Source organism: Vicia villosa, unplaced genomic scaffold (assembly GCF_029867415.1).
Source record: "Vicia villosa cultivar HV-30 ecotype Madison, WI unplaced genomic scaffold, Vvil1.0 ctg.003326F_1_1, whole genome shotgun sequence".
NCBI classification, from domain to species: domain Eukaryota; kingdom Viridiplantae; phylum Streptophyta; class Magnoliopsida; order Fabales; family Fabaceae; genus Vicia; species Vicia villosa.
Genome location: NW_026706176.1, coordinates 66,302 through 138,390, shown reverse-complemented (window position 1 = coordinate 138,390; position 72,089 = coordinate 66,302). Strand labels below are relative to the sequence as shown.

The window sequence follows — 72,089 nt, the reverse complement described above, 5'->3', positions numbered from 1 at the left end:
CCCCTCACCAATATTCAAGTTCAAGTGTGCATCAATTCAAGATTATCAACCTCCAATTCGTATGGTGCACAAAATTAGGGTTTTGACAATGATCAGTGGAATGTTGAATTTTTGACCAAGACATGATCTAATGGTTTGACACATGGTTCAAAGTTCTTATATGCTTCCTTATGGCCACCTCATATGTCTAAATCGGCTAAAAAGCTTGATCCATTAATATTAGAAGGTTTGGAATTCCAATGATGAAAAGTCAACTACTCAAGGTCAAAGTTTGAATTTTGAGATTTTGTCAACCATGAACTTCTCAAGTCAATAATAATGAAAATATGGTTGGTGGATTCATTTTATCAATTTTAATCATGAAAATCAAGAAAAAGAATCAAAGATGAAAAATTAGGGTTTTGAAAATTTCTTGAAGAACAAAATTTCCATGTTCATCTAGCATACTTTACAAGCTTATAACCTCTTCCTCAAGCAACCATTTTTCATGCCAAAGATGTACTTAAATATGACATTTCATACTTCCATATTGTGGAAACACTACAAGAAAACAGCTCATTAGCCAGGTGACTATGCCAGGTGGTAATCACCTCGCAAAAAAACGTACTTGCGGGGTGTTATTCACCTCGCAACACAGTTTTTTTATAAAAAATATATTATAAGTTTTTCCATTTCGCAACAGTTAGAGGGAAATTTAAATTTTTTCAAAAGAATGCTGTGAAGTGATAAACACCCCGCAACTGTTTTTAAAAATTTTGGGGGGAAATTTATTTGTACAATTATTGATGCGTCAGTAGTGGCAGGAGAAATTTAATGTCATAAAGGGAAAAAGAATTTGCGGGGTGAACCCCACGTCGCAACTTCCAACAAAATAATATTTGCAGGGTTAAAGCCACCTCGCAAGTTTTTTTTGAAAAAGTGGGTGGAAAGCTTTAATTGCAGTCATTGATTGACAGAGGGGTAGGTGAACGTTATATACAATTTCTGACATTAATGTTGCGGGGTGATTTGCACTTCGCAAATCTCAACAGTCAGAAAAGTTGCGGGGTGATATTCACCTCACAAGTTTCCTTTATATATCACATGCGTCTTTCTCTTTTGTCCACCGGTAAACTTAAACAATTCTTCAAAACTTCTCAAACTCTTATTCTCTCAAACCAATTTTCTCTCATTCTCCAACCCTTTCCCAACTCCTCTATATCTCTATATTCTCTCCATTTTAATACAAAATCAAGATCCAAATACTCAAAAAATTTGTTGGATTCGGATCTACTTTCTATATTTTCATCAAATCCATTTACAAAGGTACACATATTTATAAATTGTTTGTTATTTTAAAAATTCTTTTAATTGGTTTGTATGATAGAAATAATTGGTCTGTATGTTTTATGAACTTGTGTGAAAATATATGTTAAAATGGGTATAAAAATATGCTATACGATTTTTGTATGTTGAAATTAATTACAAATATATGTTGAAATGGGAACAAGTATATGCTGAAATTATAGAAATATATGTTGAAATTTGTAAAAATAGAATATACTTTTTATTTTTAGTAAACTGAATTTTTATTTATTTTAGGGTTAAATAGTGTTCACCCCCCTTGTTAGAAAGTATAGGATAAGTATTTTTAGTATCGTCTCCTCAGGGATTGATGCGATATTATCGCCGTTCTACAGCTTAGTGTATTTTGAGTTAGGATTCGGTATGTTTTTAGTGTCATGAAAGATAAATAGCATGAAAAGAAATTAAAGACAATAACTAGGGTTTTAAAAACGGTTTAGTAAAACTGTGTCAAGATTAGTTTTCGTCAGCTTGCTTTTGTATATACTCTGATGATCATGTATATGAACATATCAATGATTAATACAATCACGTATCCTCTCGATACTGTTTATCTCTAAAGCAGTGTCGTGATTGTTATTATATTAACCGTCAGATGATCTCTCATGCCGACAGTTGACATAATAACCTTTAAAGTTTGATACAAGTGATTATCAACTCACAAATCTATCTCTAGAGTTTGATTGTTGATAGATGAATACCCTTTAGGTCAAGATTTGAAACATATCTCTCAATAGTGTATCAAAACAACATATAAACATGAATACAAAGATATTCACCATATATTAATCACCAACAAGGTTCATATACAAAAGATCAAGCTAAATACATACTTTACAAGCTAACTACCTCTAATCTTGACACATGAGAAGTTTAGCTATCCATAGCTTCAACAACAAACATCAATACAAGACCTCCTAGCATAGAAATCCAAAGATGATGAAGAAATATGCTTGAGAAATCTTGAATATGGATGAGTTTTTCTTCTTTCTTCTCTTGCCCTAGAGTGTGTGTTGTTGGAATGAAAAGAAGATAAGATAAGATCCACAAAATATCTCTAAGTGCCTAAAAGTAGCCACTTGAAAAAGTACCGCCGCTTAGCGCCATGACGGCCGCTAAGCGGTCATCACAAAATATCTGCTTCCACGCTGGAGGCCGCTAAGCGAGCTGAGGCCGCTTAGCGGAACTTGCTGAGCACAAATTCTTCTTTCGCCACTGGAAAGCGCGCTTAGTGGCCGCTGAGCGGCCCTTGCTGAACCAAAATTCTTCCTTTGGTCTCCAAACTTGCTCCAACATGCCTCAATACCTCCATATACTTCCCAAAGTGCATAAAACCTACAAAAACCAAAAGAAAAGCTTAAAAATAGTATATTTACTACCAAACTAAATGTTATTTATTTACACGATATTAAACCGTAATTAAATGGAAAGAGTTGAGAAAAATTATCAAAATACCACAAAAGTTTATCAACAAATATCCATATTTTGGATTCTAACAACTCTCCCCAACTTTAACCTTTGTTTGTCCTCAAACAAGAACAACTCAACAAGCACAAACAAAATAGTATTTACAAGGTTAGCAACATAAAGAGAATGGTTCAAACTTGACTTACATGCATGCTCCATAACCATCCCTTGCTTGTACAAGATCAAAACATGAATATGAGCTAGGTTCTAAATACAAACACTTCACCACACTTGCATTTATCAAAATGATGTTCAAACTTGAATCACCTACAATCAACTTCAAAAATGAAGGACAAAGTGCTATAATCATTCTAGCACAAAGGACTTATCACTCTCCCTAACAATTGTGCACATTCAAGACAATTCATACATTCATCTAACTAAGTACCCAAAATGATAGAAGCAAAGATCACGAGGGCTTTTTCGGTTGTAACTTGGCTTGGTTCCAAACAAGTGACATTTCTACAAAGCTAATGAATCAAAAAGGGACAATTGCATGAAGAGCATTTATTCAATCACACTATTTACACAAACTTTCTTATTTCTCCCTTTTGACTTAACAACACTACAATGCATTCTTTCTTTTGTCTTTTGATTTTTCATCTCATTGAACTTTTTCTTTTCTTTTTGAATGCATTGTTCTATTATACCACCATTTCCTTTCTTTCTTTTTCTCAAGTAAACTCCTCTCTCCCCAACTTTGAACAATTCAACAATTCAACACAATCATGCTCTTCATTTAAGGTTTAAATGTAATTGGGTTAAGTGTCTACCAAAGAAAATATTTTCCAAGTGAGTCAAAAGTTTTCTCTATTTGCTTTTCTTCAACAAACTTAATAAGGGAATACTTACTAGCTTGTCGGTTCTCATTCAACTCACTTGGCAACATCAAAATTTAAGGCTCAAAATTGGTTTCAATTGATCACACTCTCACATGTGGCCTTTTGGAAGGTGGTTTTTCTCGTAATACACAAAAAAATGCCTCGATCACTTCTAAGTTCTAACACTTTAAACAAAGCAGATTAAGCATGAATCGTCCCAGTTAACACCAATTGCTAGCACACACAAAAGTTTCTAGTACAAAATGGAAAGTCCTCTCACTTATGTAGTTATGTCCTAACTTGATTCAAATATGAACAAAATCTTTCAAATGTAAAGTGCTGACAAGTTTTTGTATAAAGCATCTAAATCATATTCACACTAATATCTACAAAGCAAGAAAATCGTTACCTTAGCATGCACCGCATCAAGAGCATTATCATCACCATCCAACTTTGATGTTACCACTCTTTGATGAGATTTTGCTTGCTTGAGTTTTTTTTCTATTCATCACAAGGACAAACAACAAAAATTTCTTATAATTACTAATATTATGTTCAAACACAATTACTACTATTATATTATTAGTACTATTATTATATTACTAGCACTACATTATATAACTACACAAACTTAACACTATAATAAAAACACAAAATATAACACACACCTAATATGATATAATATATTAGAGACAAATTGCCAATGGCAAATGCCTCAAAGATGTCTTAGTAGCACCATTTGCTACTTCACTACAACAAAACAAAACACATCCCTAAGGATGGTAACAAAATAATCCAACAACTAACTATTCAACGGAAAATTAAAGTACTAGTAAACAAACACAACAAAACATAACAACATCACCAAAAGGTATGCATCATCACTCATCACCATCGTCCTCTTCTTCGTGGTTTCCTTCATCACCTTCTTCTTCATTAACTCCTCCCCCATTCCTAAAGAATGGCCTATTCTCCGGATAGTTACAAATGGCCTCATACTACTCATTTGTAGTAAAAGATGTCACACTGGAAGGATCGCTCATCTTCAAGTACAAGCGGTGCAAGGAGTCGTGAATGGTAGCCTCCGACCTGCGCAAAGCATCCATATAATCCCAACTATACCTGCAAGCCATTTGCTGATTATACCTTGCTTGGCCGGCAGGAGGAGCTACTGCTTCAGGTTGTGGTTGAAAACGACCCCTTCCCCGTGGAGAACAAAACCGAGCAACATAATGCTCATCCACCTTGCTAGTGATAGTCATCTGAACCTCATCTGGAATCTCCACCCTAGCCCTCCTGCACAATCCCATAATCAAAGCAGGATAAGGAAGTTGACCAGCAAGTCGACTCCCTAAAGAGTGCCCACTAGAAGCCACCTCTCGCATCTCCTCAGAAATAATCTGAGCAATGTCAATCTCTATACCTGTCATCATAGCAAATAACAAACAAGAGTTAGGTAAAGTGAGATCACTGTTGTGGCTCTTCGGCTTCAAGTTGTTCAGAAGTAGGGTGAGGTAGAGCTGAGCCATCTGATTCATGTTCCCTCGGTCCATCTTCACTGGTATGCCAGATGGGTTAAGAGAAAAACCACGACTCTCAAAAGAAAGAGTCTCAGCTACTTCATCCATATTCCACTGCCTTGCTCTATGCATCCTTGCATACTCACACCCATTTTCAGGAAGGGCTAATGGATCACCAAGATAAGAACTAATGGCAGCCCGGTTGAATGAAATGACTCTCCCTCGAACAACTGTTTTTCTCACATACTTCGTATCCTCCGTTGGCATCGCATTAGCATAAAATTCCCTCACAATATCCACATTGATGCGAGTACTTGGCTGCAAAAGAACATCCCACCTACGATGATGCATGTTTTCCACAAATTGCCTATACTCCCCATTAGGCTTGAGGTCAAAGATTTTCTCAGGTAAAATTTTTCTGCCACACAACCGTCCAAACCACTCTTGGTGTTCAGCACTCAAAAATCTTGCACTGTCAAATTGAGGTGCTACAGGAACGGGAGCTTGTCCAGAACTAGAGCCTGGAAACCGTCCTCTTTTGCTTCGATTTTGTCGAGAAGTCATCTGCAAATTACAACAAAAAGCACACCATACTGTTAAACACATAATATTGCAGTTAAACATAGCTAACTAGTGGTGCTGGACCCGACTTTGAATGCTTAAACAGAACTGAGCCAGAAAAAGAATTATTTTTCTGTCATCAGCATCCGCCGCTTAGCGGGGTCACGGCCGCTTAGCGGCCCTGCGATTTCTCAGAAAAATTCTGCAGAAATGCAGTCTGCTAAAACATGCTTTCTCCTACAATTTCTTCACTTCTTATACATCAACAATGGCAACCAGTGATGAATACACTACTAACTCTACTCCTAATCACAAAACTAACCTAATTTACACAAACTAGGGTTTTTAACACACAATTTCCAGAAATCCATTCACAAAAATAACAACCTAATTACAATCTAAGCCTAAAATCTACAAATATGAACAATTCTAAACATCACCTACTACTACTATCAATTTAAACAAACTTTTTCAAAGAAAATAACACACATTTACCTTGCAAGCACAAATGGACAAAGAGAATTGAGGGAGATGAGATGAACACAGGAAATTCCTTCCAAAAATGGATGCAAAGGTTGAAAGAGGAAAGGAGGGAACTTGGAGACTTGAAAGTTTTGGGAGAAATGAGGTGGCTAGGGTTTCTGGCCACTCAGCCCCTCATAACCTGCTTCCCTTTTGAACTGGGCCGGGTCAGACCCTTTGGCCCACATTTTTTTTTTCTGCATTTTTGTTTGGCCGCTTAGCGGTGTGATGGCCGCTTAGCGGTATCAGTAAATTGCTGTTTTCCAGCAGAATTTTCAGCAGTCTCCCAAGCCCCGATTTTTCCCGACTTTCCTAACAGTCACAACACACACAAAACATGAAATACTTACAATGTTGGGGTGCCTCCCAACTAGCGCTTTGTTTAACGTCGGTTAGCTCGACGGTCCATGGCGGCTTTACGGATCAAAAATCGGAACGGATTCCGAACTTCGATCGACTTCACCACCAAGATACGGCTTGAGTCTTTGACCATTCACAGTCCAACTTTCATTTGTCGTCGGATTTTCAAGCACAACCGCTCCATAGTCTTTTACTTCCTTGATTCGGAACGGACCCGACCACTTCGACTTTAATTTACCCGGAAACAACTTCAATCTTGAATTAAACAATAGAACCATTTGGCCTTCTTTGAAATCCTTCTCCACAATCTTTCTATCATGATATCCTTTCACTTTCTCCTTGTAGATTTTGTTGGATTCATAGGCTTGTAATCGCAATTCTTCCATCTCAAGCAACTGCAATCTTCTCATTTCACCACTTGCCTTAGGATCAAAGTTAAGCAACTTCAAGGCCCAAAATGCCTTATGCTCCAATTCTACGGGTAGATGACAACTCTTCCCGTAAACCATTTGAAACGGAGTAAAACCAATCGGTGCCTTGTATGCCGTACGGTAAGCCCATAAAGCATCATCCAACTTCTGTGACCAATCCTTTCTTGACGACGAAACTGTTTTTTCCAAAATTCTCTTGATTTCTCGGTTGGAAACTTCGGCTTGACCATTAGCTTGCGGATGATAGGCCGTGGTTACTTTGTGCTTCACACCATATTGTTGTAAGACTTTTTCTAGTTGTGTGTTGCAAAAATGTGAGCCACCATCACTAATGAGAATCCTTGGTGTTCCAAACCTTGTGAAAATGTTTTTCTTCAAGAACTTGATTACGGTCTTTCCATCCGCCTTCGGACATGCTATTGCTTCCACCCATTTTGAAACATAATCAACCGCAACCAATATATACTCACAACCAAAAGATGAAGGAAATGGTCCTACAAAGTCTATTCCCCAACAATCAAACACTTCCACTTCTAACATATTTGTCAATGGCATCTCATTCCTCTTACTCACTCCACCACTTCTTTGACAATTGTCACAACTTTTTGCATGCAAGTAAGCATCTTTGAATAACGTAGGCCAATAGAACCCGGATTGAAGAACTTTTGACGCCGTTCTTTGCCCACCATAGTGTCCACCATAAGGTGAGTTATGACAATGCCACAAGATTCTCATTGCTTCTTCCCTTGTCACACATCTTCTTAACACACCATCCACACCAATTTTGAACAAGTATGGATCATCCCACACATAGAATTTGGCATCATGAAGAAACTTCTTTGTTGCACTTTTACTCCAATCTTCCGGCATCCACCCCGATGCCTTATGATTAGCCATGTCAGCAAACCACGGCCTTTCTTCCACCATGAACAACTTTTCATCCGGGAATGATTCCAAAACCTCTTCTTCTTTGTTTGTTACCTCTTCATTCACCAACCTTGATAAATGATCCGCCACCAAGTTTTCTGCTCCTTTCTTGTCTCTAATCTCTAAGTGGAATTCTTGTAGCAACAATATCCACCTAATGAGCCTTTGCTTTGAATCCGGCTTGGTAAGCAAATACTTTATCGCTGCATGGTCAGTGTAAACAACAACTTTCGAACCAATTAGATAGGACCTAAATTTTTCTAATGCATATACAATAGCTAGTAGTTCTTTTTCAGTTGTTGCATAATTAATTTGTGCTTCATTAAGAACCTTACTAGCATAATGTATAGCATGAAAAATTTTTCCTTTTCTTTGACCCAACACCGCTCCTACCGCATAATCACTAGCATCACACATTAGTTCAAAATCAAGTTTCCAATCGGGTGCTATGATTATGGGTGCGGTGGTCAATCTTTGCTTCAATTCATTAAAAGCTAAAAGGCATGCATTATCAAAAACAAAAGACTTATCTTTGTTGAGCAAGTTTCTCAAAGGCTTAGCAATCTTTGAAAAGTCTTTGATGAATCTCCTATAGAATCCCGCATGGCCTAAGAAGCTTCGGATTCCTTTGACATTCGTTGGCGGTGGTAACTTCTCAATAACCTCCACTTTTGCTCGGTCGACTTCAATTCCTTTGGAAGAAACTTTGTGACCAAGAACTATGCCTTCGGTAACCATGAAATTGCATTTTTCCCAATTGAGGACCAAGTTGGTTTCAACACATCTTTTCAACACGGCATCCAAATTCTTCAAGCAAAGATCAAATGAAGCTCCAAAAACGGAGAAGTCATCCATGAAAACTTCCATTGTCTTTTCTATGAAGTCCGAGAAGATAGCTTGCATACATCTTTGAAAAGTGGCCGGTGCATTACACAATCCAAACGGCATTCGTCTATAAGCAAAAATTCCAAAGGGACAAGTGAACGCCGTTTTCTCTTGATCTTCCGGATTGACCGAGATTTGGTTGTACCCGGAGTAGCCATCCAAGAAACAATAGAACTCTTGACCCGATAACCTTTCCAACATTTGGTCCATAAAAGGTAAAGGGAAGTGATCTTTCCTAGTAGCTTGGTTAAGCTTTCGGTAATCAATACACATCCTCCAACCCGTCACGGTCCTTGTCGGAATCAACTCATTCTTTTCATTTGTGATCACGGTCATTCCTCCTTTCTTTGGTACCACTTGGACTGGACTCACCCATGCACTATCGGAAATAGGATAAATCATTCCGGCTTCCAATAGTTTCACCACTTCCTTTCTTACAACTTCTTTCATTGTAGGATTCAACCGGCGTTGAGGTTGAGCTACCGGTTTAAAATCCTCCTCCATCATAATTTTATGCATACAATAGGCCGGACTAATTCCTTTTAGATCGGAAAGAACCCATCCTATCGCCTCCTTGTTAGCTTTCAAAACATGAATTAATTTCTCTTCCTCCTTTTTAGACAATGAACCACTAATTATCACCGGCTTCTTACCACCTTCTTCAAGAAAAACATATTTCAAATGGGGCGGTAACATCTTCAATTCTAATTTGGTTTCTTCCACCTTTGGCTCATCTTTCAACTCCTCCATATTTGCTTCAAAAGGACTTATCTCTTCAAAAACATCAAGATCTCGCAAACACTCTTCAATCTCTTTTTCTTCTTCTTCATTGAGAACATCAAGAGCTTTGGTTAATGTTTTCTCAAGAGGATTGAACACATGAGCTCTACTTTCAACTTGCATGATAACTTCCTCCATAGCATCAATTCTAAAACAATCACTTGTATCATTTGGATGTTTCATTGCTTCCGAGAGATCAAAACACACTTCCTCATCTTGGAACCTCAATTTCATCAAACCATCATCAATGTCTATCATCATCCTTGCCGTCTTCATAAAAGGTCTTCCTAGAATCAACGGGGTATCAACATCTTCCTCCATATCAATGACAACAAAATCAACCGGAAAGAAGAACTTGTCAACTTTCACAAGTAAATCTTCCGCTATCCCAAAAGGCATAGTTGTAGACTTGTCGGCTAATTGAAGTGTCATTCTTGTATTTTTCATATCCATAATGCCTAACCTCTTGACCATGGATAAAGGAATCAAATTGATACTTGAACCCGTGTCAACCAAACCTCTTCCAATATGAATGTCACCAATAGTAACCGGCAAAGTAACTCTTCCTGGATCTCTTTCCTTCCTTGGTAAAGTACTTTGAATGATGGCACTACATTTAGCATCTAGGACAACCGTTTCGGGCTCAGTGTAACTTCTTTTCTTTGTGAGAATGTCCTTCATAAACTTGGCATATTTTGGCATTTGCTCTAAAGCTTCACCAAAAGGAATATTAATTTGCAATTGCCTAAATATGTCAAGAAAACGAGCATATTGCCTCTCATTATCTTTCTTCGAAGGCGCACGAGGGTAAGGTAAATTACGAACGGGAGGACTCATAACTTTCTTCTTTCCTTCTTTAATCTTTCTCTTTTTCTCTCTATTTTTTTCTTCTTCTTCCTCACTTTTTTCTTCACTCTCATTTTCAACTAAGACTCCCTCATTTTTCTTTGGTTCTACTTCACCCTCCACCTCTTTCTCTTTTTCTATCCTAACTTCCTCCTCCTCGACCTCCTTCTCCACTTCACTTTCAAGCACCCTCCCACTCCTAGTTACAACCGCTTTGCAATGCTCCTTAGGATTGGTTTGAGTGTTTGCCGTGAATGATGGTCCGGGTTGCTTCTCAGCTAATTGTTTTGCAAGTTGGCCGACTTGAGTCTCTAAATTCTTTATTGCCGCCTCATTACTCTTTTGATTCGCCATTGATGCTTGCATGAATTGATTTAGAGTCTCCTCCAACTTTGAAGGCTTGTCTTGAGAAGGTGGTTGTTGTTGATAAGGACTTTGTCTTTGTTGATAATTATCTTGTCTCCACCCTTGGCCATATTGCGGTGCATTAGGTCTTTGTTGGTATCCACCTTGGTTTTGGTAAGGAGCTTGTCTTTGTTGATAGCCTCCTTGATTTTGATTCGCCATGTAATTCACTTCATTCACCGGTGGACAATATCCGGTAGGGTGGTCTCCACTACAAAGCTCACACGAAGCAACTTGTTTGTTCTTGTTAGGATCATGTAATTCCTTGAGTTGTTGAGGTAACCTTGCCATTTGTTTTGTAAGCTCCTCCACTTGTTGAGAAAGAAGCTTGTTCTGAGCAAGAATAGCATCATTGGTTCCTAATTCAATAAGTCCCGGTTTCTTTTGAACAACTCCTCGATTATGTTGCACCTGATGATCATTCCTGGCCATTTTCTCAATTATCTCTATGGCCTCCTCTGTTGTCTTAGCCATCAAAGAACCTCCAGCTGTAGCATCTAAAAGAAGCTTCGGTTGTGGTTGTAAGCCATTACGAAAAATGTGAATCTGGGTGAGTTCATCAAAGCCATGACTCGGACATTTTCTCAACATTGACTTATACCTTTCCCATGCTTCATTAAGAGTTTCATTCACACCTTGAGAGAACACTGAAATCGCTGTTTTTGCTTCAAGCAACCTTGACTGAGGAAAGAACCTATCAAGAAACTTTTCTTCTAACTCATTCCAATTTGTCATGGTTTGAGTAGGTTGATCAAGGTACCAATCCTTTGCTTTACCAATCAATGAGTGAGGAAATAGTCTTTTAAACACTTGCTCTTCCTCTCTTTCAGGTGCTCCGACTGCTCCGGCAATCTCATAGAACTTTGTCAAGTGTGTATATGGGTCCTCATGATCAAGTCCTGCAAAGGGACTAGCATAAAGTAACTGAAGAATGCCAGTCTTCATTTCAGAATTTCTTGCATTGTTGTCATTTCGTGCAAACTGGGCTGCTCTTCTTGGACTGTTAGCACATGGTGCTCTTGGCGGCGGTGGTGGTGGTGGTGGTGGGTCTTGTTCTCCATGCCCTGCCATCTCTTCTTCTATGACTTGTGGTGCTGATGAAGTAGTAGCTTCTTGGGCTAATCTTCGTTCTTTGGCTAGTTTCCTTCTTCTTCTAGTTTTACTGTTCAATCTCCTTGCGGTTCTTTCAATTTCTGGATCAAAAAGAAGCTGATCTGCTGGGACACTCCCACGCATAAACTGGAGCTGAAACACTAACCAAAAAGTGAGCAAAGACTAGATAATAATAATAATATTTATACTCAAAACACACAAAAACTATTGCTATGCTTATAATATCTTAACGCCAATCCCCGGCAACGGCGCCATTTTGTTAGAAAGTATAGGATAAGTATTTTTAGTATCGTCTCCTCAGGGATTGATGCGATATTATCGCCGTTCTACAGCTTAGTGTATTTTGAGTTAGGATTCGGTATGTTTTTAGTGTCATGAAAGATAAATAGCATGAAAAGAAATTAAAGACAATAACTAGGGTTTTAAAAACGGTTTAGTAAAACTGTGTCAAGATTAGTTTTCGTCAGCTTGCTTTTGTATATACTATGATGATCATGTATATGAACATATCAATGATTAATACAATCACGTATCCTCTCGATACTGTTTATCTCTAAAGCAGTGTCGTGATTGTTATTATATTAACCGTCAGATGATCTCTCATGCCGACAGTTGACATAATAACCTTTAAAGTTTGATACAAGTGATTATCAACTCACAAATCTATCTCTAGAGTTTGATTGTTGATAGATGAATACCCTTTAGGTCAAGATTTGAAACATATCTCTCAATAGTGTATCAAAACAACATATAAACATGAATACAAAGATATTCACCATATATTAATCACCAACAAGGTTCATATACAAAAGATCAAGCTAAATACATACTTTACAAGCTAACTACCTCTAATCTTGACACATGAGAAGTTTAGCTATCCATAGCTTCAACAACAAACATCAATACAAGACCTCCTAGCATAGAAATCCAAAGATGATGAAGAAATATGCTTGAGAAATCTTGAATATGGATGAGTTTTTCTTCTTTCTTCTCTTGCCCTAGAGTGTGTGTTGTTGGAATGAAAAGAAGATAAGATAAGATCCACAAAATATCTCTAAGTGCCTAAAAGTAGCCACTTGAAAAAGTACCGCCGCTTAGCGCCATGACGGCCGCTAAGCGGTCATCACAAAATATCTGCTTCCACGCTGGAGGCCGCTAAGCGAGCTGAGGCCGCTTAGCGGAACTTGCTGAGCACAAATTCTTCTTTCGCCACTGGAAAGCGCGCTTAGTGGCCGCTGAGCGGCCCTTGCTGAACCAAAATTCTTCCTTTGGTCTCCAAACTTGCTCCAACATGCCTCAATACCTCCATATACTTCCCAAAGTGCATAAAACCTACAAAAACCAAAAGAAAAGCTTAAAAATAGTATATTTACTACCAAACTAAATGTTATTTATTTACACGATATTAAACCGTAATTAAATGGAAAGAGTTGAGAAAAATTATCAAAATACCACAAAAGTTTATCAACAAATATCCATATTTTGGATTCTGACACCCCTGCCAAATTAGCGAGATTCGGTTTTCCCCCTTATTAAAAAAAAATTTAGCCTTTGCCCCTTAGAAAACAAGATTCCTATTTTTAGACACCCCCTATCACCTGTTTGGATGACTGGGCGTGTTGAGGTGGCGCTGAATCTGTTGAGGTGGCACAGAATCTTCATTGCTTGCTTAGGTGGCGTGGTAGCCGTGGATAGGTTGCAAAAATCCCAATTAATTGATTTGCAAAACCTGAGATTCAAACCCAGGTCTTAATGCATATGTGGGGGAACCTCCAACCATTGAACCATTCACATTTTATTGTACAATCATTGCGTTTCCTTGTATATGTTATAGTTTATATTCTTAATATATTATTTTACTTATTTATCATTTAATTTATTGATTATATACTTTATTTTATCAATGATTGTATATATTATATAGTTTTTTTATATTATTATATTACTTTATTTATTTGTTTTATTTATCTATTTATTATATAGTTTTATTTATTAATAACTAAATTAAATATATTTATTTAATGGTACGTTTTTATTAATATTTATTTATTATTAGTATTTATTTATTATTAATATTATTATTATAATATTAAAAAAAATTAATAATAATTATTATTATTTACGTTATTAATATATAATAATTATTATTACTATTTACATTATTATTTAAATATTATATATAAATAAATTTATTACAAATGTAATTAATAATGTTTATATATTATTTTATTTATTTACTTTATTTATTTGTTATTAATATTATTAATATATTTATTAATATTTATATATTATTTAATTTATATTTTTATTTATTTATTTATTTATTATTAATGTTTATATATTATTTTATTTATTTATTATTAATATTATTTATTTAAAATACGTAACTAAATACGTAATTATATATATGTTTATTTATTTATTTATTATTAACGTTTATATATATGTTTATTTATTTATTTATTTACTTTATTTATTTATTATTAATATTATTTTATTTATTTATTTATTTATTTATTTATTTATTTATTATTAATATTAGTTATTTATTTATTATTTATTATTGATATCAGTTATTTATAATGTAAATAAATAAATTAAATTACATACATACATATTAATAAATAAATTAAATTAAATAATGTAAATAAAAATTAAATAAATTAAATAAATTAAATAATGTAAATAAAAATTAAATAAATTAAATAAATTAAATAATGTAAATTAAAATAAAATAAATAAATAAATTAAATTAAATAGTGTAAATAATGTATTTTGAAATAAATAAATAAATTTATAACGTAAATTAAAATAAATAAATAAAATTAATTAGTGTAAGTAATTTATTTTAAAATAAATAAATAAATTAATAATGTAAATTAAAATAAATAAATAAATAATGTAATAAATAATGTAATAGTAAAAGCAAAATAAATAAACAAACAGTATGTAGTGGTTGCATGTGTATCCTTTGTAATTTAAACAAACACACAGTATGTAATATATATTAAGTATTCTTTGTTATTTAAACAAACAAGTATAATGGATGGAGTGGTTGCATGTGTGCTCACTAACCCATAGTGAAGGGGTTCGAATCAGCCAAGCCAGCGTGTCACTCATGCCACATCACCAAGAAGATTCTGTCCACTTAGACAAATGCCAAGGAATCTTCCTCCATAAGGTTAAGCATTGTGGAATCTTTTTTTGTTAAGGGGCAAAGGCTAAATTTTTTTTTAATAAGGGGGAAAACCGAATCTCGCTAATTTGGCAGGGGGTGAACACTATTTAACCTTTTATTTTATAAAACAGAATATTTTATTATTATAAAAAAACAAAATATTATTATTATTTGTTAAAACAGAATATATTTTTTATTATATGTTAAATAATTAAATATTATATTTTAGGAAACAAAATATTATTACCCACTATTATTAAGCTAAACATAAATATTGTATTACTAACATTTATTACTATTTTTAATATATTTATGATAGTTATGATTTATTATATTTATATTATTTTAAATATTAATAATGTAAATATAAGTTTTAATCCTTTTCTGCTCTGCTCTGAACCACCCTTCACTCCTGCACTCTCTGCTCTGTTTTGCGTGTAATTTTAGTAAAGGACTTGCAGGGTGCTTTTCACCTGACAAAATTGCGAAGTGAAAACCACCTGGCAAACATGCGAAGTGCATTTCCCCTTGCAAAAAGTTGCGACTAACGTTTTTGCGAGGTGTTTTGTCCACCCCGCAATTGTTATGTTGCAGGGTGATATTTGCATTTGCGGGGTGCTATTCACCTGGCAAATTGATGTTTTTTTTGTAGTGAAAGAATAAATCAAAAAGCTCATAATAATTCGAAGTTATGAAGTGATCAAGTTGGTGTCTCAAAATTGTGAAATGTCAAAAACTTAGACACTTTTCTAAGTGTCAAACAACTTATTTCTTCAATTTTGATGGCTAGTTTTCTCTAAGATGCAAGTTGAATCTTTATAGGTGTTCGACATGAAATTTGTAGAGGATGGTCTCATCTTTCCAAACACCTCAAGAGCATGAATTTTCCTTACTTGAGCACCAAGTTTTAAAGAGATGAAGTAGCCATGATAGAGTGGTTTGAAAGTCCAACTTCATGTTCATGTTCATGTCCAACACCTATGCAAACCATGTGATCCTGCTTTGCATCCTACATTGCTTCTAAATCTCAACAAAATTGATGTTTTACACAAGTCTATCATACCCCAAATTTTCCCCCATCTTTCATATGTTTTGCAGTGGTATTTAGTTTCGAATAAATAATCTAACACAATTGGCAAATGAGTGTGTGTAAGGAAGTATAAGTGAGAAATCCTGAGTTCAAATCCCATCTTCCACAAATTTGTATTTTATTTACACCCTATAAAATAGTTTCTAAACCTTACACCCTATAATCAATCCCAAACCAATTTGAAATCAACAATCATAACAAAACATATACGCACAACATAACATTACTATAATTTGAGTGTTTTTTTTTTTTTTGCAGGAAGAGAGAAAAGAAGGAAGAAGCATTGCAGATCCGATGTTGTTGCTCCTCTCTTCCGCGCACTGTCCCCGTGACATCAACCACGGCCGCATCAAACACCAGCCGCCGCGACCAGATCAGCCCACTCCTCCCATTTCCGTGCCCGTTTCCGCAACCCCGCTCAAATCCGATCGACTAAGTTGAGGAGAAAGAATGGTGAGAGTTTCCTTTTGGCTATGTTTGGGAGTTTGGAGGGGAAGGGAGGGGAGGGCTTTGAAAAATAGGAAGAATTGGGTGAAAAGGTTAAAAGGATTTTGGGTTGGAGGGTTTTGGAGGGTTTGAGTTTATTAATAACACCAAAAACCCCATAAAATGGGGGAACTCAAAAATTGTATTGAAGGAGGGTTTTGGAGGGTTTTGAAGGGTTTAAATAAATTTTCCAAATATCTTTTAGGTTGTTATAGTATTTTGAAAATTAAAAATTTAGTAATGATAATGACTCTTTTATCATTCTAAACAAAATCATTTTTTCAAAAAATGTCAAATATTTTCCTATATTTTTTTAAAATTTCATTTTTGAAAGCCTTCCCCTCCCCTTCCCTCCAAACTCCCAAACATAGCCTTTGTGTTGTAGTTTTTTTATTTCATTTTTTTATTATTTCTTTGTGTACCACTTGTCACTTAATTATGGGATGCTAATAAGGTTTGAAAAGTCAAATAAAATTTATGGGCATGTGATGGGTACTAATGTTATATTATATTGATGTCAAAATTTGGGAAAGAGACCAATGTACTCTACCGGTGCGCATGGAAATCTGGTTCTTTCTAAACTCAATTTTTACTTTTTAGTTCTTACCGTATTGTTTAGTTTTAATGGATTATTATTTAGTTTTATTTGAAAGTTTGCTATTAATTATAGGTAGAGTTTTAGATTTAACTTTAGCTTCATGACTTATTTGCATCCTTTTAGATTCCTTTTTTATTAGTTATTCATTCCATTAAATTAGTTTAGATTTTATTATTTTTACTACTATTAAAAATATACAAAAACATTAGTACTTTCTTAAATAGTATTTTATCACTATATTTTTAACCATTATACTAAAAAACAACAACAATAATAAATTAAAATAAAAAAATATTTTATTAGGTTAGTTATTGTTAGATTAATTAAATCAGTTGGTTTGTACATATTTATTCTAATTCACCCCTTTACAAATAAATGATGGGTGAATGTCTATTTCATCCCGCCTTCGAATTGATCAACTCTCTATGTCCCACCATAAAAAAAAATCATGCGCAATCAATTAATGCCTTTGAGTGATAATCGAATGTATGTCGCTCAGAATGCGTGAATCAATTTAAAAATTCAATTTATTTAAACATAATTATTCTAATTCAACTAAACCATTAAGGATTATATGCAAAATACAAATTTATTTTATTAACTGCGATCTACGATAACCATGAACTCTGACCACATATCTCACTAAAACACTTCAATAATAAAATTCTAATAATTCATATAATCCTATAAAAAACACCAACAAATACTTCGAACTACGTTGACTCTGATCCTCCAATAAGGAGATACGTAGGCATTTGGGCAACCGAAACGAGTCCCCTTTTTCTAAAACTTAATCTTTTTTTTAGGTTTAAGATTTTATTCTTTACCCTACTATTCATTGTATAATTTTAGCCGTAAACATTTTACCTTAAAAATATTACCCAAGAGACACTATAAACCTTAAGGAAGGATTAAGGGTGCCTAATACCCTCCCTTAACCCTAATTTCTCGACTTACCTGGAAACATCTCTTAATTAGGTTTTCTCCCATATTTTCTCATATCTTTAGGATATAATAAATATAGGTGGCGACTCTGTAATTTAAGTTAAAAACTTAAAATTTAAAGCCGGTCGTAACAAATTCCATGATGCATTACCAAGTGTTCCAAGCTTTGTTCGAGTTTCATTCTATTTATGAACTAAATTCATCATTGTCATTTTGAAAAAAAGCACTTTAAACATAAAGCTTGCTTGGAGCTTTGTGAAAGGGGTTATGGCCTGCATACCCCCTAATCCCTTTCTTGCTCCCTCATCCCTTAAACATAAAGCATTTTAAACTTAACCCTTCTAATCCCTATCTTGCTCCCTCATCCCTTCCAACCACTCTAGAAAGTCATGCTACAACATTGAATCCATAATGCCTTTAACTAAATTTTGAGCCAAGATCAAATCAAAGCTTTTTCTTTTGATCCCTGCTTCATCCATAAGCTTTTAAAAGTTTCCTATAAATAAAAGATCAAGCTTCATCATTCAACACACAAGCATTATACCATAAACAATCCAAAAATCTCTCAAACTTCAGTTTTTACTCTCAAAGTCCAGTTCTTCGAATCTTTCGAAACTTCCAAGCTCTTGAGGTTCTATCCATTCAAAAATCATCACCACACCATAAGGGAACTTCTGTAATCATTAGTTAGTGACTATAACCACTAGATTGATCCACCTAAGTCACACATTTTTTCCATTGCAACTTGACTTGGTTGAGAAGTTAGAGAAGGTTTCAGATTAAAGTATCAGTTTGCAATACATTCCTGGGGGTCTAAGGAAGTTAAAGGCATCACTTTCCACCTCTAAATGTAGCTGAATCAAAGTATGCATCTCCATATACAAGGCACGGTTTCTATAACATGGAACTCCATAATTTGAGCATCATTTGAATCCATTATTGTGCTATTCAAGCTTGTTTAGATGCAAGGAGTAAAAGCCCTAAGGTTTAGGGCATTGATTATTCATGTTTGAAGTTTAATTTCAAATTGAAAAATTAGGGTTCATACAGATTTTACAAGATTGTGAAATATTCTTTGAGTTTCAATTGAATTTAATGCCATACATGATTTTCTTGTTGAATTTTGGTTCAGAAAGTGTATTAACTTGCATATTTGGTTCAAAAATAATGAACCTCCATTGATGAGTTGTTGATGTTCTTCATGAGGAAGAAGAATCTGGGTGGCACGGAATTTGAATTCTGAAACATGTTTTAATATTTATTTTATTAGATGCGTTTTATAAATTGGATGTATCTGCCACCCCAGTGGTCATAGCGCTGATTTTGCTCTTTTATTTTATTTTTACTCCCCCATTTTTTGTTTGTAGCGCATGGGCCTGACTTGCATTGGGGTTGGATCATTTTTTAATCCTACATGCCTCTGGCCCCTGTACCCCTCTCTCTATTTATTATCTTTCTCTTATTTTATTTTAGTTATGTTTATTATTTTATTTTTCATCCTTAATTTTTATTGGTTGATTTTATTTTCCTCTTAACATAAAATTTATGAAAAATATTTTTATTATATTAGTTAGTATTTATTTATTTTAAATATGTTTCTTTTATTAAAAATAATCATTAAAAAATATATTTCCTTTAACCTAGTTTATTTGGCCTTGATCATTTATTCATGATGCTATCTTTTAATGATATTTTGACATCAAGATGCCTTGATCCTTTTATTCATACCATGATTTGTTTGAATCTTACTCTCTTGAAGTTGTTAAAAATATGATTAATGTATGTATTTTGTTTTCTTGTCAAAACCCTAATGCCTTATTGATTTGAACTTGATACCTTTGATACCACGAGTGTTATGATGCTTGATACTTATCCATACTTGCTTGCTTGATGTTTATACCTTGTTAAATGATCACATATCCACATGATTGTTTGACTTATATTCTTTCACCATGATATTTGTATACTTTATATGAGTTTACTTGTCTTGATTTGATTGTGATTATCTTGACAAGTTTATATAGTTGATGACTTGTTTATTCTTGAGTTATGTATGATGATCCTTTTAAGGTTTCCCCTTTGACCTTGCAACATTCAAGTGATTAATTTTCAACTTTATATGCTTGAGATGTTGTCTTAACTAAGTCACATGATTGATTGATTTTGACTTATGTTTGATATGTTTTGACCATGACATCATATTCCATATCTCTTGTATGATCCTAATGTTTGATGTGATGTTACTTGAGATGCTTTGTCATGATATTGCTTGAGATGTTCACATGCACGCTTGATTCCCCATTGATGTTACTTGCATTTCCAATCCAAAGAAATGTGATGGTATTGACTAACATTGTCAAGGTACCCACCCTCTTATGTTTACTTATTTAAACTTTCTTCTATGCATTGTATTTCTAAAAATTAGCATTCCAAAAAGCATGCTTTGTATTTCTAAAACTTAGCATTCAAGACTATGCTTTGTTTTTCTAAAACTTAACAATTCAAAACTATACTTTGTATTTCTAAAACTTAGCAATCCAAAAACCATGCTTTGTATTTATAAAACTTAGAATTCAAAACTATGCTTTGTATTTCTAAAACGTAGCAAATTCAAAATTATGCTTTGTAGTTCTAAAACTTAGCATCCAAAAACCTTTTTGCCATTTTGGTTTTATTAAAAAAAAAAACTTTTTAAGGGAACTACGACGCTTTGATCATTCATTGCATAAGATTCTTTGAAATCTTTCCAAGCAATTTTTTTCTCACCTCCCCACTTTTTTTATATATAAAATAACAACAATAAACTTTAAACCAAATATACATATTTTTAAAGAGGTTTCCTACGAAGTACCGTAGATGATAAGGGTGCTAATACCTTCGCTTTTGAAACAATAAAGCGCGGTAGTGACTTTCACTAAAATGTGGGTTATGCCCATCATTGGCTTAGTCTTAATTTTTCATCGTTACATATAACTTAAAGAATTTTCGTGAATTTTCTATGAAAGCTGGGACACTATTCCAGTTTCACTATTCTGGAAATAATTGTCACGTCACTAGGGAGATGCAATGCCAGTCTCAAAAAAAAGAATTTAAGGTTTTTTAAAACAATCATAGTTAAGAGTCAGCACGTATGCCACATCTTAGAATTCAAACTGAGTATAACTTAATCTTACAAAATCTTGGAAAATGTCTAAGTTCTATAAGCATTACACAACTCATATCTCTAGTGGGACTAAATCCACCCATTCACATCCAACATAAAGAAGATGTTAGGAAGCTGCAATGAAGACCAAATGGCGCAATTAGGTAGTTAGGGGCGGACCATAATAAAGGCAGAATTTCCAACACCACAATTTCCTATTTTAAAATAAAAAAACTAAAAAGTCAATCATTGTAACTCCTACTCCCTCCGTCTTATATTATAAGCAAATTTCACTTCCTAGGTTCAAATAGATTATGCAGATCAAATACATATATTATTCAATGAATCAGGTCTACATATAAATCAAATATACTAATTATTCAATGAATCTAAAACATAAAATTTGCTTATAATATGAGACGGATTGAGTATATATGGTAATACAAAAATCTTTTAACATGTAAGATCCGACATGTTTCCATTCCTTTTTATTAATATGCAGTATTCATTTTTTTCCAATTAGATGACTTATTTCAAGCACTATGTGACTTTTGCCATTGACTTATTTTAATCACTAGTTTTACCCTTCATTTTGAAACTTTGGTTTTTTAATGGACTAGTTTTAGCTTTTGTTTTAGAACTTCAGCGGCTAAAGAGTTGTTCTTTACTGTGAAGGAATATGGTTTTGTTCCTAATCTCTTGACCTGTGCTATTGTATTAGATGGTTGGTTAGTTTCTGAATAAATGTAATGTTTTGGGGTTAACAAAACCGGTATATTAGATGAATCATAATGAACATGCTTTGAAAATTTGAAGGGATGACTTTGGAATATAGAACTTATTTGACAGACAGAGCCCATCATGATTAACTTTCAATTGGACTAAGGCTATGCCTATTTGGCATGATTGGCCGTAACCACGTCTGTTCCCAAAAAAACTTATATCTAGCTCTCGAAGCTGCAAGAAATGAAATTTTCTTTTTAAAGAAAATTGCTTCACTTTTTCCACTTCCAAACTCAAGTAGTATTTCCTTGGCAATGATAGGTCATAATGTCAATGTTTTTCCTCTCCTTTGCAAATACATTACTATACTTAAGAACATTGTTGCTGAGGAAACCATACCACATCAAAAACCAATGCTCTATATTTTAAAGACAGAACCAGCAGACAAGTATATCATGTGTAATAAATGATTGCCTTGTTTTAGAATAAAATTTGAGGTTAAACCATATGATGTGAGTGTTTCACACATATCAACTACATTGTGATGATTGTCTTCTTGTTTTATTCCCTGCAATTGCATCTCAGAAATCAATGAATGGAAATGGGAAGGTATCATTGAACACAAAAGAAAGCATTTCTCTAGAAGCCACCCTCTTTACCTGAGACAGCGGGAACATGGGGGAACATTGCAAAATGAACCGGGCCAAGAAACTGATATCAAGTTCTAAGACCAAGGAAATTGGTGGAAATGATATATTTGGTGCTCGTGAAATTGTGCCCTGTTCATTGGAAATTGTGAAAGAGAGAAACAAACAGATTCAATGCACGATGTTACAAGCTCATAGATAGGTTCAAGCATATTAGGGAAGCAAAACGAATGTCTTGTCATGAAAGAACACGGCTAGCTCATACTTATATGAGTTTGGTACAATTTCACATTCAGCTCATACTCCAATATTTACAAAGCCAATGAAGATCAATGTTGAAGTCCTTGGAGTAGCTGTGTTTAAAAGATCAACTAAATTGGATGAGTTAAAGGCCTCAGTAAGCAGTAGAACCTAATTGATTGTTAATTTTACACGCATAAGGTTTAGACTAGACTCGAATCTCAACTTTTTTACTTTTTTTAATTCATATATTATAAATTACTAAAATATCCTATTATTAAATTAAATAATTTTTATCTTTTCTTTCTCATTTACAATTAGGTTAAAATAAAGATAAGGTTAAAAGCTTCTACCTTTCCTTTTTTTCTCATATGCATTTGCTACCCGCACTAGAATCGGAATAGATTAAAGTGATTGGCATCTAAGAGGTAAAAAGCTTTATTCATTCTTCTTTTATAAAAAGTAACAAATTAAAGTGATTGCTTGATTTGTGTTTTTGGGATTTTTAGGGTTCTTCTTCCTTGTTGTGTTAAATTAGATGAACAACACATTAAATCATTAATCAATAATAATAATCTATATGAGGTTTATTAAGCCAATTAATAACACCGTAATTTACAAATATAGTTATACACTGCAATACGGTTTATTTAATCATTATTGCTGCTAATTTCTAATAGTGAAGTTACTGGTATTTGAAAACGGATTAAAGTTGATTATTTAAGTTTATTAATTTTTTTCTCTTTTAATTTCTATGTTCTCTAAATTGATTTTTTGATCTAATCTGATATTATAATAAAAGTAAAAATGAATAATAGGAAAATTGATTCTTTTTTCAAAAGGAAAGCATGTGAATTTGAAAGAGAAGAGAGAGATGAATAAATTATAATCCCGACATCCGAATCTGAAACAGTTCTTGAGAATCCAACAATTGAAGAGCATCATGATTTTGAAAATTCTTTGGAAAGCGTCCTCCGATTTGGCAATATCCAGCAAATCAAGTGGATGCAATACGAAGAGCTTATCTAAAATGGGATCCATATCACATTCATTTAGAAAACTATCCTTTGTCCAGTAACGAAGATCATCCAAGAAGGTTTCAACATACTTGTTTTAGCATCTTTCCATCATGGTTAGAATATTCACCAACCGAAGATGCCGCATATTGCTTACCATGTTACCTTTTTATCAAAAAACTAAGTGGACGTCCCAGATCACTTGTTTTTATTTCTATGGGTTTTAGAAATTGGAAGAAAGTTAGGAATGGAAAACATTGTTACTTTCTTAAACACATAGGGAAGGATCCTTGCTCACCACACAACAATGTAATGAAAGTTTGTCAAGATTGTTGAATCAAGATGGTCATATTAGAAATGTTATTCAAGTGCAAAGTTCAAGTCAAAGAATGAATACTCGATTACGACTCAAGGTAACTTTATTCAAGTGCACTGTTTGTTGGTTAACACTACGAGCTTGTGCTTTTAGGGGTCACGATGAAACTAGCAAATTAAGAAATCAAGGTAACTTTATTGAGTTATTGAATCATTTAGCATCCTACAATGATGAAATTGCAAAATTTGTGTTGGAAAATGCTCCACAAAATTGCAAGTATACTTCACATCAAATTCATAAAGAGCTCTTGCAAATTCTTTCTAGTAGGGTGAAAAAGAGTATTCGTGAGGAAATTGGTGATTCCAAATTTTGTATCGTTGTTGATGAAGCTCGTGATGAGTCAAAAAAGGAACTAATGACTCTTGTATTAAGATTTGTTGATAAAGTTGGTTTAATACAAGAGAGATTTTTTGATGTGGCACATGTTAAAGACACCACATCTTTAACTCTTAAGGAAGCAAAACATGTTCACTAGTTACATCATCAAGAGAAGTAAAACATGTTCATAATTAATTTCTGAGAAGCTGATCTTTATTGTGAATGTTGTTTGTTCTTCTACAAAGCGCCATGATGAGTTACAAGCTGCCCAATTAGAAGAAATTGCTTATTTGTTAGAGATCGATGGAATTGTAAATGGTAAAGGTGCAAATCAAGTTGGTACATTGAAACGAGCTGAAGATACTCGTTGGGAATCACATTACGATTCTATTTCTAGCTTGATAAACATGTATGAAGCAACTTGTTCAGTTTATAAAAAAATTGCAAAAGATAGAGGAAGTTATGCTACACGTGGGGATGCAGATAGTTGTTACAATTACTTGAAGGCATTTGATTTTATATTTATTTTGCACTTGATGAAAGAAATCATGGGAATAATAGATATACTTTGTCAAGCTTTACATGAAAAAATCAAGATGTAGTTAATGCTATGAACTTGGTTCGTTCAACAAAACATCTTATTCAAGGTTTAAGAGAAAATGGTTGGGATATATTGTTTACTAAAGTGATATCGTTTTGTGAAAAGCATGGTATTGAGATTCCTGATCTTAATAATGTTCATTCAACAACAAGATTTGGACGCTCCCGCCTTGAAGAGAATCAAGTCACAATTCAACATTACTTTAAAGTTGAAATCTTTTTTCACTACCATTGACAAACAATTAAAAGATTTGAATAACAGATTCAGTGAGCAAGCAATGAATTTGTTGACTCTTTCTTGTTCTTTGTCTCCTAAGGATGGATATAAATCTTTTAGCATTGATACTATTTATTCTTTAGTTGAAAAATATTATCCTATGGATTTTAGTGATCAAGAGAAGAATAATTTGCAATTTCAACTCCAACATTTTCTATTTGTTTCTCGTCAAACATCAAACTTGAATAATTTATCAACTATTCAAGAACTATGTTCATGTTTAGTTGCATCTGGACAGGCTGAAACTTACTTCTTGATTGATAGACTACTTCGTCTTATCATGACTCTTCCCGTTTCTACGGCCACAACTGAGAGATCTTTTTCAGCAATGAAAATTATTAAGACTAAGTTGAGAAACAAGATGGATGATGGGTTTCTTGGAGATAGCATGACATTATATATTGAAAAGGAGATTATTGCAAGCAGTAGTTCTGAGTCAATTATTGACGATTTCAAGTCACTCGGAACGCGTAAGACATTACTTTAAGGTAGTTTTAAGTCGTGTAATTTAATTTTTTAGTAATTAACTATATATTTATTTTAACTTTAATATTTTATTTAAAATAATATTTATATTTTATTTATAATCTTTATTTTATGTTAGCGGCCCTCCCAAATTTTTTTATCTGGCTCCGCCACTGTGACGACAGAGCTTTTATATCCAAATTTTCCATAGGGCTTTGCAATGTTCTACCCCTAACTATTAGATATTGTTATAGAATACCATATATTGTTATCATCTATTGTTAATATGATATGGAGTTATTGTCATACCCCAATTTTTGACCTAAGATCCCACATCCCATTTACATCATTTGCATAGCAAGGGTTCACCAGTGTTTGAACGTTTTACCGATTCTCAAGTTAGATTTCAAAGATCGTAACTTCTTCAATTTTCAACATTTTTGAGACGATTCTTTTGGCACAATGTCTACAAGTTATCTTCAAAGATCGAGAGCTAATTATGCTTAAAGGACAATAGAAGTTATTGAATTGTCATTCTTGACTTAAAATTGTTCTTAACTTCTAATTTCAATTCATGCTATAATCGTTTCTTCAAAGACGATGATTCTTATGATGAGATCGTCCATAGAAGAAGATTTTTGGTTTGAAGATTTATTGACGGGTTGACCATGTTTGGAGATTGAGATTTAGGGTTTTAGCGAAGAAGATTTAAGGATTCAATTGAATAAGATCATTGATTTCAATTTCATTCAAGTTTGCAAACATTCTTTGAAGTAAAGTTCGCAAAAGTTCATCAATTCTACAAGGATCATTACTAAGGAAAAGATTCTTATTCAAATCAAGGATTTTGTGATTTTTGTACAAACTTTAAGGTACATGTTCACATGGAAATTCAAGTTACAAGTATCACTTGATACAAGAGTAGATCCAAGATTTATAGGAATGCTAAAAAAGGGTGTGTCACTTGAATTACAAAAGAGGTGAATTACAAAATTTAAGTTACAATTGTCACTTGAATTACAAAAAAAGGTATTCTAAAACTAGCAAAATTACAAGGCTTTTTTCAAAAAGATTCATGCCAAATTTGATCTTCAAACGGTAACGGTATGAACACTTTTTAACCTTCAAGCTCCCAATCGAGGCTGCACCTCCAAGCATCCTTTTCCCAAGTCTCTCGAGTCATTCACACAACGGTTTCAAGCTCCAAATGTTCCTTTCTTCATACCATTCTTCATGTTCTCATCTATATGAAAGAAAAAAGAGGAAAAGCATAGTGAAGTCAATATTCATTCAAGTGAGTTCATAATAAACAAAGGTTTAATTAGCAAAAGAGTTTAAGAAAATAGACAAAGCTGCCAAGATTTCTGTCATCCAAACAAATTCACAAGGCCCAATTTTATGGCCTGTCCAAAACCTTGCTGTCCTCAAAACAAGACAAAACTGCTACCCTGCTATCACTATGTGGGGCCAGCATCAGAAATTGCAAGAAAATGGTAAAATACAAACTGTTACACAAAAGCAACCTGCAGCAACAAGCCAAAACAACACCTGCAAAATCAGTACAACCTTGCACACAAATGGAAAGACAATAACCTGCAAACCAAAAGCATAAATCAGGACACCAAAAAATGATTTTTACTTCAAAATTTTGGCTCTAATCTTCCCTCCAATCTCACCTTTCAGGGACTATAAATTAGAACAAAAGCAACAACAACCGGGGGGGCGGAAAGAACCCTAGAGGCAGCAGCCACAAAAACCTAATAGAAAAAAACTCTGTCACCTTGCTCTGCTAAACCATATCATCACCTTCAACATTCACTCATCACTCATACAACCTCTTCACTCACAAACCTTCAGCTTCATACCTCCCTCACACACTCAAATCTTAACCTCACTGCAAAACTCATAACACTTAAATCACTCATCCAAACCCAACAACAAACCTTCACGCTCAAACCCAGCACCAACTCAACATAAGCGAACAACAACAACACACACTCACCCAACACTCAAACAACTTCTCCAATCATTCAGAGCACTCATACAACTCAAAACCTTCAGCAATCCTTTAAACAATTCAAATCTCTCAAAACCGCCTTCATTCATCAAGTCAGCATACCACAAGCCCATACGCAGATGCAGCATTACAACACTCAACCACAACATAGACACGCACGCACAGAATTGAAGACGAAGAAGAATCATCAAAACAAAGTAAGAAAAGACATACCTTGATTCCATTTGTGATTTTTCTTTTTTTCGTGTCCACTGCAAATCTGTGTAATTTATAATCATTCATCATAATGAAAAAGGGGCTTTAGGGTTTCTGTTGGGATGAGGGCTTTTGCTTGATATTCTTGAATCTTGCTTTTGTGCTGAGTGAACTGAGTGAGAGCATCGAGGAAGCAGAGAGCTTGAATGAATCGCGAGAGAGATTGAAGAGATTTCTTTGTTGTTTGTTCACTGAGAGATGAGAACGGTCAAAAGCTGAGAGATTAAGAGAAATCCGTGAGAGTGAACCGAGAGAGAACGAATCGTGAGAGATGAGAGATTATTGTATCGTTGTTGTTCACGAATCAAAAAGAATGAGCCATAGCCACGAACATCGCTCGCGAGAGAGATAGAGATCGAGAGAGATCGTGAAATAGAGTGAGATCGATATTGTTGTTGTTTTTCACAGCGAGAGGCGAAAGCGATTCGGAAAGAGTTCTGAGTGGTATTCAAATGCCATAATGAAGTTTTCTTTTTCCAGAAAAATAATTAAGCGGTCTAGAAGATAATCCTTAGTTTTTTTAGTGTTTAAAATTCATCTTGGGCTTTATACTGGGTCGACCCAGTTTTCTTCTTGAACCAACACCACATACCCTGCTTTGAGTACACCCCCAGCGCCCCATGTTTGTCTTGTTGGTGGGCTTTTGCTTGTTGGCCCTAACAGCTTCAATAATTTCACCATTACCTTTCATTTTAATTTTAGTTTTAATTTTAACTTTTTGAATATAAAACTTCAAAACAATTTTCACTCAATAAGACACTCGATCCAATATCGAGTTCATTTTCATCTCAAATAAAACTTCTCGATCTAATGTCGAGTCCATTTTATCTTCTCACAAAAACTTCAAAAAAAATAATTCAAACTCATTATTTCATTTTCCGCCCAAGCGTGAAGTCTTTTCTTTGCCCAAGTGCAAATTTCACCCAAATGTAAATCTCATTTCAAAGTTTGTCTTCTCCGCCCAAGTGCGATCAAACTCATATCATAAACCCTAAAACGCTTGATCCAATGTCAAGTTGTTAATCTTCTTTTTTTAATTAAATCAAAGAGATCAAGTGACAAGGGGTGAACACCTCTTGAATACTTTCGATCCTTTGAAACAAACATTAAAACAAAGTGATTAAGTGACAAGGGGTGAACACCTCTTGAATACCTTCGATCCTTTGAATCAAATATCAAATCAAAGTGATTAAGTGACAAGGGGTGAACACCTCTTGAATACCTTTGATCCTTTGAATCAAACAATTAAAAAAAATCTTTCTTAATTATCAAAGTGATTAAGTGACAAGGGGTGAACACCTCTTGAATACCTTCGATCCTTTTGAATCGAACATTAAATCAAAGTGATTAAGTGACAAGGGGTGCACACCTCTTGAATACCTTCGATCCTTTGAATCAAACATTAAATCATAGTGATTAAGTGACAAGGGGTGAACACCTCTTGAATACCTTGATCCCTTGAATCAAAATACATTAATCCAAACTTGGACAACAAGTGACAATGGGACTCGCTCCTGTTGAATACCTTGGATAAAGGACGTGCTAGGTGAACACCTTGCTCAAATACTTTACTAAACGTCCGCAATCATCCATCCAAAAATCAATCAACAAACTCGTAGTTCCTTCCGAACTACAATCGCTCTGATTCTTCCATTGAATATATGTAGGCACAAGATTCAAATGTCTTGGCGAGCACCCTAAATAAAAAAATATAATTTCGTAGCCTCGAACTACGATTGCTCTGACTTTCCCCATTGGGAATACGTAGGCACAAGACACAAACGTCTTGGCGAGCATAATAAAAAAAAACCTTTTCTTTTTCCTCCATAATTGAAAACCAAAAACATGTTCTTTCTCTTAATGAAATAAACGTAGACTTAAGCTAACACTCAATTGTAAAACAACTAAATGGGTCCCATCGAGTACGATGGAGGTAAGGGGTGTTAATACCTTCCCCTTGCTTAACCGACTCCCGAACCCGAATTTGGTTGCGAAGACCATCTTTGTCCATTTCATTTCATTTGTGGGTTTTATCAATATTTTCCCATTCCCATTGGAATAAATAAAATTTGGTGGCGACTCTGTTTGTACAATTTCGTGGCGATGATTTTTTGACCCGCGACAGCTGGCGACTCTGCTGGGGACTATCCTAAGAGAGTCAACCCTAGTTTAGTTTGTTTTATGTTTAAGTGTTTGCTTTTGTTTGTTCATTCTTGTGTTCTTTATGCTTATTCTTATGTTCTTTATGTTTACTCCTGTGCTATTTATGTTTCTTTACTCTTGCTTTATCGCTTTTATTTTATTTCTGTATTTACTCAATTGTGGGTATGGGAATGATATTTGAGTGAAGCTCTTAACCCGAGCTTTGAAAAACAAGAGAAAAACATAAGTTAGGAGGTGGTTGTGTAGTGCTAGTCCCCAAGGTGAACACCTTGAATGGCTAATACGAAAACCCCACTTGGAGGAGACTTATTCATGAGATTTGTCATAAGATGGTTCACCCGTCGCATGGCGAAAATCTGATTTCGTCGTTAACTCCAAGGACCTTTAGAACCCGTTCCATCTGAAGAAGTTATGTATCGATCCCCAAGGTGCACTCCTTGTATGATTGGTACAATAACCTCGCCTGGAGGATGCGTATTCATGAATTTGTCATAAGATGGCTCGCCTGTCGCATGGTGATATTCTGATTATGCTTGGATGCCTCTAGGAACCGTTATATCCAAAAACTATAGAGCTAACCTTGTGAGGGGATTTTTGGGTAAAGAACTTATAACTATCCTAACTTAAGGAGCCTTCCGATAGGCAGTTCTGTTACCTTGCTTTGCATTCAACATTGCATGACATACCATTTGCATCATGCATACATCCATGTTGTCCTTGTACCTCATTCCAACTGTCTCTTTCATTCAGTTATCTGTCAAACTGGTTCCTCCACACGAGTACGAGAATAGAAACATGTATCCGAAGACTATGGAAGAATTTCAACAAGACCAAAAGTTGTTGAGAGTGGAAGTTAGCCAATTGAGGGAGCAGATGAATCATATCATGGGAATTCTGGAAGTCTTACTGAAAGGTGGAAAAATCTCTCCACCGATCATTGCACCAGAAGTGCATGCTCCTATAGCCCAAAGGTTGTATCATCCAATGGTTGCTCAAGTGGAAGCCTATGGCCCGTCTCCTATGGATCTTCCTCAACCCTCCTTCTCAAAAATTCCTGATCAACGATCTTTGTCTATCCCTCGACAAAGCCAAGGATATCAGTGGCAAGGCAAGAAGCTGAATAAAACATTAAGGAAACAACAAAAGAGGCCTCGCCGCTTTGATACTATTCCTATGACTTATACAGAGTTGTATCCTGTGTTGATTCAGAACTCATTGGTGGCTCCCAGACCAACCCAACCTGCAAAGTTTCCATTTCCCAAGGAATACGATCCAAACGTCAAGTGTGTTTTTCATAGTGGGATATCAGGTCACTCAATTGAAGATTGCAATGTCCTGAAAGAAAAAGTTCAAGATCTGGTTGAAAAAAAAGATACTCTCTTTCAAGGATATTGGTCATATGCCCTAAGCAGTGCTGAGACACCAATAACATCCCTAAAGCCAATGGATCAAAGCAGATCATTGAGCCACTTTTTATCATTTGCATTTGTGTTTTTCTTTTGTTTATTAAGTGTTTGTTTGCTTTTGAACATTGTCAATCTTAATGGTAATATTAATGAAATAAATGCAAATTTTGAACCAATCCATTCGTTTCACTCTGTGATTTTTCTTTTTTATTTACAAAAAAAATTAAAAAAAAAATGTCTTTGTTTCTCCCATTTCCTTTTCTTTATCGTACTTTTGTTTAAGCAAGTATTGGAAGGAGAATGATGAAAATAAAATACCCGAATTGAAATAGTATGCTTTTAAATAAAACTTTGCTGACGATGTACAGGCATTGTTTCAAATCCCCAAACACTGGAGTTATAAGGAAGATAATCCCTTGTTAACCCCTTTGAGCCTAGGAGTTGGAGTTTATTTCTACAAGAAATTAAAAACCTTAATCTTGAACCTGGGGCAGGGTAGTTATTCAGTTACAATGACTAATTCATTTCCAAGAGAATCGTGCATTTTTGAAGTAACCATCCCAAAAAGAGGTTCAACTGCGTCCTCTCTTCGTACACAAAGTCGAAGAAGTCGTAAAAATCCAAAGCTTTTGAAGGTTGTGCTCTCTTGAACCATCAAAGTTGCAGACAATTTATAAATTCTCTAATCAAATGGACAAACGTCACACAAGTTGTTCAAAAAAAAAAAGGAAGAAGAAAAATAGAAAGGCCCGCTAAGTCAAAACCTAAAAAGGAGACTTAGGCAAAAATTAGGGCATTCCGCTAGATTGAAATATCATAAAAGATCATTGTCAAAAAAAAAGTAAGAATAAGCTTGTGTGACTTCCAAAGAAGAATAGGTGATTGCCGCCTTAAAGATAATTGGTTCTCAAACCACCATTTTCAAATCCTCTTGGAAATTGAATACATGTGTCAAGTAACTGAACATAGGACTGGAGAACATCACGAAGAATGGGTGGGTTAAAATTAAAATTTGAGCCTATATCCTTTGTTTCATAACCGTGAACCAGACCACATTACAACCCTAAAAAGACCTAATTGAAGCAAGGTTTATTTTGAAAGCATACTACTGCAAGGTTGTGTTAACTTGACTCCTAATTTATTTGCTAATCATCTGTGTTGACATCATGCTGTCACATTATCTTTCACAAATTGAATTTCAAAAAATTTCCTCATAAGGATTCACCTTTTGTTATACCTTTACCATTCCAAAGTCTCTCAAAGGCTCACACTGGGGCATGTTACATTACTGAAATAGTGAAGCCGATTACTTAAAGGGCTCAACATTCAGGGGCAATTTCCTTCCAAGTGCCAAGCATAAGGGCATAAGATCTCAGATCCTCATTTACAACAGTGCATAAGATTCTTCAGTGATTTGTGAATCATGATTTGATTGGTTGATGGTGGTTCTCCTCCGACTGATTTATTTGTTTCAGTATTGAGAGTGTTTGAAACCTTACGAATTTTGGGGGTTTTCTAGTTGATCTTTAATTTCCCCAATAGAGTAAGTTGATTCTGTTTTTTCCTAAGTGGCGATCCTGATTCCCCAAGTAATTCTAAAGCTTCTCCAACAATTGATGTTTGCAGTTTCGCTTTGGGTTATCCCAGTGAGCGTGGTTCCGCCGCTAGTAAGATTCTCTGACAAGTGTGGTTTCCCTCTAGGGTTTACTTCCCTAATGGATGTTATTCCCATCAAATTTTTCTCATCTCCAGCATAAATTTATTTCTTCTAGAAGATGTTATAAAAGACAGGCTCTATGTAGAAGTCTCCATCCAGTCGAGATTAGTCGAGTATCCCGTTGTACTATGATGTTTTGAAGATCTCCAGTCTATCTGTTTTGTTCGTTTTGTCAGCATATGCATGGCATTCATACATTCATACTTACACCTTTCATGCACATTTACATTTTCTAATGATCCTAAATCCATTTTGGTTGTGTTTATCACTAAGTAGTGTATTCCCTCTCTCCAATAGAGTGTCAGCTATAAGCAGAAAAGTATGTATCCTTTCTAAATTCCCCACTGAGTTTATCCCTCGTGGGAGTGTTTTGCTTTAGCTTTCCTTTCCATTTTGGATAGGATAAATCCTTAGATGAGCTTATTCCTCATGAGGAAGAGTCTTGGTTGAACGTTTCTCTCCATCTCATTCCTCTATTGATTTTTGTCTCTAATCATTTAGACCTTTCAAATCAATGAAATTTGGATCAAGAGTGTATTTATTTTACATCTTTGACAAGATTCCTGCATCTTCAAGTAAAAAGTCGATGTCCAGATGAAGATTCCTGTACCTTCAGTGAAAGTTGGTATTCAGATGACAAGATTCCTGCATCTTCAAGTAAAAAGTCGATGTCCAGATGAAGATTCCTGTACCTTCAGTAAAAGTTGGTATCCAGATGACCAGATCCCTGCATCGTCAAGTAAAAAGTCGATGTCCAGATGAAGATTCCTGTACCTTCAGTAAAAGTTGGTATCCAGATGACCAGATCCCTGCATCGTCAAGTAAAAAGTCGATGTCCAGATGAAGATTCCTGTACCTTCTGTGAAAGTTGGTATTCAGATGACAAGATTCCTGCATCTTCAAGTAAAATGTCGATGTCCAGATGAAGATTCCTGTACCTTCAGCGAAAGTTGGTATCCAGATGACAAGATTCCTGCATCTTCAAGTAAAAAGTCGATGTCCAGATGAAGATTCCTGTACCTTCAGTGAAAGTTGGTATTCAGATGACCAGATCCCTGCATCTTCAAGTGAAAAGTCGATGTCCAGATGAAGATTCCTGTACCTTCAGTAAAAGTTGGTATCCAGATGACCAGATTCCTGCATCTTCAAGTAAAAAGTCGATGTCCAGATGAAGATTCCTGTGCCTTCAGTAAAAGTTGGTATTTAGATGACCAGATTCCTGCATCTTCAAGTAAAAGTTGGTATCCAGATGACAAGATTCCTGCATCTTCAAGTAAAAAGTCGATGTCCAGATGAAGATTCCTGTACCTTCAGTAAAAGTTGGTATCCAGATGACAAGATTCCTGCATCTTCAAGTAAAAAGTCGATGTCCAGATGAAGATTCCTGTGCCTTCAGTAAAAGTTGGTATCCAGATGACAACGTCGGTGTATCTTTTGTTTCTTTACCAGTGAGGTATTTTCCCTTGTAGATTTGTAATCTATTCTCCAGTGGAGTTGGATTCCATTCCCAAAGTGGGTTTGGATACCCCTTTGTCGCAATCCTTTCCCCGATTGGGTCACTTTGTCGATACTCCCTTGTGGAGTTCATTTGTCTTTTACTTTGCTTCTCCAGCATTAGTTTGTCTCTTGTGACACCATATCTCCTGCGGTTCAGAGTCTCTCTCATATCATATTGCATTAAAAAAGTGTCCATTGCATTCATGTCATAAACACATTTGCAGTATCTTAGGGCAAAAATTGTGTATTTAGTATTTAAGTATCCTCATATCTCCCGATAGAGGAAACTTAAATAGGGGCATCTGTCATACCCCAATTTTTGACCTAAGATCCCACATCCCATTTACATCATTTGCATAGCAAGGGTTCACCAGTGTTTGAACGTTTTACCGATTCTCAAGTTAGATTTCAAAGATCGTAACTTCTTCAATTTTCAACATTTTTGAGACGATTCTTTTGGCACAATGTCTACAAGTTATCTTCAAAGATCGAGAGCTAATTATGCTTAAAGGACAATAGAAGTTATTGAATTGTCATTCTTGACTTAAAATTGTTCTTAACTTCTAATTTCAATTCATGCTATAATCGTTTCTTCAAAGACGATGATTCTTATGATGAGATCGTCCATAGAAGAAGATTTTTGGTTTGAAGATTTATTGACGGGTTGACCATGTTTGGAGATTGAGATTTAGGGTTTTAGCGAAGAAGATTTAAGGATTCAATTGAATAAGATCATTGATTTCAATTTCATTCAAGTTTGCAAACATTCTTTGAAGTAAAGTTCGCAAAAGTTCATCAATTCTACAAGGATCATTACTAAGGAAAAGATTCTTATTCAAATCAAGGATTTTGTGATTTTTGTACAAACTTTAAGGTACATGTTCACATGGAAATTCAAGTTACAAGTATCACTTGATACAAGAGTAGATCCAAGATTTATAGGAATGCTAAAAAAGGGTGTGTCACTTGAATTACAAAAGAGGTGAATTACAAAATTTAAGTTACAATTGTCACTTGAATTACAAAAAAAGGTATTCTAAAACTAGCAAAATTACAAGGCTTTTTTCAAAAAGATTCATGCCAAATTTGATCTTCAAACGGTAACGGTATGAACACTTTTTAACCTTCAAGCTCCCAATCGAGGCTGCACCTCCAAGCATCCTTTTCCCAAGTCTCTCGAGTCATTCACACAACGGTTTCAAGCTCCAAATGTTCCTTTCTTCATACCATTCTTCATGTTCTCATCTATATGAAAGAAAAAAGAGGAAAAGCATAGTGAAGTCAATATTCATTCAAGTGAGTTCATAATAAACAAAGGTTTAATTAGCAAAAGAGTTTAAGAAAATAGACAAAGCTGCCAAGATTTCTGTCATCCAAACAAATTCACAAGGCCCAATTTTATGGCCTGTCCAAAACCTTGCTGTCCTCAAAACAAGACAAAACTGCTACCCTGCTATCACTATGTGGGGCCAGCATCAGAAATTGCAAGAAAATGGTAAAATACAAACTGTTACACAAAAGCAACCTGCAGCAACAAGCCAAAACAACACCTGCAAAATCAGTACAACCTTGCACACAAATGGAAAGACAATAACCTGCAAACCAAAAGCATAAATCAGGACACCAAAAAATGATTTTTACTTCAAAATTTTGGCTCTAATCTTCCCTCCAATCTCACCTTTCAGGGACTATAAATTAGAACAAAAGCAACAACAACCGGGGGGGCGGAAAGAACCCTAGAGGCAGCAGCCACAAAAACCTAATAGAAAAAAACTCTGTCACCTTGCTCTGCTAAACCATATCATCACCTTCAACATTCACTCATCACTCATACAACCTCTTCACTCACAAACCTTCAGCTTCATACCTCCCTCACACACTCAAATCTTAACCTCACTGCAAAACTCATAACACTTAAATCACTCATCCAAACCCAACAACAAACCTTCACGCTCAAACCCAGCACCAACTCAACATAAGCGAACAACAACAACACACACTCACCCAACACTCAAACAACTTCTCCAATCATTCAGAGCACTCATACAACTCAAAACCTTCAGCAATCCTTTAAACAATTCAAATCTCTCAAAACCGCCTTCATTCATCAAGTCAGCATACCACAAGCCCATACGCAGATGCAGCATTACAACACTCAACCACAACATAGACACGCACGCACAGAATTGAAGACGAAGAAGAATCATCAAAACAAAGTAAGAAAAGACATACCTTGATTCCATTTGTGATTTTTCTTTTTTTCGTGTCCACTGCAAATCTGTGTAATTTATAATCATTCATCATAATGAAAAAGGGGCTTTAGGGTTTCTGTTGGGATGAGGGCTTTTGCTTGATATTCTTGAATCTTGCTTTTGTGCTGAGTGAACTGAGTGAGAGCATCGAGGAAGCAGAGAGCTTGAATGAATCGCGAGAGAGATTGAAGAGATTTCTTTGTTGTTTGTTCACTGAGAGATGAGAACGGTCAAAAGCTGAGAGATTAAGAGAAATCCGTGAGAGTGAACCGAGAGAGAACGAATCGTGAGAGATGAGAGATTATTGTATCGTTGTTGTTCACGAATCAAAAAGAATGAGCCATAGCCACGAACATCGCTCGCGAGAGAGATAGAGATCGAGAGAGATCGTGAAATAGAGTGAGATCGATATTGTTGTTGTTTTTCACAGCGAGAGGCGAAAGCGATTCGGAAAGAGTTCTGAGTGGTATTCAAATGCCATAATGAAGTTTTCTTTTTCCAGAAAAATAATTAAGCGGTCTAGAAGATAATCCTTAGTTTTTTTAGTGTTTAAAATTCATCTTGGGCTTTATACTGGGTCGACCCAGTTTTCTTCTTGAACCAACACCACATACCCTGCTTTGAGTACACCCCCAGCGCCCCATGTTTGTCTTGTTGGTGGGCTTTTGCTTGTTGGCCCTAACAGCTTCAATAATTTCACCATTACCTTTCATTTTAATTTTAGTTTTAATTTTAACTTTTTGAATATAAAACTTCAAAACAATTTTCACTCAATAAGACACTCGATCCAATATCGAGTTCATTTTCATCTCAAATAAAACTTCTCGATCTAATGTCGAGTCCATTTTATCTTCTCACAAAAACTTCAAAAAAAATAATTCAAACTCATTATTTCATTTTCCGCCCAAGCGTGAAGTCTTTTCTTTGCCCAAGTGCAAATTTCACCCAAATGTAAATCTCATTTCAAAGTTTGTCTTCTCCGCCCAAGTGCGATCAAACTCATATCATAAACCCTAAAACGCTTGATCCAATGTCAAGTTGTTAATCTTCTTTTTTTAATTAAATCAAAGAGATCAAGTGACAAGGGGTGAACACCTCTTGAATACTTTCGATCCTTTGAAACAAACATTAAAACAAAGTGATTAAGTGACAAGGGGTGAACACCTCTTGAATACCTTCGATCCTTTGAATCAAATATCAAATCAAAGTGATTAAGTGACAAGGGGTGAACACCTCTTGAATACCTTTGATCCTTTGAATCAAACAATTAAAAAAAATCTTTCTTAATTATCAAAGTGATTAAGTGACAAGGGGTGAACACCTCTTGAATACCTTCGATCCTTTTGAATCGAACATTAAATCAAAGTGATTAAGTGACAAGGGGTGCACACCTCTTGAATACCTTCGATCCTTTGAATCAAACATTAAATCATAGTGATTAAGTGACAAGGGGTGAACACCTCTTGAATACCTTGATCCCTTGAATCAAAATACATTAATCCAAACTTGGACAACAAGTGACAATGGGACTCGCTCCTGTTGAATACCTTGGATAAAGGACGTGCTAGGTGAACACCTTGCTCAAATACTTTACTAAACGTCCGCAATCATCCATCCAAAAATCAATCAACAAACTCGTAGTTCCTTCCGAACTACAATCGCTCTGATTCTTCCATTGAATATATGTAGGCACAAGATTCAAATGTCTTGGCGAGCACCCTAAATAAAAAAATATAATTTCGTAGCCTCGAACTACGATTGCTCTGACTTTCCCCATTGGGAATACGTAGGCACAAGACACAAACGTCTTGGCGAGCATAATAAAAAAAAACCTTTTCTTTTTCCTCCATAATTGAAAACCAAAAACATGTTCTTTCTCTTAATGAAATAAACGTAGACTTAAGCTAACACTCAATTGTAAAACAACTAAATGGGTCCCATCGAGTACGATGGAGGTAAGGGGTGCTAATACCTTCCCCTTGCTTAACCGACTCCCGAACCCGAATTTGGTTGCGAAGACCATCTTTGTCCATTTCATTTCATTTGTGGGTTTTATCAATATTTTCCCATTCCCATTGGAATAAATAAAATTTGGTGGCGACTCTGTTTGTACAATTTCGTGGCGATGATTTTTTGACCCGCGACAGTTATTAATTAGAGTTTCTTGATTTTAATGGAGTCCACCTCTTTTTCCACTTTTAAGTCAATCCATCCGAAAATCTCCCGGTTCCATACCTTTAAACTCACTTTCAATCTTTTTAGATTCTCGAATAACACAAAATCCCCCCGGCCTTTAATAGATAATTTAGACCATTCCTCATGAATGAAATCTTTAAAGTCTTCATGCTTGAACCACGCATTGTTAAATTTGAAGGGTTTTGGCCCCAATCTATAACACCGGAGAATAAAAGAATAGGCGCATGATCCGAAATGTCCCTCTTGCCTATTCGTTGGTCCACCACACCCCACACATCTATCAAGTTTTTTGAGACCAAAAACCCATCGAGTCTACTCATGGCCTTCCCGTTATCTTTGAACCAAGTAAATTTTCCTCCCACACACGGAATGTCTACAACCTCCATAAGACCGATGAATTCCCGGAACTCGTCCATGCTTTTTCTACTACAATAATTCCCGCACCCTATTCTTTCACCCTTGCTCATAATCTCGTTAAAATCACCACCAAGGCACCATTCAAAATTAGGATTTTTGCCCCTGACTTCTATCAAAGACTTCCACAAAATTCTCCTAGCTGTTGCACTACAAGGAGCGTAAATGTTTACGAAATTGATATTAAGAGCCTTCCAATAAACATTTATGCCAACATAACCATTTCCAACTAAGCTATACAAAACATCCAGTAACCCCTTCTTCCATAAGATAACAGTGCCACCCGCTGCACCTGTAGCGTTTCCAGTCGTCCAATCCAGATCAGAACCACCCCAAAAGGACCTAGCCAAATCATCACTAAACTGAGACAATTTTGTTTCCTGTAGGAAGCAAATACCAGCCTTGCTAGAATTCAAAAAATAACTAATTCTCCTTCTTTTTGATGCGACTCCGCCCCCTCTGATGTTATAGGAAATAATATTCATGGATCCTTGTTGATAATCACCCTCCGCACCAAGTCTTCCTCTAAACCCCTCCTTTCAAGACATTCCATTCTATTAATACCCACTGGATCATCCTTCAAACCAGACATGCCTAAATTGACTAAGGAATTCCACATTTTCCGACCCACCTCCGAATACGATTGGTTCATTAATCTACTATTACAACGGATCACTTCAGAATCAGTGTGAGATGAGCAAGAGAAAAACGTACCGTTAGAGATGTCTTCAACCTCATCTTCTGGAATAATCACTGTCGGAGTATGCTTCTCCATCCTTTTCGTGTTCCTGGGGGCTATATTATTAAAATAGCCGAGTTTTGGGTCCACTGTTACTCCCAAATTCTACAGAGATTTTTCCTTTCTGTGTTTTTTCTTTTTTCTCCCCTTCAAAAGTTTGGTCGTAAGGGCCTTTATCCAAGCAAGATCAAAGGAAATTGGGCCTTTGATATTTTCCAAAATAACTTCCGGCACATTATCAAAGTCAGATGTTAAGTTTCTAGACGTGGACCCCACATACAAAGTGTTGACTGGTTCTTTCACGCAAGAAGTACTTTCCACATCTTCGTTGTCCCCGATGCATCCTTTAGGATCATTACATGCATCAAATGCATGAGGAACTCCTAACATGTTTTCTTGATGGCTCATGTTTTCAATGGATTTCTCTGCTCTAGATTTTTCACAAAGGGAGGCGTTGTTCTCCTTAAACTTACTAGTCGCCTCACCTGACAAACTCCCCTTTTCAACTCTATCCGCCCCTATCAATTCATGTGTCTCTTTCAACACTTTTTCTGATAGATGGATATTGGGAGCAACAATAACCTCTTCAGCTTCATCGCCTGACTGAAACGCCTCCTCCGGAGAGGAGGAATAGGCCGAATTGTCCTCTCCCCTGGCCTTGACCGCACCTTCCGAAGCGAACTGGAAGGAGCCCTCTCCCCTCATAATTTTTTTGAAAGGAATACCATCAACCAAAACCATAAACTCCTCACTTATCAACAAATGTTTGTTCGTTCTAACGAGGAATCTGGCCTCGCTCATCCTGACCCTGTTAATGGTGGATACATCGCATTTCACAAGAGAACCTAAAGAATCTGCCAATAACTTGAAGATTTTGAATCCCCAAGCATGGCATGGGATACCCGAAACGATCACCCACGCCATCCTATCCACGTCCACATGCTTAGGATCCCAAGATTTTATTTGACTAAACCATTGTTCCCACCATCTTCCTCTCTCGGCTATGAACATTTCCACCTCGCCGAACACAAGATCTTCAAGTTAGCAAAGTGAAGGACCTAGTAAAGTGACCCTAATGGAGAATATACCTTCCTCCAAGAAGATCCGCTTTATTTCATAAGCGTCGCTCGAATCCCTTAACACCCCGGTAAACACTCTGCCGTATCTGATTTGGTCCTCCTCTTCCGAAGATATCTTCAGAGTTTTGACCTGAAACGCCTCTCCTTTGGCCACATCTTTAAACTTTCTATTTGTTACAACCTCCGAGAACGATCTTTTATCAACCCAGCCTCCGTTGATAACACCTTGACGCGAGGAACCTTCATTAGCAGTGGTGATGCCTCTCTGGAGAATACCGAACCTTGAGCCCTTCGATGGAACAGTAGTTTTCCTAACAAATCTCGGGATATTTGCGTGCACCTTTCTATCGTTGAGGAAAACGTTATCTAGCTTGGTTGCTAAATACTGAGCGTCAATAACGTTTGCAAAATGAGCGAAACAATATCTTCTGCCTCTCTTATCTCTCTTTCCCGGAATGACAACCTCAACAATGTCACCAAAGTCCTTCAGCTCAAAAAGAAGAACACTTGCTCTCCACCCTTCTCCAAACTCAGTGATAAAGAAAGATGAAACAACAGCGTCTGCTCCCCTCTTGCCATCTCCTACCGCCACGTCCCAAGGTACGTGACCTCCGAGACCCGTCTTCCTCTTTTGAACCTTTCTCCATCCTCCCTCTTGAACTTTTGCCATGAACATGGACAACTTGCAAACCCTAAGAAAAAGCAAAATAGAATATTCAAAAAGAAGAGAGAAGTTGGAGCTTCTCTCTCTTCATTATAGTTGAATTATTCTAATGGATATTATTTTTGGTAGTTGATTAGTTGATATTTCTAATGGATTTTATTGTTGGTAGTTGATTAGTTGATATTTCTAATGGATATTATTGTTGGTAGTTGATTAGTTGATATTTGATAAAAGGTAGTTTTAGAGAATTTTTTAGAAAGAAGGCTATGTCATTGATTTCTTAGATGATGATATACAAAGTACCATTTGTCTATTTATAGGCTCAAGTCTCAAAATTCTCAATGGTGGTAAATGATTCTACACTATTTTAGTTCGTTCTAGATGTTTCATGATAGATTAGTATCATGATAGTTATAGGTTCTTCTATCATTTCCATACACTTATAGTTCTAGGTTCTTCTCCCATGTTCATGCACATTATAGTTCTAGACTCTTCTACCACTTTCATACACATTATATTTAAGAATATTCTAGAAATTTGTAGCAATTTCAACAATTATCAATACTATACCAGCAAAAAAATAGTCCAAGAGAGTTCAACATAATTTACTTTTTATTTTTCTCAAAGAAAAAGAATAAAAAGGTAATAACAAGGGTGTTTCATTTAGATTGACAACCAAAATTATCACCTAAGAAGAATTAGGATGAAGTTTATTACTCCCTCCGCCCCAAATTATTTGTCGCAATGGCCCACCTTACACATATTAAGAAACAGTAAAAAATAAAAGAGAGAGAATGATGAATTTACCAAATTATCCTGATTAACTATTGCTGTATTTGAAACAACATTAATATTAAGTGAGAAAAAAATAAATTAAGAGTATTTATTAGAGGGTACAATTGAAAGATTAAATATAAAATTGCATTGGTAATGTAAAGTGACAGGTGTTTTGGGACAATTTTTTTTTCCAAATGTGACATTTATTTTAGGACAAAGGGAGTAATAAAAGTGGATTAAGAAAGATGCAAATGAGTTTTGAGAATTAGACCAAAATACAATGTAAAAGAACCTTCTGCCTCATAAATAAACCTTATCAAGTAAAATCCAATGAGATAAAACCTTGACGAATGGAACAAGAGTGCAAAGATAAGACAATGATTTACATGAAAATAACCAAATTAGTAAAAGCTCCAACAATAATTTTGTAGTGAAGAAATGCAAGGAATAGTCTAATAACCGATAGGATGACTTAAAGTAGCTCGAGTTTCTAAAATTTGTGCCTCTTGTTGAGTGATACTCTCCAAAACAGCTTCAGAGGAAGCCAATTGATGCTTCAGGTCCTTCACATGCTCAGTTAAGATGTGTTTCGAGTCCAACAACTTTTGCAATGCAGCTTGAGAGACTTGTAAACCTGGAAACAAAACACGCTTTTCGATAACATCCAACCATTCCTTATCAAAAGGAAATCTGCGTGCGTCTTGCAATAATTCAACAAATTCAGAGTGACTTGAGCCTAACACATCCAACACACTATGTGTTTGCAGAAATTTCAATAGCTCAGCTAGAAAGTTGTAGGCACAACCCTTGTATCTATTACTAAGTGAAGTGTCCCTTAAAAAAACAGAAGGATGCTTCACAAGGAAATCAGTCAACAAAGACAAGTTCTCATGATGCAAATGTTTCTTCAAGACTAGTTGCTCAAGTTCCTCCGGGACAAGCAAAGTAGAACTAAAATCTTCTTCAGAAGAGTCTCCTAAAAGTGTAAGAAAGAATAATTATGCATATTTGAGCACAACAAAATTAATTAAAAACAAAATGAAGCAATAAAATACCTTGAGAAGGTGTTGAAGGAAATTGAGATGCAAAAGAAGAGAGCTTAGATTTGGATACTATTATTTCGTTATCATTAGGAATCTGTTCCTCAATAAGTGAACTTACTTTCATCAAAGCATGATCATCATTTAGAGAGACTGAACATAATGAGGAAAATAAGAGAGTTCAAAATCAAAAGGGTGGTGAGGTAACATAAGAAAAGAAAATTGATCCAAAAAGGATTCACCTTGATTATTAGTCTGAGATGTTTCCCGTGAGTCTCCAAGATCAACATCTTCAAGGGTAAGAGGCCCAGTTGTTGAATGTGAAAAAGAAGGTAAGTCTATTTGGCCAGGATCATGTTCCTATACATATTAAGGAGTTGAAAACAAAAGAATTAGACGTTTTAGGCCTGAACAAATTACTGAGAACAAATATATAAATCAAAAACTTATGATATATAAATTTTAAAGCTTGGCTCCTTTTATACAATAAACTCACTTGTGGAGATGTTTTACGCTCAGAAGTAACTAATGGACCGGATGACGAACGAAGTGATTTTGAATGAGTTAAGGATGTTCCTGTCTTAGCATTAATTGATGTAGTTCCTTCATCAACTAGTATCTCAGTACCCTACTTAAATTAAAAAAATAATGTTTAAATTTTTTGCGAAAAAGAGTGAAAAAAAATATAAGCAACATAGGGGAAATACCTTTTGCTTAGGAGCAACAGGTGACTCATTCTTTGTTTCTAAAATTGTATGAGATTCTCCAAGTGATTGTTGTTGGTTCATCAACTCCTATAAAACAAGCATAATGTTAAGTTATCTTGAGCTATTTTTAACATCCATTACTAACTTACTAAGACCAGCAAGTTATTACTTCAAAATTGGATGGCAATATTGCTACAGACGGTATCTCTAAATTAGGAACTTCTTCAACAAAATCATCCCCTATCTGCAAAGAAAAAAAAATGTTCTATTCAAATGTGTTGTTGATTGTATTAACTTATGGTAATCTTGAATCAATATATTCGTATTCACCTGTGGATATGTCAACTCGTATTCTGATGTTGCTTCATCGTCAATCTTAGAGGGAAAACTTTCCCTTTCTTTGTAGCTTTCGTACTCGTTTATTAATCGATTAAATAGATCATATAAATAATCATTCTCTAGCAAAATATTATATATATATATATATATATATATATATATATATATATATATATATATATATATATATATATATATATATATATATATATATATATATATATATAAATATTATTAGATAAATGATACTTTAGAAGCTTCAATTTAAAAAAAAAAATTATTTATATACTGAAATTTGGTTATATATATTCTCCGAAATCAAAATATGAGTTTATTTACGGAATTCAAAATCTGACCTACACACAAAATTTTTTTATAGCATATTTTATCATGAGTTCTTTAAGAACATAAGGTCTATAAAAATAAAAAACAAAAAAACATAAATTTGTAAAACCCAAGGTTTGTTATGACCAACGATGCTAGACCAATTAACCTTTGGCAAATCAAATGTTTGAATTTATGATTTTGCAAAAAATTAAAAATAGTGTGTACCTGATATGAAGTCCGAATTGGAAAAAATATCAAAGAAGCCAGGTATTGATGTTGAAGTCAGAGAGAGTTCATGACAATCTTTTACCAAACGATATTGTACTGTTTGAAAAAGAATTCCTTGTGTCTGGAAGAAGCTTGGTAGGTTCACAATTGTTACAAATTTCAAATTTGGAGTATGAACTTTCTCAATTCTCTTACCTTCACAAGTTTTAAATATTTCCTCTAGCTCATCTGCTTCTCTTATGATTAGAACCTGTAACTCAGGAAACTCTTTACATATGGAGTTTGGAAACACATATTTCAACTTATTGCACTTTTCTATAATAAGCACTATTAACTTTGGGAAGCATGTCCCTGAGGACGAAGAATTTGACACATTTTGATTTTCCAAATCATCTTCAATGATATGCTGCAACTCCCCACATTCATTTATTTTTAGATAAATTAATTGTGGTATATATTTTAAGATAGAATTAGAAAAAATCATTTCTAATTTTTCACATCGCACTATTTCTACCTTTGTTAAATTCAGGAGGGAACAAGAATTTTTGAAACCCAAAAAAGGACACAACATGACGTAAACATCCTCCAGGTCAATGTGTTTCAAATCTAAGTTCACTACTTGTTCTTTTACTTCATTAAGACAAACGATACTTTTTACATTGGACTTATTTATCACAAGTCTTTCCAAAGTCAGCAAACTTTCCATGCTCCCACTCAATTCCTGCAATACACAAATATATTTATTTAGTCATATGTGTGGTTACCATGTTTCCTCTAAGTATAAGGCTCTTTTTAATTTATTAGTAGTAATAGTTACTTCTTATGCAAAAGTTGTTTTTAATTAATTATTTAATGGGAAATTTAATTGAAGAACAATTTAAAACAAAAACAATTATAGATATTCAAAATGTTAATAAGTGAGGTCGTGTCCCGTCCCCGTCTCCACCTAAAATCTCCCATATTTTTCGTCTCCATTCTTTGCAACAGAGAATTCGAATAATATATTTGTAACTATTCATAATAGAATTTAATTAAAATATACTAACAGTGTAATGATATTGTATATTATTAACTAATTACAACTTTTGATTTTTTGAAATGTTTGATTTTATTCTTAATTTTCTTTAAAGTAATATATTTGAATGATTATGAAATATTGATGGTGTAAATTTTTAAAATAATTACTTTAAACAAATTATTGCATGTACTCTAATTAATAATTTTAAATATATCAAATTTATTTTCTACAATTTCAATTGTTTATTTATTTTAAAAATATTATATAATATTTTAAATTTATGTGAAATAGTAAAGTATAATTTATATTTAAACATGAAAGTAGTACTACCTATATTCTTAAATATATGATCCAGTGAAATAAATTACAAAAATGAATATTTTGGATATTGTATAAATGTAGTTGGCAATTTGTATAGTTTTATAAATTTAATAATATATATTTATATAAGATTTATATAGCATAGAAAAATTTAAAACAATTAAAAATAAATTGATAAAAATATATAAATGATACACTTTAAAATTTTTAAATAAGACTAATATCATTAATTCAAATCACAGATAATGAGTTTATTTTTTAGTTTTATATATATCAGAAATAATGGTAATTTAACTTGACTTCATTTATAAAATAGGTTATATTTATTGAAAAAATAATTTTTAATATGACCTACGTTTCAAAATTGTTATCATTTTTTTAATTTTGTTCATTTTAAAATAATAATAATTACTTATTTTTATTTTAATTAAAAAATATGTTTTATTTATAAAAAATATCTTATTCAAAATCCTTTAAATCCTTATTATTAGAAGGAAAAAAATTATCAAAACAAATTAACATAATAAGACATAAATCCTCTAAAAACAAATCATTTGAAATATTAAAATAAATAAAAAACTCATAACAAGACATGATATGAAAAGAGAAATACCTTCATGACTATACCATGGATAGATCTTGAAACCAAATGATGAGGTATGAAATCACCAATAGGTTTCATATTTGCAACTTGCAAGCAGTTATTGAGTACAAGTTCTTTCAAAGGTGAACATGTTATGTGATATTGTTTGGGACACATGGCGACTAAACTTGGTAGATTGGAAAGATAGAAACACTCCAATGTAGAAAGATGAAGTTGAATCTCAGTGTCATTTTGAAGATCATCAATGCAGTGTCCAAAAATGTATTCTAATTGTCTGCAATCTTCAATGGAAATCCTTTTCAAATTTGGAAAGACGACGTTGCACAAATTATTGCCATCAGCTATGTCATGATCTCCAGTATCTATTATTATGTGCTTCAATTCATCACAGTTCTTGATTGTCAAAGTTTCCAACAACATTTTTGGAGCAATAGATAGGATAAATACTGATTTTATCTTCTTCAACTGAGTCAACTCAATCTCTTTAACATTGCACAAAAACATTGTCTGTTTTGAAAGACATTGAACACGCTTCCATGTATTTATGTCAAGGCAATATGAATTTGATTCCTGTAATGTAATCCAATTAAAAAATAAAATAAATACATCCTTAATTTCTTTTTCTATAATAAAATGGACACGGGGTTTCATATAAAAAGTAGATGAGATGGTTACCATTAATTTTTTTTGCGGCTGATTCTCATTAACCAATGAGATTTTAGTGCTCGTGGTACTCCTCAATTTCTTCCCACAACAATATATATCAGTCAATGAAAAGAAGTTGCATTTGATATGATCTGATTGTGTTGGTGGCATGGATGATGACCTCTTAATGGACAAAGACTTGGTAGGACTACATTCTGGAAATATGTCAATTAAATTGGGTACACACTGAAGCTCCATAAATTTTAGGGAACCAAGCTTGACATCTTGACCAAATATGTATTCCACCTTATCACAACTTCTCAGTATGATGGATTCTAGTGCCGGAAGATCATCAGCAGAGACAAACGGAAGTATTATTTCAAATTTTGGACACTTCTCGATTTTAAGAAATTTCAGTTTCAGAAACATTTGGTCCCGACTTTTGCTATCATCATCAACTATTATGTATTCAAGATGCTCACAGTCTGTTATATCCAGCAACTCTAGGTTACAAGCAGTTGATAGTTCAAATATTGAGATCAACATTGGGCATCCCACCAATGATACTTCTTTTAGATTGCATAAGTTTAAGTTGCACTTAAATAAGCTTCGAATGTGTTTGCAATCATTGACAAATAGCTTCTCTAAACTCTTAAAACAGTTAAGGGAAAGAGGACCATTGTACAATTCTTCCAAATTTTCCATATTTTTCAAAGTTAGTACAACCAACTTGGAGAAGACATCGGATACTGGAGAATAAGTATGCCTAATGTCAATGAGGCACTTAAATTGTGAAATGCAACTTAAAGAAAGCTCAACCAGATCATTCATACCATGTTCCAATGGAATAATCTCAGGTATGATATTTCTCCATTCTCCCTGGATTCTTTTCAGCTTGAGACTATCGGCTTCTTGCATACAGTACTTGAGTGTTGTCTCAGATAGGAAAGTATCATCCCTGTATTCAGTAGACACATACTTTGACCATGAATCATCATTAAAAGCATAAAAATGATATACATGAAACCTTTGCAGTTTGGGGAAATTTATTTCTCGGCAAAACTCATTAAAACTCTGTATGAAATACAACTCTTCAAGTGATGAGCATTTTCCAATCACTTCAAATGGATTATTCCTTAAAATCTGACACCGTTCCAATTTCAACAATCTTAATTTCTCTAGTTTTGTAATTCCATGTGGCAATTCATTAATCACACAGCCAACCAAATCAAGTGTTTCGAGACTTCGCAAATTTTCCAAGATAGAAATGTCCCACAAAAAAATATATTCAAGGATAATAGATCGAATATTCTTCAACGATTGCATTGATTGAGGTAATGATAGAGTTCCAAAAAAATTATAACCAGTGATTTGAAAAAATCGAAGTCCATTAATATTTTCAAAAAATGTATCTGGTACTTCGATTCCCATTAAAGTATGAGAATTTTCACTCTGATACATGATGACAATCAGAACCTCAAGCTTGGAATCATCAAGCTTCATGGAAAACACATCCTTTGCCTTTCCTTCACATAACAAATATTTAATATTTTTCTTCCTTTCCACCATTGCCTTTTGATTTGTATTATACACTTGTACAGTTTGAATCTCTTCGTTCGCTATCCACTGAGCTGCATCGCGAACCAAATCATGCATTTTCACCAAGACATGCTTTTTCACTCCCCAATGATCAACTTTCAACAATAAACAAGAATCTACGAGTTTATTTTTGTATATAACTACTTGACTTCGAGCATTTTCATAGCTGACATAATCTTCTCCAAAAAGGCCTCCTCCGATGGCAAGTCTAGCTAAGCTTTCATTATGAATAACTTCGTCTTCTCGAAATAAAGAACACAAAAGGAATAAACGCTTCTCCTTTTCATCCTTCATATTATCATAACTAAACTTCAAACATTTATAAATTTCAACACGTTCATCTTCAACACCGGGCATGGACATATGTTTTTGCAAGGAATATAAGGTCATATCCCACTCATCCTGACGTTGTTCACCTTTCAAACTACTGGCAATAACAGCAATGGCAATAGGCAACCTTTTGCATTCATTTGAGATTTTACGACCCTTGTCGAGCAAGTTTTTATTGGAAGTTTCATTTAGATCGGCATACCTTTTGAACATGATCCATGCATCTTCTTCAGATAAGAGATCTAGTTGGATTGTCTTATTGCATACAAATTTTTTGCACACTCGCACATCACGCGTGGTTATAACAATTCTACACCCTTTGCGATTGTCACTGTATGGAATCCCTATTTCATCAAAATTGATATAGCCCCACACATCATCCAGTATTAGAAGAATTTTGTCACCATTGGTTAATCTGCTCCATAATTTTTTGGGTCGATCCGATCCATTACAGTTATCCAAATTCAATCCCAAGGATCCAGCAATATCATCTTGAATCTTTTTGATATCAGGAGAAGATGACACGGTTGTAACAACGCTATAAGTAAAATGGGATGATTGCTTAACAAGTTCCTTAGCCACTTCCTTGATCAATGTAGTTTTTCCCGTGCCTCCCATTCCATGCAGTCCAATTATGTAATTGTTGTCATCTTTGAGTTCATTCAAAAGCTCTATGTATTTTGATTCTCTACTTTTAAAATACACATAGTTTTGAGATGAATGGAGTTCAACACCGGGAAGAATAGCAGGGAGTCCAATTTGAAGTGTCTTTCCATCTTCTATCAATTTTTTAATATATTCCTTCTCATTTGCCAGTACTTTTCCTCTTTTATATCTTGAAAAACAATGAGGACAAAGTTTGAAAAAACATTTTTGTTCTGCTTTGGTGTCTTCTTCAATGAGCCTATCAGCTTCTTTTTCCCAAAAACGAGCAATGTCAGTAACATCTTCCCCATTTCTGACCGCCACATCAATGCGTTGCTTGATAGTTGTTCTTACTGGTTCCAACCTAGTTTTTTCTTCTTCAAAATCCTTAGCAATGCACGTGAAGCAACAAATATACCTTAATTCTGCTGCTATTCGATTTATTAATTTCTCCACATATGACTTTGCCAATTCCGTCAAACAATCCGACATCTATGTAAATTTCAATATATCAAAGTTAGGCATATATGTATGTGTGTATCATATTTGAACATATATTTGAGAAAGTTCAAATAAAGATTCCATTCCATCCAATACTTAAGTTTAAGATCCTCTAAAAAGATTTTTAAATACCTAATTTATCTTTGAAAACGATAAATGTTATGAATAATTGATCATGTAGAAAGGTGGAGTGATGACAGAAAATAGAAATCATATAGAAAATTGAAAATCTAAGAAAAACATTCATGAGATTGGTTTCTACCTCAATCAATGTTTTATTTCTGAACAATCTTTTCCTTTCTCCGCATCAGGTAGCATCTAGGGAGCAAAGGAGCAGTAATCACTGCAATTATTGTCCTACAACAAACAAAAATTTTATAAATTGTTAATGTAAATAATATTCTCCTGTTAGTGTTTCTTACTACTTATAGAAAGCTTTTGGCTTATTTACACAACACCATTCGCTTTCTCGAAACAATCATATAAAAAGAAAACTCTAAGTTGAATTATAAACTCTTAAGCAAATACTCTAAAACTTGTTTACCTTATTTCCTGCACTTTCAGCAAATGCTTAAACTCAAGTAGCTAGTATAAACAATATTCCTCATCTTTGTCAAATTTGCAGCAGCTAGCATTAAAGAGAATAAGGTATAGTGTTCTCTTTAGTTCTGCATCAAACAAAAGGAGCAGAAATTATGTATTAGAAAAAAAAAATTTTCTAACTTTGTTACTTTCTCAAAAAATCATACAAAAATATAAAACCTTATGTTGAATTTTAAACTCTTTAACAATCTAAAACTTGGTTACCTCATTTTCTGCACTTTCCGTGAATGTTCAACTCAAGTAGCTAGTATGATGTTAGAAATTAATAATTTTATAACATATCAACTACTTTACTTGTTGTTGTTATTTTGCTTGTTGTTGTTACTTTAGTTTACTTGTTGTGTTACTTTACTTGTTGTTGCTACTATAACGATTAGATTCTTGTGTGTTAAGCTAGTAAAACTAGACCAAAGTTAGTGATGTCTACTATTTAGAGTATATTTCTTTTGGATTTTATCTCCACTCCAACAAGTAAGCTTATTGCTTGGCTCTATATATTTTGTAATAGTTTTCAGCTCTATGTAATTCAACACATAAGTTTTCTCTCCAACAAAAACTTTATTATTTTGTGCTTTCTATTCTTCAATTCTACATCACTTTACTATCTCTTCTATTTTTCTTACATGGTATCTAGAGCTTCATTGATCTCAACGGGTCTGTGAGGAAAGAAAATCAACAAGAAAAAATTTACAAAATATCTTTAAACATCATAAATGGCTTCCAACAGTAGTTCTTTACCTCCACCTCCTATGTTTGTAGGAGAAAACTATCATTTGTGGACTGCCAAAATGAAATCTTATTTGAGAATTCAAAGTTTATGGGATGTTGTGGATGTTTACGGGTCTGATACCTTTAATGATTATAGGTCTATTTGCTAGGTGGATGTATGTACAAAGCGGTGGCTAAGCTTTTGGCGGGTAGATTGAAAAGAGTGTTGCATTCTTTAATTTCTCCTTGTCAAAGCGCGTTCGTTCTAGGAACACAATCATTGTATGGGGTGTTAGATGCCAATGAGGTAGTGGATGATGCGAGGAAAAAGGTACAAGTTGATCTCTTTTTAAAGTTGGTTTTGAAAAGGCTTACGATAAAGTGAGTTGGATTTTTTTGAGGTACATGTTAAGGAGGATGGGCTTCGGAACCAAATGGAGATGGTGGATGGAGTTATTGATTTTTAATAGCAATATGTCGGTTCTTGTAATTGGTAGTCCAATCAAAGAGTTTGGAGTTTCTAGAGGTCTAAGACAAGGAGACCCATTATCACCTTTTCTTTATGTGATAGTGGCGGAAGGTCTAACGGGCTAGTGAGGAAATCTATCGAGGCTGGGGAGTTTGCGAGACTCGCTATTAATAGGCCTTTGTTGGACGGATATTCTTCAATTTGCAGATGACACTTTAATAGTGGGTGAAGGTTCTTGGAAACAAGGGCTATAAAAGTGGTGCTTCGGGCGTTTGAACTTGTATCGGGTCTTGGTATTAATTACAATAAGAGCAAATTGATTGGAATTAACACTTTAATAATTTTTTGGAGGCTGCTTCTTATTTTCTTTTTTGCAAGGTGGAAGAGAGAAATTTCTATTTTCTTGGCATTCCCGTAGGCTTCAATCCAAGGAAAGAATTGACATGGATCTCTCTTTTATCAAAGATGAAGAATCGTTTGGAAGGGTGGACTAATCGGTTTCTTAACTTGGGAGGTAGGATCACGCTTTTGAAGTCTATTCTGAGCTCCTCGGCAATCTTCACTATGTCTTATTATAAAATGCCAGCGAAAGTGGTGAAAAAGATTACGAGGATTCAAAGTAAATTTTTGTGTGAGGGTGGAGGGGGGGTGGAGGATAGAAGGAAGATTCATTTGGTGTGTTGGAAGGATGACAAATTACCATTTGAGAAAAGGGGATTGGAGGTGAAAAACATTGCTAAGTTCAATTTATCTCTTCTAAACAAATGGAGATGGAGGATTTTGTAAGGTAAAAATTCTCTTTGGTTTGATATTTTACAAGCTCGTTATGGAGATTCATCGTCACAAGTTTTTGGTGGTGGTGATGTAAATATTTCTTCTTCTTTTTCATTTTGGTGGAGAGATATTTTAAAAATAGGAAAAGATTCTTTTCTTGATCCTATAGTGGCTTGTTGTAATTATGTGGTGCATAACGGTTTTAATACCCCTTTTGGTTAGGAAGATATGGAGTGAGATTGATTGTTGGGTAGGTAAATTGGATAGGATGACAGAAGAGTGTTTATTTCCTTTTATGGATTAACACTCCTTTTTTCGGTTTCATAAGGTTAAAGATACTAAGTTAGGAGTAGTTTGGTTTGCCACTTCTTGGGCGATTTAGTTAATGAGGAATGGAGTTTGTTTTCGGTATGAGGCTTGGAGCTTGAACAATACCGTTTGGAACATTAAGCCTTTGGTTTGAAAGTGGTTTAATTGTGGGAAAATTACACACTCCAATTATTCTTTCTACGAGTTTAGTAAGGATTCTTTTTTATTTCTCTCGTAACTCTAATTGGTTAACCTTTCTTTTTTGCCGGGTTATCCCGCTCTTTATATAATCGAGTTGAAGAACCCTTAGTTCTCCTTTTTAATATAGTTCCTTGATTATTCAAAAAAAAAAATTAAAGATAAGGAGAGTATGCTTAGCCAAAAGTCTAGACCAAGATGGTTAGTGGAAAGGGACTCTAATTCTAAATTCTTTGATAAATCAATAAAACAAAAGTTTAGAAAGAATAGTTTGTTAGGTCTCAAAGTGGGAGATGGTTGGGTAGAAAAAGTGGAGGAGGTGAAATTTGAAGTTTTTAATCATTTCCAAAAATGGTTTCATTAAGCTTGTTATAGAAAACCTTCTTTGGAGGGAATCTCTTTTCCTAGTTTGAATAGTGTTGATTGTGCTTTGTTAGAAGAGCCTTTCTCTCTTGAAGATATTAAAGCGGTCATATGGGATAGTGATGGGATAAAAATCCCGGTCCGGATGGTTTCAATTTGAATTTCTATAAAGGAATTTGCGAGATTATTAAGGATGATCTCATGAAGTTCGCAAATGAGTTCTATGTTTGCAAAGGATTATCACATGATATTTGTCTCACAAAAAATGTATTGTATTTACATTATAATTTTAATTTTTTTCTATTATTTCTTATTTTAATAGGTTAACATTGTGTCACTCTCGTCTTTTTATTATAGTATGATAAACTATTATTTTTGTGAGACTATATTTCTCACCCTCTAAAGTCACGTACTATAATCTTTTTATTTCAATTCAATTTATATAATAGGTATGCCACCGCCACCACTCTCGTATAGTTTTTTTTTTTTGTGTAAGCAAGATATATTAATCAAACGGAGAACTAAGGGTTCTCCAACCTGTTTACACGAGGAACGGGAATAACCCGACAAAAAAAATTACAAACCAATTACGGCTACGACAAAAAATGCAAGGGATCCTTGCAAAACTCGTAGAAAGAGTAATTGGGGTGCGTAATTTTCCCGCAAAAAGACCATCTCCACGCCATATGTTTAGCATTCCAAACGATATTATTTTCATTCCAACCATCCTTCCGGAAACAAGCACCATTCCTAACCAACCAAATAGTCCAAGTGGTGGCAAGCCACACCACTCCTAACTTCCTTTGATTAACTTTTTTCCTATGAAAAAACAAGTGCCAATCCATAAAATTCGATAGACACTCACTCTCTACTCTAACCCCTTTACCAACCCAATTAGCTATCTCACTCCAAATATTTTTCACCACCAAACAACCAAAAAATAAATGGGAACTAGATTCCAACCAATTACCACAAAAAAAACAATTTAAATCATCCAAGGGAATTGTTATACCTCTAGCCTTCAACAAATCTTTTACCGGAAGCCTATCACGAAAAAGCCTCCAACCAAAAGCCTTGATTTTGAATGGAACATCCAACTTCCACAACAACTCAAAAGCTCCATCATTCCTATTAGGTGGACCATGATGAATACGAAGATTATTGTAAAAAGTGTAGCAAGATGCCACCGAGAAATCCTTATCCTCGGAATAATCCCACTCAATGAAGTCCTTTCCCCCCTTCCAACCTTTAAAACCCTCCACAAGCCCCAATAAATCCGCAAAATCCGCCTCCATACCGAGCACACCCCTCTCTAACTCCGACACACCGAAATCTCCCCAAACCCACACACCGTCCTTCCAACCTCCCATGGCCGCCACCGACACAAACTTTAATTTAGAAATGTCGTATAAATCCGGGAACAAATCCTTCAAAGAACTAAAGTTCAACCACCTAGCCTCCCAAAAAGGGGTTGCGAAACCATTATGAACGGAGAACCTACAATAATCAACCAAAGGATCACGGAAAGAATAAGTAGAGATTTTAAGAATATCTTTCCACCAAAAAGAGAACTTTGTAGCTTTCTTTTTACTTCCGCCTCCGAACACATTGGAACTCAAATCTCCATACCGCGAGTGCAAAATCTTAAACCACAAAGAGTCTTGACCTTGAATAATCCTCCATCTCCACTTGTTAAGAAGAGCCATATTAAACAAATTAATGTTTTTGACTCCAAGACCCCCTTTATTCATCGGAAGAGTGACATCGTCCCACTTAACCCAATGAATCCTTCTTCTTTCCTCTACACCACCCCATAAAAAATTGCTTTGAATACTTGTAATCCTCATAGCCACTTTTCTCGGAATCTTGTAAAAAGAAAGAGTGAAAATAGCCAAAGAACTCAAAACGGATTTTAGGAGAGTAATCCTACCACCTAAGTTCAAAAACCGATTCTTCCACCCTTCCAACCGGTTCTTTAACTTAGCCAAGAGAGGATCCCACGTCGCTTCTTTTCGCGGATTGAAACCAATAGGAATGCCAAGGAAATAAAAGTTACTATCTTCTAATTTGCAAGAAAAGAGATGAGAGACCGCCTCTAAAAAATGAAAATTAGAATTAATGCCAATCAACTTACTTTTATTGTAATTGATTCCAAGCCCCGACACAATTTCAAAAGCCCGGAGCACCGCCCTTAACGCCCACACATGATTCCAAGAACTCTCCCCGACAATTAACGTATCATCCGCGAATTGAAGCAAATCCACCGAACAAGAACCGTTAATCGAAAAGCTTTGAAAATGCCCCACTTCAATCGATTTTCTCACAAGACCCGCCAATCCCTCCGCCACGATAACAAAAAGAAAAGGAGAAAGAGGGTCTCCTTGTCTTAAACCCCTACTCACCACAAACTCCTTTGTCGGGCAACCATTCACTAACACCGACAAATTACTATTAAAAACAAGCAAATCCATCCATTTTACCCATTTATCTCCAAACCCCATACGCTTTAACATATATCTCAAAAAATTCCAATTTACCTTATCGTAAGCTTTTTCAAAGTCTACTTTGAATAACATGCAATCCTTTCCTTCCTTTCTCGCAAAATCCACCACCTCATTAGCCACCAACACCCCATCTAACAAAAGTCTACCGGGAACGAAAGCACTTTGAGAAGTGGAAATGATAGAATTCAACACTCCTTTCAATCTCCCCGCCAATAATTTAGCCACCACTTTATATATGCAACCAACAAGACAAATGGGTCTATAATCATCTAATCCGATTGGATTGTGAGACTTTGGAATTAGCGTTAAAAAAGAGGAAGTGATTGCCTTAGCAATGGGTTTTCCAAGAAAGAAATAATTGAAGAAATTGATGAAATCTTCTTTAATAAAACTCCAACATTTCTTGATAAAAAGAAAAGAGTAACCATCCGGCCCCGGGCTTTTAGCGTCTCCACATTCCCACACCGCCCTCTTAATTTCGCTTTCAAGGAAAGGATTCTCCAAATTAGTCGCCTCCTCACCACTAATGGACTTGAAGGAAATGCCATCAAGAACCGGCCTCACCTCCTCCGGTTCAATGAATTTATTCCCAAAGTGATTGAAAACCTCCTTCCTAACCTCCTCCACCGATTCCACCAAAGAACCCGATGCAAGAATCGGCCCGATGTGATTATGTCTTCTTTTACTCTTCATCACCTTATGGAAAAAACTACTATTAGCATCACCTTCTTTTAACCATTTCAAACTAGATTTTTGAAGTAGCATGTTCTCTTTAATTCTCAAGTTCCGCCAAAAGCTACTACAAGCCTCTTTCCTAGCCTCCAAGGTTTCTTCAAAAGAATCATGAGAAGAAGAATTAGAAAAAGAAGCTAACCTTTCATCACCAAGATTAATATCCGAGACACCTTTGTCTATTTCCAAGTCAATCTTTCCGAAAATATCCTTGTCCCACTTTTTGAGCTTATCTTTTAAAATTCTAAGTTTCTCTTTCAAGACATAATCGGCTCTTCCATCCACTTGCAAAGCCTTCCACTCTCTTTCCACAAAAGGAATAAAAGTGTCAAAGGAAAACCATTCATTATTGAATTTGAACGGCTTCGGGCCCCAATTGCAATTATCCGACTTGATCCAAATTGGACAATGATCCGAGATATCTCTATCGCCAATCACTTGACCAATAACATCCCAACGATTCACCACCACATTGGAAATCAAGAAGCGGTCTATTCTACTCATGGACTTACCATCTCCACTATACCACGTAAATTTCTTCCCTTTGCACGGTATATCCACCAAGGAACTCTTATGAATAAACTCCGCAAAGAGTTCCGTCTCCTTCTTGTAACTTCCTCCCACTCTTCCTTTTCGTTCTCTACCATTCTTGATAGCATTAAAGTCTCCACCTATAATCCATTCCCCATCGGAGTAAATATTCATCAATTCTAGTAATCTCTCCCACAAGGCCTTCTTCTTACTCAAATCGCACGAAGAATACACATTAACCACATAGTAATTGTCCTCCTTCCAACAAACCTTCAAACCCAAAAAACCTTCCCCCTTAAAACTAAATATAACGTCCATAGTGTTTTTCTTCCAAAGAGTAATCAAACCTCCCGACCTCCCCTCCGAGTTAGAAAAAGAAAAATCAATCTCCGGATGCCTCCAAAAGCTATTAGCAACCCCCTCTAACATATTTGGAATTTTAGTTTCTTGCAAGAAAAAAATATCCGCGTTACCTTTGATAATCAAAGAACTAATTCTCCTTCTTTTGAGCGCATTCGCTCCCCCTCTAATGTTCATGGAACCAATGATCATTGGAACACTTTGTTAAGCTCCTTCCTACACTCCGAGGATTCTTTGTTTCCCTTCCCCAACTCCTCGATCCTCCTAGCAAGATTGTTTCTACCTTCTTCGTCGACCACCCCTAAAGCCACAATCGCTTCCAGTAATTTGTCTCCAACATCCCTTTTAAGGAAATCCCATTGTCTAATATTACTCCTACCAATATCCGACGCCTCTTGTTGGTGCCCATAACATATAGAGGTATCCCTTCCATTAACCGCTACATGATTCATGGCTGAAGTGCACTCTGTACTCAACTGAAGTCCGCTGTACCCGTGAGCGCAGCCGGAGTTTTTGAGTTTCCGCCCCCCTGCCTTGCAGCCAGCTCCCAGTTCATCCAAAGATCTGTACTTGATTTTCTTACTCACAGATTTGTACCCCCCACCCTCCAAAGAACAGCCCACCTTAGATGGCGTAGTTATTTGATATGTGTTCTCATGGTTCTCATAATTTTAGATTTTTTGTGCAGCAAGAATATATTTTGAAATTATTATATGTCAACATGTATTATAGAACATTCTTTTCAAGAATATGAGCTTAACTCACAATTTTTACATGTATTTTGACCTATAAAATTTAAAATATTATTATTTTTATTGAACTATTGATATTTGTCATCCAATACTAATTAATTTGATTGTGACTAATATAATAATTGAACGATTAAAAATTAAAAATAATATATATTATCATAAAAGAAAAATCTTATAAACTCTATAAATAATATTAAATATAATTATATAATAATATTTTAAAATACATTCGACCATCACTATATGATTATATCTACCAAATTTTTAATTAATTTTATGGTCAAAATAGTTTTAAGCACTTATGGTAAAATTAAATTAAGGTTAAATTTTTTTATATATAAACTAAAGATAACTCATTATTATATTTAAACTATGCATTAAAGTTTCTTCTAAAAAACATTTTTTACATTTCTTATAATCATCCGTTCTTTCTTCTATTTTTTAATAATTAACTTATATAAATTTTAATACAATTTTATAAAATAAAAATAAAATTTAACAATAAAAAACAAAACGTAGTCATAAAATAATTAAAACACAATATTGAATAAATTTAAACAAATTTGGATTTGTGCATCGACGGATTTTTATTATTTTTATACTATTATAAGTTCTACCTAATCATTGATGATATATTTAATAATTATTTTAAAAAATAATAATAATCATAAAGTAATTAAAGCTCAACATAAAATAAATTAATATTCTAATTGTAATTCATTTTCTGCAACAAACAAAAGCTGCAGAGATAATAACATTTATGATTTATAGATCTAATATATGTATTAGTGACCCTTTATAAGCTATTAATGTCACCATGTATATATCATTGTTTAAATTGAAGTAGGAAATTGCTTGGAGTTTAAAATCTTGAGGTTTTTTAATATTTATATTTTCATTTTCTTGTTGTAAAGCATAATTTTTGTAACTGAAGTAGCTATTCTGTTATTTTCCTTTTTTTATGCTTGAAATGATAATATATCAAACAAAAACATAAAACTTTAAGTTGAAGAATTATAAACCCTTTTAAATACTCTTAAACGAAAACTCTAAAACTGGGTTACCTTATTTCCTTCACTTTCAGCCAATGCTCAATTTGAATAGCTAGGAAGAACAATCTTCCTGATCTTTTTTGAAGGTGCAGTAGCTAGTATTTGATGATCTGCAACAAAAGAATGTGCATGTGCGATGTAATGATTAATTTGTGATCAAAAAAAGAGGAAGGGTTCAAATAAAGTGAAGTGACTATTATGAAATTCATCATAATTGATATAAAGCTTCAATTATTGATTGAATTCACTTGCACATTTGTAATCAATTAATTTTCAAGTGTAAAGAAAACCAAAGGTAAATATTTGCGTCTGTGCGGTTTATATAATTAACAAATTCAAAACTGGAAACACAAATCATGTATCAAGTAAATTAGAAGGTTCTACAAAATGCTAGGTCGTAGTAATTGGATCCTACTGTGTATGTTTATGAAAAATCGAAGATTGAATTGAAAAGGTAAAAAATAATATGACTAATTAAAAAAAAAAACATGATTGTTTGTTACCTTATTTCAGCAGTAAATGTTGAAGCTGTATGAACAATCTTTCTCCAATCTGCAGTAGCTAGTATTTGATGGTGTTGAGCAAAAGAATCTTCATGTGCGTTATAGTGATTAACACATGATCCATAAAAAAACAAGAATGGATGGAATAAAGTAAAGTAGCAGTACATGAAGCAATCTCTTTCCTTAGTATCAAGTAAAGGTATCCATGATTCGGGGTTTACAATTCATGTATCAGCCATCCAACTTTGTAAATTTATGAAAAATGGAAAAGAATAAAGAAAAATCTAAACAGCAAAAATGTAAAATTAATGGTACACTGAAATCAGATGCAAAATTGCAATCCATGTGGATTAAGAAAAATCTATCTCAAGTCTGAACACATCACAATTAGAAAGCAAAATCCCCTAAATAGTTACAAATCCTAAAACATCTAAGATCTGACATGTCTCCATTCCCTTTTTCATTTGTATGCACTGTGCATTTATTTTCCATAATTGACTTATATTCAGCACCATGGTTTTAAATTGCGGTCCGCAATCGCAACATCCGCAACCGCAGCCGCAACCGCAATTTAAAACCATGTTCAGCACTAGTTTTGGCTTTCATTTATGAACTTTTGTTTTGTAATGGACTCTTTATCTTTATTCTTTCCTATTTGAATTAATGTTATATATATGGCTTTTCAGATCTTACATTTTAGCTCTCACGAAATTGAAAAATTGTGGAAGAGACAAACACAAAATGACTGAAAGAAAGAAACAAACAGCTTCTACTGGTCAAATATGATTTCAAATGCATGATTTTACAGGCTCGTGAATAGACAGATATAAGCGGATCAAGGAAGCAAAATGGCTCTCATGTTACTAAATGAGTTTAATACAAATTTATAATCAGCTCATACTCCAATATTTACAAAGCCATTGAAGTTCAATGTTGAGGTCATTGGAGAAGCTGTACAATTGTTAGTGGATTTTGTGGAGTTGGTTAATCTTTGACCATATATTTTTTCTGCATTAAAATATCACCTTTTATTTTTCCTTCTAACAAAATACACACTCTTTAATTTCACATTTCCTATCATACTCTCATTGATTATTAGTCTTCGAAGAAGACTTTCTCATACAATATTTATTATTATAATTATTATACAACACCCTCGCAAGGCAGGTTAAAATTGAATTTTTTTAATTTTTAATTTTGTAATTTTCTCTTAATTTTATAATTAAAATATAGGTTAATTCATTATTATAGATGATAAATATATTATATTGTTCATGTTGAGTATTGAACCTGGGACAATTAGGTCTATCACAACAGTTAATAACCGTTGTGATATCACACGCGCTTTCTAGAATACAACAACGGCTCCAGGACCGTAATGGTAAGTAACACATTTACGACAACATTCTACATAACAAGGCATGGACCCGCGTGATTATATATTCTATTTTTAACCGCTGTTAAATGGGTTTTTCGTAGAATTGATAATACATTAATTGTTAACTCTGGTCAATGCAACAACACCAAATTTGAGGACTACCAAGCCATGAAGGAAATCCACTATTAGTAGTACTAGTTCAAAGCTTAAATAGTCTCAGTTTTCAACTTATCTCCTAATCCCTAGGCAGTGTAACTTCTACCTAGAAATCAACATCTAGATATAAGAAATTGATATCTCACCTCCAATCACCGCAGTAATAAAATAGTCACACACCCCGTGACTAGAGGAACCCAATAAAAAGATCACACTTTCTAATAAACAATACTTAATCAGGAACCTTAACTAATAACAATACTTAATAAGCTTGAGTCATTTGAGAGTTTTAAGTCCAATAGCATTTCGACACGTTCTGGGTCAACTTCGAAAGAAGTTGGATGACAAGGGTGAAAAGATGTTACAAACAAGAGGATTGTGATCAGTTAGGATGTTATGGTCGACGAGCTGAAGCCTTTTGATAGTAGAAAAATTACTTTGACAGATCTCGTAACCGGTTACCAGAATGGCGTAACCGGTTACAGACGCGATTTCCTGCTACCAGAAGTTGTTGGAACTGGTGTAGCAGAAGGCGAAACCAGATACGAGAATTTTGTAACCGACTACGACAATGAAAATGCAAAAAATCAGGTTGCTACATGCACTGAACAACAACTTGTGGAAGCTGAAATTGGGGAACCTAATAGACGACCAACTACACAAAGTGGTTTGCCTCAAAGACTCTGAAATTGTGAAGTATTTCACGATAACAAAATCAATGATGATGACGATTTCGTTCACTTTGGGCTTATGGCCAAATCTGAGACCGTTAGCATGAAAGAGGCATTAAGTGATCCATAATAGGTGTGTGTGATGAAAGAGGAACTGAAATTTATCGAGAAGAACAGTACTTGGGAGTTAGTTGATCTACCAGAATGAAAGAAGTCAATCGATGTAGAATAGTACTTGGGAGTTTATGTAGAGCAACCCCCTGGGTTTGTCGTGACAAATAAAGAGGGAGGGGTCTACAAATTGAAGAAAGCATTTTATGGTTTGAAACAAGCTCCAAGATCTTGGAACAAACGCATATATGGTTTCTTAGTCAACGTTGGCTTCAAGAAATGTGTTTTCGAGCATGATGTGAAGACGGATGCGAGCAAAGATGTGATAATACTTTGCTTATATGTGGATGACTTGTTGAACATAGGCAATAATGAGTTGGTATTTCTAAGTTCAAGAATGAACTTGTGGAAGAGTTTGAAATGAGTGACCTTGTGGTTATGACTTACTTTCTGGGCATAAAGTTCCACAAGTCAAAATTAGGATTGCTCATGCACCAAATGAAGTATGCACTTGAGATATAGAAAATGTGTGATATGGAGCATTGTAATGCTGCCAATACACCAACTGAAGCAAGGTTACAACTGTGCAAAAGTAATGATGAGCAAAATGTGGATCCAACGCAATATAGAAGATAAATTGGATCATTATCGTATTTGTGCAATACGCAACCAAAATTGACATTTAGTGTCGGTATTGCGAGTTGATTCATGGAGACTCTGAGATTGGGATACTGTCGAAGCGAAGAACAAGTTGCAGATTTGTAGATGAAAGGGGTCACAAATGTTGTGTTCAAGAAGTTAGTGATGAGGTTGGGCTTGAAGAACTGGGAGCATTTGAATTAAGGTGGTGTATTAGATGTGCATAATAATTCAAACGCATTGTATAAGCTTCTGGATGTGAACTAGTGTAAATAGCTTATCAAATAAGCACTTCTGCAAGTTGGACATTGGTTTTGTCGAGGCCGTAACATGTTACAGGAAATAGCGTAACCGATTACAGCAAATATTTTTTTCATTTTCTGGGTTTCTGTTTGAGTAGGCGTAACCAGTTACAATATTTGGCGTAGCCGGTTACGAGCCCGAGTTTGGGCTTTTTTTAGCATATTTTTAAGTTGTTTTGTAATCCACTTTTTTTGATAGTTTGTACAAATATCCTTCAATTGTAACATCCATTATATATATTAAAACAGACTCCCAACATATTTGCCACATAAAATTATTTTTGTCACATAACATTATTTTTACGACATCACTCATAATCTTATGTGGCATCTTCTAAATTACATCTTCATTTGTCAAAAGCCAAATTCACATAATGATTGTACTTGAGATCACGAGTTCGAATCTTGAAAAATACAAAAAAGAAAATATTAACCCAATAACTACTTAAATATTGTCATAAAACTTATGAAGTAAAATTTCTATTTTTTGTGCAATTAATTTTTAATTTTAAAAATAAAAATTATAAAAAATATTAACCTAATAACTAATATTCTGATAAAACTTATAAAATAATATTTTCATTTTACTTTTAATTCTTCTTTATTTTAATAAAATTAAAATAAAAGAAATTTTACATATCTCTTCCATGTAATATATCTAAAATAATTTCAATTTCTTTCTTTTTTTTAAAAAAAAAACAAATTGCTGTACTACTCTTTCATCATATAATTTACAACAAAATAAAGAATACTCTTATGATAAACACATTTTAGTTTTAACATTTAATATTAAAATCACATTGCAAAAACTTAAATACACTAATATATATATATATATATATATATATATATATATATATATATATATATATATATATATATATATATATATATATATATATTAAAAACATGCTCGAGATTCAGCTCATTACAATATTTTTTTTCTTATTGTAAGAAATATTTTGAAAGATATAAATTTAAAATTCATTTTGAACTAAAAATTTCAACAACACAAGAATCAATCCAACTAAGTATATTTCATAAAATTCATCACTTATCAAAAGATAAAATAATGTATTGAATTTCTATTTGAGGTCACAGGTTCAAATTTTAACAAATGAAAAAGTATATAAACTTAATAACTATTTACATATATATTATTTTTCATAAAACGTATGGAACACTGTTTCTATTTTTATTATAATTATTTCTAAATTATAAAAATAATAGATAAGTTTTAAAATTTTTTTTAATATAATATCTTTCAAATTATTTTAGATTCTTTTTTATTTAAAATATTAAAAGTTATAGTAATTTTTATCATACTAGTTACAACAAACAATACTTTTATGAGAAATATATTTTTGGTGTTAATCTTTATTTTAAAATCATATTTCAAAAATTTAAATACAATATAATACATATATCACTATCCATTATATATATATATATATATATATATATCTATATATATATATATATATATATATATATATATATATATATATATATATATATATATATATATATATATATATATATTAACAAAGACTCTCAATATATTTATTTGTTTATAAAATATATTTATTTTAAATAGAAGATTAAAATATTTAAATTAATAATTGTTTTGTTTGTATATAGAATACTTAAATAAATAAAAAAAATTCTGTATATCATTTTTGGATCATAAATATCATCTTTCATATATAAAAATATTTAAATTAATAATAGGTTTTTTTCCGTATAAAAATATAATTAATGTTTAGGTATCATTTAGAAAAATATCTGAATAATTAATAAATTTTCGTATATAAAAATATTTAAATCAATTATATTTTCTTTTCCGTATACAATTATAGAAATAAAATTTGTTGCCAATAATAAGTAGTGTTTTCCACATCTAAAAAAATATCATTTTTGGATCATAAATACCATCTTTCGTATATAAAAATATTTAAATTAATAATAGATTTTTTTCACGTATACAAATATTATTTATCTTTAGGTATCATTTAGAAAAATATTTGGATCAATGTAAATTTTCGTATATAAAAATATTTAAATCAGTAATAGATTTTTTCCCTTATAGAATTTTTGAATCAAAATTTTTTAGATCACAAATAACATTTTTCATATATAAAAATATTTTGATCATTAAATATATTTTTTTCATACACAAATATTATTTATGTTTAGGTATCGTTTACAAAAATATTTGAATCAATAATAGTTTTTTTCCCGTATACCTTTTTTTGAATAAATTCTTTTTTGAATTATAAATATCATTTTCGTATATAAAAATATCTATATCAATAATATATTTTTTCTAGTATACAAATATTATTTTTGTTTAGGTATCATTTACAAAAATACTTGAATCGATAGAATTTGACACGAATAGAATTTGACTATAAATAATAGTAGTATATTTTAATTGAATAAGTAATACACTTTCTCCTATATATATATATATATATATATATATATATATATATATATATATATATATATATATATATATATATATATATATATATATATATATATATATATATATATATATATATATATATATATATATATATATATATATATTCCTATTTACATTAATAACATATATTTGTGAAATGACATAAATAACAAATAATTTTTCTAATATTTAATTGTGCAAACATTTTTTTATTTGTATAAACTTCATTAATGACATATATTAATATAATAATATTTTGAATCATATAGATTAAAATTAATGATAAGGGATACACATTTTTGTATTTTATCTAATAGCATGTCTTTTCAAGTATACTTTTAAATTCATTTTAATTTAAATATATATTTTTTCACACTAAAATTATTATTTTATTTAAAAAAAATATATTTTAAAATAAACATTATTTCAAATTATAGTTATTCTTTATTAATATTCAATTACTAAAGTTAGTTTTTAAAAAATAAATACTATTTTAAATGTAAATTAACAATCATTTAAAATGATCATAAACTAATTGTTGTTTCCGGGTTGTAAGGGTTGCACCCGTAGTGCGATTTCTTATTGATATCATTTGCTTATTAAAAAAAGATGATCATAATAATGTTTTTACTAAAAGATGATTTATTGGAATATTTTGATTAATAATTTATTAAAAATAATAATAATAAACTTATAAAAGTGAAAAGTGAAAAATGATTGGGAAAGTAAAAAGTGAAAAGTAAAAAATGAGTTGGAAAAAATAAAAAATAAATAAATTTTTTGTTCCCAAATTGTTAATTTAGACTAATTAAGCTAATAAAAGAATTTTTTTTTTATTTCTAGAACAACAACTTTTCTTATATTATAGAATTCATATAAATTCTCGCTATTAATACTTTTTATTATAGTTCTTTATGAAAAAATTGAAAGTTTTACATTAACTATTTCAAAACTTAACAACTAAAATATAAAAATATTTTGCATCACATGACAGATATGCAAACAACTTAAAATAAATATCTAAAAAAGGATACATGTATAAAAAGAAATGAGAATAAAAATAAAAAATAAACAATTGACCATATTTTTTAAAATTATTTAAATTTTAAAAAATAATTTATATGTCAATTTCAACTTAAGAACCTATATTTTTAATTTTATTTGTAACTAACTCATTTTGTTGTTAAAAAAATGTATAATAACTATATTAGTACAAAAATCATAAAATATAATTATAATATAAATATATTGACAATATTATTCAAACAAATCCTAAAATAATTAAAACTCAATGTAAAAAAAAATTAATCAACACACAAACAAAAAAAATAGATTAAGAATGTCAAAGCATTCCATCGATTTTTAAAAATTAAAAGATACACGCAAACTAAAGTTTGAGAATGTCACTAATAAAGTAAACAATAACAAAAACAATAAAAATAAAAATTTCATATCTTATTAATCTCAAAGCATTTCATCAATTTTTATAAATTAAAACATACACACAAACTAGAAAAATTTGTTTGAGAATGTCATTAATAAAGTAAATAATTATAATAAAAAAATGTAAAAAGTAACAAAAAAAAAAGATTTTAAACTCTCATACATTCTTCAAGTTGTTGCAATTGATTCATTTATTATTGTAAATCAATCAAATTAGGCTTTCTTAAAAACTTATCCACTACAGTAACTATATTCATAGTTTCTAAAAATTAAAACCAAAAATCGAAAAAAAACTACATTAGTTTGATTTAGTTTTTGAACGAAAAAAAATTGATTTTTTTAATTTGATTTTGATTATCGATTTAACTGAGTTTTTTATCCACTTACGACAACTAATTAATAACATAATATCGTCATATCATTTACTTTCTATGAGGTTAAAATGGTAAAAGAAAAAAAAAAAGCTAGTATTTGATGTTGTTCAACACAAGAATCTTCATGTGCCTTGTAGTGATTAACATATGTTCCCAAAAAAAACAGAAAGAATGGATGGAATAAAGTAAAGTAGCAGTACTTGGAATAATATAAAGTAAAGGTTCAATCAGTGAAAAACTTTACAGCTAGCTAAAAAGAAATCCATGATTTAGGGTTTACAAAATTCTAAGTAGCAGTAATCGAATCAAAAATGTAAACAACATGCATTAAGAAAAACCTATCTCAAGTCTCAACACGTCAGTGTGAAAGCAATATTCACAACAAGGCAGTCATTATATAAACAACAATTTGTTTTTAGATTAGAGCAGCAAAGAAACAACAGAAAAAGAAAATTGAATAAATGTAATTTAAAAACAATTTGTTTCTTTAAGTTTCCAGACTTTCAGCGACAATGCATGCATCTACAGAAATTACAAAGGTACCTCTCTTTCCATATATCATTGTTATTTGCAAAATTAATTAATGATTTCAATCTAACACCCAATCATTTTCACATATCATTGTTAGGCCAAGGCTATGGATCCATCTAAAGAAACTACAAAGGTATCTCTCTTTCCATATATCATTGTTATTTGCAAAGTTAATCAATGATTTCAATCTAACACCCAATCATTTCCACATATCATTGTTAGCCCAAGGCTCCGGATCCGGAAGAAGAAAGTAGCAGGTACATAAGATGGAAGAAAAGTACTAAAGCATTGCTGAGTTCTGTGCGCAAACAAACATGTGAACCGTATAGCATTCCCGTTGTTCCAGACAACCTTCGGCTATCGAATGAGAGTGCCTACATTCCAAAAGTTGTTTCCGTTGGCCCCCAATATAAAGAAAGGAGGGAGCTTTTACAAGCGGAAGAGATCAAATGGCGCTGCGTCACCACTCTTCTTAGTCGAACATTTGGGCTGGATGCAATAGAAAACTGTATGAAAGCTGTTTTGGATATCGATGAAACTGTTCGTGCAAGCTACGTAGATAAAATCAAACTTGATAGGTACGATCTCGCAACGAATATCGTATTTGACGGGTGTTTTCTGTTAGAACTAATCATTTGTGAATCTAAGTATGATTCTGAGTTACCAATACCATTTAATGGCACTAGTCCCGGAATAGAAGTAAAAAAGATGGACTATGTCATGAGCGATCTGATGCTATTGGATAATCAGATACCGATTTATATTCTTGAAATATTGTTCACAAATCTTCTTGGTTCCTCTCCCCAAATGCGAGAGTTCATACAAAATCTGGTTCTTCCTGTCTTCGGCTATTCGGGGAAATTGATGGTTAAATCCACCGTCCACTTCCTTGATATTGCTTACTCCTACCTGGAAATGGAATGGATTGATCAAAAGAAAAAGAAAGAGGAAGAGGAAAATGTTATACCTGATGACAAACTCATTAAGCTATATCAAGATATAGATCAAGATCCAAATCTAAAACTAAATCTAAATCGCTGTGCTACGAGACTCAAAGCTGTCGGTATAACAATCGAATGTCTTGACGTACCCGATAAAAAGAACTTTATAGCTTTCACCGAGTTCAACAGAGAAAAAAGGATACTAAGAATTCCAAAGCTAGTAATCAACAACCAAACAGAAGCAACGTGGCGGAGTTTCATCGCATGGGAGCATCATAAGAAAAAATTGAAGAGTGGTTCTGTATCAGATACTGACAGGCTTAGTGTATGCACTTCGTCTGCCATGCTTTTCAGCGATTTGATATGCTGTACAGGTGATGTTAAACTACTCAAAGACAAGGGAGTCATAGTAGTAGACGACACATTGAAGCTGAGCAATAGAGATCTGGTGGCTTATTTCCATTTAATCGCAAAGGGCGTTGATCGTCGTATTATTGACTTAAATCATTTCGCTATGTTTGATGCCATGAACACAATTCCTACGAAAAATTACGTCACTAAAGTGTTCATATTTCTGCTCCATCTCTTTTGCAAATTTTTCGACTGGTGTTACAATGTTCACGAATTTTTCAAGACCGGTTACAACTATGCTTTTTCCATTGTAGGTATTCTCACTGTTGTCCAGACTTGTTACTCAGTTGTTGCCTATCATTTTCCCAAAAAATAGTAACCATGCAGTTTGTTTCCCAGTTGACTTTCCAAAAAAGAAAATGAAATGTGGTTTGTCTCCTTGAAACCGCATTTCACTGTCACTTATTTCTTTATGTCAATTTAACTTCAGTTTCATTTTAATTTCCATGTTTATGACTCATTCAGCTTTAATTTCTGCGCGCTGTGCGCCATTGTGTTTAATTTATTTTTCATATTTTATGTAATTGAAATAATATCTTATGTAATTGAAATAATTAATATTATTTTTTGTTGATGACTTTGGTGTAGAATTAAAATTCTCTCAAAAAAGTAAGTTTGTTTTATATAGATGATATATGACTATTAAATTTTAAATTTTATCATATTAAAATTATAAAAATGATATTTGAAATAATATATTTTTGTATTTGTTGAGATTTGAATTTGTGACCTCAAATATAAATTTAATATGTGATTTTGTCTTTTGAGAATTGGTGAATTTTAGAAAATATACTCGGTTAACTAAGTATATTTAGTTGGAGTGATTCTTGTGTTGTTAGAATTTTTTGTTCAAGATGAATTTTAAATTCATATCTTTCAAAATACTTCTTATAATAAGAATAAAATGTTGTAGTGAGTTGAATTTTGAGTATGTTATTGATATATCAGAAAATAATATATGTATTATTTTGTATTTTTTCTAAAATTGTTTTAAAAAACATAAATAAATTGAAAAATATAGGGAAACAGGTTTTTGTGATTCTCAACCTAAAATATGATACACAACTGTTAATTTTATCAACTTAATTTACTAGGGAGTACTTTCAAAAGAATGTAATAAACACATAATAACACGGATACGCGCATTCACTGCATAGTACCAAAACAACTAAGATCTCACATATACAATAAAATTAAAAGTAAATAAAAAAACGAATACATGAGAAGATTTAGGGTAAAAA

The 72,089-nt window shown here is 33.5% G+C and overlaps 2 protein-coding genes across 2 annotated transcripts; one reads left to right on the top strand and one right to left on the bottom strand.

The window, feature by feature from the left end:
* Positions 1-43,607: 43,607 nt before the first annotated feature.
* Positions 43,608-61,030, bottom strand: LOC131640805 (uncharacterized). Its single transcript, XM_058911184.1, has 13 exons — positions 60,931-61,030; positions 52,108-52,231; positions 51,826-51,920; positions 48,519-51,554; positions 47,853-48,413; positions 45,898-46,621; positions 45,337-45,464; positions 45,176-45,250; positions 45,007-45,093; positions 44,796-44,927; positions 44,542-44,659; positions 44,315-44,452; positions 43,608-44,235 (listed from the first exon to the last, which is right to left on the bottom strand). The coding sequence occupies exons 4-13, from the start codon at positions 51,552-51,554 to the stop codon at positions 43,712-43,714; spliced, it is 5,523 nt and encodes a 1,840-aa protein (XP_058767167.1). The 5' UTR covers positions 51,826-51,920; positions 52,108-52,231; positions 60,931-61,030; the 3' UTR covers positions 43,608-43,711.
* Positions 61,031-69,301: 8,271 nt separating this feature from the next.
* LOC131640801 (UPF0481 protein At3g47200-like) lies at positions 69,302-71,422 on the top strand. Its single transcript, XM_058911180.1, has 3 exons — positions 69,302-69,504; positions 69,594-69,629; positions 69,719-71,422. Exons 1-3 carry the CDS (start codon positions 69,478-69,480, stop codon positions 71,162-71,164), a joined length of 1,509 nt encoding a protein of 502 aa, XP_058767163.1. The 5' UTR covers positions 69,302-69,477; the 3' UTR covers positions 71,165-71,422.
* The last annotated feature ends 667 nt before the right edge of the window (positions 71,423-72,089 follow it).

Coding starts and splice junctions, on each gene's coding strand:
- LOC131640801 (XM_058911180.1), top strand. CDS start 69,478: ATGCATGCATCTACAGAAATTACAAAG. Junction 69,505..69,593: donor CATCTACAGAAATTACAAAG/GTACCTCTCTTT, acceptor TATCATTGTTAG/GCCAAGGCTATGGATCCATC. Junction 69,630..69,718: donor CATCTAAAGAAACTACAAAG/GTATCTCTCTTT, acceptor TATCATTGTTAG/CCCAAGGCTCCGGATCCGGA.
- LOC131640805 (XM_058911184.1), bottom strand. CDS start 51,554: ATGTCGGATTGTTTGACGGAATTGGCAAAGTCATATGTGGAGAAATTA. Junction 48,414..48,518: donor AGCCGCAAAAAAAATTAATG/GTAACCATCTCA, acceptor ATTACATTACAG/GAATCAAATTCATATTGCCT. Junction 45,465..45,897: donor CAATTCGGACTTCATATCAG/GTACACACTATT, acceptor ATATTTTGCTAG/AGAATGATTATTTATATGAT.